This window comes from Staurois parvus, unplaced genomic scaffold (assembly GCF_062004578.1).
Source record: "Staurois parvus isolate SC_StPar_1 unplaced genomic scaffold, SC_StPar_1.0 ptg000155l, whole genome shotgun sequence".
In the NCBI taxonomy this organism is placed as follows: domain Eukaryota; kingdom Metazoa; phylum Chordata; class Amphibia; order Anura; family Ranidae; genus Staurois; species Staurois parvus.
This window is the reverse complement of record NW_028317951.1, coordinates 9,730,767-9,802,855: the sequence shown is the minus strand read 5'-3', so window position 1 is coordinate 9,802,855 and position 72,089 is coordinate 9,730,767.

Sequence of the window (72,089 nt, the reverse complement as noted above, 5' to 3'; positions counted from 1 at the left end):
TACAGCGCTCAGACCCTCTATTTATTATTCTGTAAACAATATTACCTAAGGTGCTTCAGACAGTGATTCACATAAATATAATACAAAGTGCTCCAAATCCAGAAATCCAAAAAGTACATCATTTTTGTGCTCAGTAAAGTTCTTTGTAGGGCAAAAACCATGTGTCCATGATTGTAACAACATTAGTGTCAGGCACCGCCTGGCGGAATCTCTAGTGATCCACAGAACGGGATTCCCCAGGACGCGGAGTCTAAGTCCCAGTCTGCCTTTTCACCAGAGCCGCTGATGGTGGGGATGGACTTGATGCGAGACTGAAACCAGGTCGCGGCCCCTGAGTGCACCCAACTGTGGTAGAGGGGTCCCACCGAGGGTACGTGCCGGGGGGGGTGAGCCTGCTGTGAAGAGGCTGACAAGTCCAGGTCCCGAGCGGGATGGATGGATGACAGTCAGGAATGAGGGTAGTCAGACTAGCCAGGTCGGTAACGGTGGAGGAAGGTAGGTACAAAACAGTAGACAGAGAGCACCCGGGTCACGAGCCAAGGTTCAGCAATGGGAGGTCCAATAGTAATATACAACAGGCAGGAGAGTAGTCAGGGACGAGCCGGGGGTCAGAGCAGGAGAAGGTCAACACAAATCAGGACAAGCAGGATCGGCAACAGGAACACATTTCAGAATACGGGTACAGGAACTAGACCTTGCGGCAACCTAGTCACCATCTGGCCAGTTTAAATAGTGCACCCTGCACAGTCATTGGTGCAATTGTCGATGCCGACGCCCAGGTCCTAGTGCCTGCACATTAGTGCACCTAGGCAATCTGTGTATGTGCAGACCTGTGCGCCGCTGCGAGACCCGCAGTCCCTGACAATTAGTGTACATACACAGTGTCACGCTGCTTGAAATTAATCAATGTGTGAAAGCTCAGCACTGCTCTCCACACTCTCCCCATAAAATGAGCACTTACCAGAATTACTTGACCTCTAAGTAGGTCGAGCTGTGCATTACCAGACAGATCGCCTCAAATTCCTTCCCAAAACACCATGGGATCTATAATGAATGGCACCAGCTGCCCTTGCAGTACACCTTAGATTCTCAAGGCAGATAGGGGACATAGACCAGAGTGCAGATCATTGTGTGCCTCTTTATTTAACTACTTCAGCCTCTGAGACGTACCTGTTGAAGTGGTTATACCTGGTTGATACCTACAGCTACAGTCATGATCCCTTTACCTTTATTTTCTGCCTGCAAGCTTTAATGTTAAAGCAATTCTAGTGGCTAATTAGCCACTAGATCACTTTTACAGGTGACGGTAGGGGGTCCCCCCTCCCTTTGCCTTCTGCCCCCTTCCTGGGCTCACCTGGAGCCTGGGTCTGAATCTGGAGTTTCTGCTGCTTTACCATAAAGATGGTTGAGGACTGAAATTTCCCTTATCATCACTATGGTACAAAAAAACAAAAGTATTTTGTCACTTCCTGTTTTGCCAGGATGTAAACAAGCCACTATTGGCTTGTAAACGCATTTTATCAAACAGATTTTGGTTTGATAAGATGCTTTTAAGGGCAGAGGAGAGATCTGGGGTCTGTTAGGCTCCATCTGTTTCACTAAAGAGAACCAATCATTGCCCATGCTATCTCAAGGGACAAAAAAAAAATAAAGAGCTCCTGTCATGCCTTGCTTGAGGAAAGGTAAATGCACACATCGGTCCTGCACACATGCGTAAACAGAGATCCCTGCAAACATCAGAGTAAGAGCAATAATTCTAGCACCAGACCTCCTGTATAACTCTGAACTAGTGACCTGTGAGATCATCACTTTATCCAATATAAAACAACTAACAATGATGTGGAAGAATACACTTTATAACTACTTGTGCTGTGGAAGTATAAACTGATATTACAATTTTTTTAATGAATCTGTAGCCTTCCTTCTTAACATTTCTTTCTTACTTTATCAGTTGTCTATTTTCTTTTTATGCCTAGTAAATCAAATAGACACAAAGCTCACTTTTTGGGTATCAGAAGAATTAAAATATGTAAGACACTCCTTAGTAGTTCATTGTCATACCCAAACAACACCTGTTAAAGATAATCAGAATTAATTTAATTTTTTTTTTAATCTGTTTCAGCTGTCCTTTCAAACTATGAATCAAAACTATTGGAGTAAATCCCATTATATTTTTGGCAGGCAGAGATTTGGATAAGCCTTAAGTGTTTCAGAATCAGAAATAGAAGCAAGTCACAGACACTGTTTTGGTTTGTGAATTTTCTATTAAACAAAATCTACCTTGTTATAATTTTTATTCATTATACATGTGTAATATTTGTTTCATGCTTCTTTTTAATGTCTGTGCAGCATAGGCAGACTGAAGCAATCAAGCATTTGTTTAAGTGTAGATGAACATTGCTGCACTTGACACATTGTCATTTTTGTTAGAAGCGGTAAAGGATAAGATCACCTTTAAAAAAAAAATAAAAAATTTTTTGCGGTTAAAAAAAATGCATTCCTATTTTTTTTATTAGGAGCCTGTAGATAATTACACCCACAATCAGCAGATCTCTGTTGCAATGCAGGACTCTTATAGACTGTCAGTGTAAGCTGCCTGCTCATACCTCGTACAAACACGCAGGTACACACTGACAGAAAGCATCAATGACCTAACTAGAGTCCTCAACAGTGCCCTGATAGTTCATTGAGAGCTGTAAGCCTACAGCTGCAAAGGCTGCCAGAACTCTGTGAATGAATGATGCAGCCATTTTGGCAGAGCCCCGCATGGTCGCACTCTTTTTAAATAGCAGCATCAGGTACGGGGAGAAGATGCCTGACCTGCTGTCACAGGGAGTGCAGGGATCATGGAGCGGCTTCAAGAGCAGAAACATGTTACAGGTTCCACCCTAAAAACAGGTGGAACATGCAACATGTTTCCAAAGGTGAATATATCCTTTCATTTGTTTGTGGCCAGGATGCTATAGTTCCGACAACCACTGTACGTTTTAATGACTGGCTTTGCTAATCTCAAACCATACAGTTTTTTAGAAGGTAGGCTGACTTCACCAAAGCAAAAGTGAAAATAGATACTCCTATACCTGCTCCACTAGTCATAGAAAGCCTGTTCAGTGCACACATTGCTGTTTGATCGGTTTAACTTGCAGAAAGCTGTAAGTGCAAATGTGAATATAATTAAGTGCTGCAGCACATTTATCTAATGGGGGGTGGGGGGGGGCATGGGATATAAGCAAATGAGACAGCTGTGCTTGCAGAAATAATGTAGTTCAAGTGGTACTCTGTGAAAGTCTCATGTAAAAGATTTTGGTTAGGCAACTTTAAAACAAGGGGACATACACATGTACAGCAATAATGAGTGCTAAACCTTTTTTGGCATCTGAGCCTTCTGGGTTAGATTAAGGCAATTAACATCTACAACAGGTTTGGGTGTCCATATGATGTAGTGCAGTGGACATAAAGCAAAACTCCTGGAACTTGTGCTCGCTACAAGTCAATAATGCCTGTAGCGTGTTTTGTTCAGTGACTGGTGATCATATGCCAGATACATCCAGTCCCATATATTTAACCATTCTTGATTTGATAAGAACCTGACCAACAGGACTGGACCAATAACTTTATTGATTTTATAATTACTGCCTAACATTATTTACATACTAATATAATATTACTCACAACTATATGGTAACCATATTTAACAAAAGGTAGATTGGCAATGATGAGTTTAAATGCTGCATCTGCCGATACATCTAAATATTCTTGTGCTATATCCATAAGCCCTGCATGTCAAAGGTGCTATGAGGAGGTTGTGAAATGCAGTGTTGGCATTTTTTCCTGTCTGTCCTTAACAAGTAAAGGGTTGGCATAAAGGACAAATCCAATATTCAAATAACTTATCATCGATCAGGCATAATACAAAGTGCCAGCCTTCTTTAACGATGCAGTGACCTCTGAAAATATTTAACACTCCTTTAGAGACCACTACAAACAACGTCAGGCAAAACAGTGTAAGTAACCATTTTATTCCATTTTACAGTGCCTGACTTTGCTGAGTTAGAACTGGCTTTTATGTTGATGGTAAAGAATGTTTATGTCAGTAACTGTAAACTATAATGGTCTGTTGCCTAATGAGAGACATTGTAAATGAGTAAAGGTAAAGCTAACGGCAGAATAACAAAAAAAGCATAACTGCCTGAAGCAATATATTAATTTATAATATAGAAATATATAGGGTTCATTTACTAAAAGAGTGATTATTCACTTAGCAAAGTAAATAACCACTTTGGAAAATGTTCATTTAGCTTAGTGAATAAGGGGAAGTTCTGTTTACCTCAATTATGCAATCACAAGCAAAAGCTTTTTTAAATCTTCCTTCTCACATAATTGGATATTCAAAGTGATCTCTGCTTCACCTTTGAAGTGAACATACACTTCCAACTTCCAAAGTGACCATTTATTTTGCTAACTGAACAGTCTCAATTCTTTTAGTAAATCAACACCATGGCCTCTGAAAAACTGGGATTGTCTGGAATCTATCGCTGCTGTGCTCATCCTGCTAACTGATAATTCAGGGGTTTAACATCTTTTGTGAGAGTTAGGTGATCCTGTACCCAGACTATGTACATTAAAGCATTTACGTATTATAAACTACCATTATAAGCACTTTTACCACCTCAATAATATTGTATTGTAAAAAAAATGATGGAGGTGGACATGTGTTTCAAGAGATTCATTTATAAAAGTCAAATCAGAAAACATGTTCAGGTGATCAGTGTGCCCAATAGTGGCTGTGATCTGAGCTGTTATTTGACAGTTCGGATTACAGCCTCAATGTACAGAGCAAGTTAGAGTGGCCAATCATCTTCCTCCATTGTGACCAGACTTAATGTTTGTAAACACATCAGATATTAGGATTGGCATATTGAAGGTGAGGGAGGTTAAAGTGCTACTGATCCCCAATGGTTGTGGGAGTGACTCCCAGTGCCAAGATGTGTATGAGTTTCATTACTATGGGCCAGTCTACCAATGAAGAAGAAAGATCCTATCAGAGATAAAATATGGCATTGGGTTTTGGAGTGGTAAGAAAGAATACAGAGCTGCATCAGGTGAACAGGGCAAAACTAGAAGCAGCCCCTGAATAACTAATAAAGTGATATTAAAGGCAAATTAATTTTTTTAAAATAACAAATGAACAAAAAAACAACATGCCATACTTACCTGGTCTGCACAGTGGTTTTACAGGTCGTGTTCCATCTACATTGTTTGAAAAAAAAAATGTTTTGGCATGGTGAGTGACTCAAATTTAAACGTTATCTAATGGGGGGGTGGGAGGGCATAGGACATAAGCAAATGGGACAGCTGTGCTTGCAGAAATAATGTAGTTAAAGTGGTACTCTGTGAAAGTCTCATGTCAGAGATTTTGGTTAGGCAGCTTTAAAACAAGGGGACATACACATGTACAGCAATAATGAGTGCTAAACTTTTTTTGGCATCTGAGCCTTCTGGGTTAGATTGAGGCAATTAACATCTACAATGGGTTTGGGTGTCCATGTGATGTAGTGCAGTGGACATAAAGTAAACCTCCTGGAACTTGTGCTCTCTACAAGTCAATAATGCCTGTAGGGTGTTTTGTTCAGTGACTGGTGATCATATGCCAGATACAGCCAAATTCCTAAATATTTAACCATCCTTGAGTTGGTAAGAACCTGACCAATGTTTGTAAACACAGACGATAGTAGGATTGGCATATTGAATGAGAGGGGGGTTAAAATGCCACTGATCCCCAATGATTGTGGGAGTGACTCCCAGTGCCAAGATGTGTATGAGTTGCATACACATCTCTGAAAGATCCTATCCGAGATAAAATTTGGCATTGGGTTTTGGAGTGGTGAGAGCTGCATCAGGTGAACAGGGCAAAACTAGAAGCAGCTCCTGAATAACTAATAAAGTGATATTAAAGGCAAGTTTTTTAAAGTAACAAATGAACAAATAAACAACATGTCATATTTACCTGCTCTGTGCAGTGGTTTTGCAGGTCTTCATCCATCTGCATTGTTTGAAAAAACATTTTTTGGGCATAATGAGTGACTCAAGTTTAAAAGTTTAGTTAAGGTAATATCAAATCTTATTTTACCCTATAGTCATTGGGAGACTGATTACACATAGTTTTCAATGAATGGATGTATTTTTTTTCTTAAAACAATTTTAGTTAAAATGCATAAAAATGTGTTGACAGCATATTTTTGTTGCTAAAATCATCTGTTCATATCATATATATGAATAAAGGGTATCAGCAATGAGCCATTGTTCTTAGTATGGAATCTGTCCATGCTCCCATTCCTCAGCAATCACTGCTTGTATTATCTGGCTGTTTTCCCTTAGACCATAAAATCCAAGATGATGCTCAGCCCATCTCAATGAATCTCATGCAAGATGTCTCTTAGCCATGCTTTTCTTAAGGGAATGTGTCTACTCACTGCTCTGGGTAATATCTCTCTGTTGAAAATGTTATATGCAGTACGGGAGATTGGCATGCACATTCATGACGTGAGCTGTGCATGACTGTTTACAACTGTAAAGCCTATGAAATGTGTTGGCCTTGGACCCTTTGTTTCTTGGGGAATTTTTACAATAAAGCATCGTTGCCCAGAGGCTGGAAGCATGAGAAATGACATTGATATAATTTCTCTAGGCTAAAGGAACAGAGTCACAAGACATTAGACTGCATAAAGCAGATAAGAAGTGTTTGTGAGATTGAACATGTTTGTGACATCTAGAAATGTTACATTAGGCTGCTTAAATTAAATAAAAACTTGTTTGTGCATTTAAAGATGTCTACTTGTTTGGGAAGTTAGAAATCTTTAAGTTTAGGGTAGATAAGAAGCTGATTTGAAGCAAAAGTGTGATATTGCGAGATAACGTTGTTTGTTCAGTGTAGTGGCTGGGCGTGACTCTGTTATCCTCTCGGAACCTTTCTTCTAGCTCCTCCTGGAGTGGGCGTGGCATCCATCCAATTCGGGACAGTTGCCAGAAACAGGGCTTAAAACTAGGAGCCTGAACGCGGTCATGGAGGAGCCTTCCCATGAGAAAGGGGATGCTCAGATGCTGGGACTCTTGCCAAGGCTATATGGGCTCATCAATTGGTCGCGTTTATGGCTTCTCCGTGACCCCCTGTGCATTATGGTTCTGGTGGGATCTGCTTCTTCCCGTCTTCCCATAGCTTTGGTAATGTATTTATTCTATGTTATGATGCGGTCAAAATATGTGTCTATTTCATGCTATAATGCTCACATTATTATTAGTCTGTGTTATTATGCAGATTGTGATGACTATAAGGTATATCCTCCTGTGTGTTGTGTGATGATAAAAGTGGAGGCTTTGACAGTGCAAGAATACTGCAGTTGGATTCTATTATTTCTTGGAGTGCCAAGTGAATGCTATGATGTGCCAGGGCAAGTGTTCATTCGATAGTGGGTCTCTCACATGCTTAGAATAATGGTGTAAATGCTGGTTAAATATACCTGTGTATTGTGTGTGTGACTACCTGTGTATTGTGTGTATATGACTTGCTTTTAGTTATTGTGTCCAGCATTGCATTACAACAGCACAAGAGAGTGATGTCATGTCCCTACCTCTTAAGCCAGCCATAGATGATTCAAATTTCAGCCAGTTTAGCAAGGACCAGGCAAGATTCAAATCATCTATGAGCAGGCTGATTGTACCCAATTCGATTGTTGTGCAACTTGGGTACAACCAGCCTGTCAGATTTTTCATGCAATTATTGCCAGTGACTATCTGGGCCGGAATAACACAATATCTCCACGGGTGCGGTTCCCCCATCACAACATCTATGGCTGGTTTTACTTTATGAATAATACAGAAAGGATGATCACAAGCGGAACTTCAGAGGCCTGGCAATACATGATATGTGTATGGTTGATAATTTTAGGTTTGTTGGCAGGTTTATTGCATCATACACTAATTTCAAATGAAAACATATTAGGACCAACACAAAGCTAACACACCAGTATAAGGATACTCTTCTAGAAAACTATGACTTCTGCATTTTCTTGCAGTTTCTGCATTTGGCCTAAAACAGTTGATGGCTTCTGATTCTTTGAACCAACGAAAACCAGGAGCAACATAAAGCCAAAGGACAAATGAGAACTGTATTTTGTTTCCATACAAAAAAATCTACAGCAACAGTCTCACCTTGCTTCAGGCAGGAGCAGTCCTAGTTTGAGATATTGAACATAAATAAAATGGAGCCACTAAATCTTTGTTATACAATTAGACGATTTAAGCAAATCACTGGAAGTTTGTTTCTGCTTTTTTGTAAAAAAAACACCCAAAATCTTCAGTTTTCACACCATACCTAAACTCATGTAGTAAAGAGGAATGGCTATATTATACTTGAATAACTTAAAAATGAACTCCTTACAGAGAGAGGTTTTATTTCATTTAAAATCAAACTTGTCATCTGCGTTGTGCATTCAAATCAAAATTGATGTCAGAAAAATCTGGTTTGTACTCAACATTAATCATCTTCAGATAGTTTTATGATAGTTTCAATAGACAGTATGTGTGTGCATAGCTTCACAGAATAACAATATGTTGAAGGCTGCTCTCTTGTCACAGGCTCCAAGCTGGAGAACAGTATATTTGATTAGCCTGTCAATCCTCAAGATTTCATATGTTCATGTATGAATGATATGTCAGGATAGAAGATACAATGAGTTCATGCTGTGTTACCATTGTCCTCCTTAACATCCCCAGTGATTCTCTTCTATTCAAACAGTGTGTATATTATCCAGCAGGAATAATCTATCATCTGACTGTATTCACATATTCAGAATGATCTCATACTTGATCTCTTATAGTTACCTGACAAATGTCAAGCATGCATAAATAAATCTGTCAAGAAAATAAATCTCTTACTCCTGAATGTGTTCATGTTCACAGAGTAAGAATTAAACTATAACATTGTTTTTCTATGTAAATTTTATTTCATAGTTATTTTTCAAGAGTAGTGTTGATTTTTCTGTCTACATTTAATTGTAAGTTTACCACTCTATAAATAAATATGTCAATGTTCTCTGGAAAAGGTCTGTATTTGCTCATGTATTTACTAAGCTCTGTTCACTGCTGTGGGCAGCTCAAATAGAACATCAGTGACATTTTCCATAAATCTTATTGCTCTCTTTAAGTCTCAGCTGCACTTTCCTTCTGCAAAGTCTAAATTTCAAAGTGGATCTTCCATCAAAATGCAATGCCCACCTACTGTATTCTTTAGCCCTTTCAATGTAAAAGCACAGTTATAAACTTTACAAAAAAAAAATCACATTAATTCGAAAAATTAAAAAAAAAAATGACTTAATTTACACCTTCTACCTGATGCATCTAGTGAGGGTGACATCAGGAGGGATATTATCAAGCAGTATATAGCACAGGATCAATGATTATCAATAATAAAGTCCAAAAAGGGCAAAAATAAATATGTGCAAAAATTCTGTGCAAAATTGCACATTATGTGCTTCAGTTTTCACTCCAGAACTATTCGTGCTTGTGGACACTCAGGTGGATCAATATCCATAAATGGCCAGATTGCCTCCTCACCTCCTTACCGCGACCCCTAAGGGCCTCAATGCTTTATGCAGCAAACAACTCCACACCATGCAGCATCACATGAACCTGGCTCCAATGGCTCCCCTTAACCTCAGCTTAGGCTCTCCCTTCAAATGGTGGTCACCGCAATGCAACTCATAGGTACATACCATTATACCAGGGCCATAGAAAAGTAAGCAGAAGAGACCTCCATAGTGTAACTGTATTTATTATATGAGTACCAAATAAAATCACCAAATGGACACTCACAGTATTGTAGATTCACTTCAGCATTTTTCCCACATCCACATACAGGATCCTGAGGAAGTCACGTGACGATCGTGACGTACTGTAATGCGTAGAGCACGATGAAGTACTTCTGGTAGACGCCATCTTACTACACTCATTGCCTTGCAATAAACCCATAGCATGTGAGAAAAATGCTGATGTGAATCTACAATACTGTGTGTCCATTTGGCGATTGGTTGATAATATCAGCACTATTCACTTTTGACCAATTGCAGTTGATTGGTATTCATCTTATCACTTTATTTGTCCCCATTTGGGATTATGGGACCATTTTTGTTGCACATTATCACTGGATGTATATGTATTTATTAACCTGTATTGGGAGTTACAGCACCAGTCACTTTCAGTGATTTTATTGTGTCACTCATTTTATCCCAATTTGGGATAAAATCACTTGACCCCATTATCACTTGAAGTGTCATGTATTTAGGACCTTAAAGTATTTATTTATCATTTATTTATTGTTATTTATTTATAGCGCTTCACCACCATTATTTATTTATCAACAATTAAAATCATTTACGCTAACTTACCTAACAACATTTCCACAACATGGACCAACTTTTGTTTGTCTTTTTACTTTTTAAACTATATCCTGTGGATGATATGGTGCATAAAGCTGCCTGTTGGTTTTAATTCCATATATTCCTACCTTTTTATGTGGTTTGTATACTATACTTCTGAAAGCTGTTTTTTTTCCCAAGTGATATATTGAATATATAGAATAATGAATTTGCAGTTTTTGATTTCTTATATAAAAAGTTTAACTAATATCAGGTATAATACATTTCCACAATCAGTTCAGATTAGAGACCAATACTCTAGTTTTGACATCCTCAGAGCAGGTTTGCCAAATCTAACAAGTAGAAAACAAATATCAGTTCAAAGCCACAAAAAAGGGAAGGGAAGAACTGACTGCTTCAGAACTCACCAATATAGCATAATAATTATATAACAATATGAATGAGTCCCCAGCTTGTAATATCCCCACCCTATATTTAGTGGCAAACAAATCTTTAAGGAAAAAATCTCCAAAATATACAAGCAAATAGTGTTAAATTAAAATTAAATAAATAAATAAAATAAATAAAGTCCTTTCCGCAAATATAGTGAAATTAACACCTAGTGTCATTAAAATCCAAAATTTATAAATAAATAAAGCAATGTCCAAACTCCAACTTGATAATTCTTTAAAGATGTTGAGCCTTTCCTCTGGCTCCCTAAGGTTGGAAAATGCCTCAAAGAAAAACAAACTCACAATAGTGCATTATCTCAATGACAATATTCCATATCACTCTATATTTAGTGCAAAAAATGTGCAAAAACAAAATAAACCAATATAGCATAATAGCAACTCCAAGAGAATAGGAAATGTTTTTTTTTTTCACAGTAACAGTAGCTAAAATGTTAATTTTTTAATATTATTTTGTAATAATTGTGTTTGTTATGTTGGAAATTTAGGGGAAACTAATTTTACTATTTGTTCTCTAATCTGTCTATGTATCCCCTTTAAAATAATATGTATTTTTTGTGGAAAAAATTGGCTTTACATTTTTTAACCTTTTGAATTTTTCTTGCATGCCATGCATAGCTATATAGACCACACTTAGCAAATACAGGGGATGGGTGTCAATTGTTCATTTAGGTGAGTCCTTGTCATTTTTTATAACTACTGCCTACTCACAGAACAGAAGTCATTTAATCCAACTCATAAATGTACCTTCTCTTTTACAATACCATTTTGGTATACAGTATATTGTAGGCATAAGCAGAAATTTTAGGTCACTATAATTCATGCATGTCAAATATAGCCACTCTCAGGACTGAGCAGTATGATCTTTCCATCATTCTAATATATCTTTTGTATTTTTTTTTTAGAATGTTGGCTGTTATGTTGTTCATGTTAATTCTATGGCCAATATCACACTTGATAGTAAAAAGCAAAATAGGTAAAATTGAATAAATGTGCATGTTAGCAAAATGTCCTATTTTCTCGGATATTGTTAGAAAAGTAAAATAATCTGTTTTCATATTTTTCATTTATATTTCCAAATCCCCATTTAAATGTTACTTACAATTCTAAAAAAAATGTGTAACTTGTTAACTAAGAAAAGGTTAAATTCTCCACAGCATAAATAATTGTGGAGTAACTTGTAGAAAAAAGATACAGTATGAGTCATTGTTTTCTGCTATACCCAAGAAAAGTAAGATAACCAGGACTGTCACAAACTCACAGCAATTTATCCTAGGTTTAACTTGATAGTGTTTTGTTTCAAGACATGAAGATACTTATATAAGCAGTAGCTGGTAGAGAAACATGCCCACATTAATCAGACTTTATAGATTTACGACTGAAACAATATGGTGTAAGGTATAGATTAAGCCCAGTGATAGTACATGTATTTTACCTACTGTTACAAACTGTGACCACTCAGTGGAGTGCTTCAATCCATACTGTATCTTTAAGTCAATGAATTAGAAAAGATACATTATAAGTAGTAAAATAATGGCAATACACCTGTACTATGATCAAATTAAGGAAGGTGTTTAATTAACACAAAATAATTTTGGAGAAGTCAGATTGAATTTAAAGCATGTCCAAACATAAGGGCAACATTTTATTTGCATTTTGCCAATCCTTAGACCAATTCAATTTGCTAGTTCAGAGGGGTGGCTGCATTCATTTTTTACACTTTTTTTTACCTTTATTTTCATATAGTAATCTGACAAATATATTTGTTATTTTTTTAATTTAACAGACCAAGCTGTCCAGCAAAAGTGTCAGTTACAGGCTGGATTACCAGGTGAAAATAAAGGAAATACAGGTACCACATTTAAAGCAGAACTTAACACCATAACAACTTAATAAAAATAATTTTCTTTAGGAAAGAACATACATTCCACATACGTCTGTCAGCATTTCAGCATTTACATTTTTGGCACAGTGCCAAAAAAAAAGACAGCAACTGAGCATATGCAGAGCAGGGTGGGACAGTATATTACTGGATTTAAACAGTATAGGCACTAATTTTAAATGTTTTACATAGCTATACCTGCAAAAGGGGGCCAGCCTGAAGCAATATAGCAGGACCAGGGGCAGACTGACAACTCATGGGGCCCCCGGGTAAGAGGGGATCATGGGGCCCCTGTGTCCTTGCCAAAACTCGAAAAAGCCTATGAAAAAGGTATCAGGGGCATCTCATGGGGCCCCCTACTGACCCCGGGCCCTCGGGCAGTGCCCGAATTTCCAAATGGTCAGTCCGCCCCTGAGCAGGACTTAATTTTCTGTCTAAAGTTCCACATTGAGAAATGGCAAGCTACAATATATAACCTTTTTTGTTTTTGGGTCTAGATACACTTTAAATCTGAATTCAATTGGGTCTAAAAGACAATTGTAAATATATTATTAAGTTAATGTAGTATTCCATTTCATTCATACAAAACTGTAGCTGCTGACTTTTAACCACTTCCCAACCTTTCAATCTTTGCAGATGACACCAAGCTGTGCAGTGAAATAGCGTCCTTACAGGATGTCCCCAACTTACAAGCCGACCTCAATGCACTGTTTAATTGGGCAACTATGTGGAAAATTAGGTTTAATGTTGATAAATGTAAGGGGGCTAAGAATACGCATGCATCATACATACTGGGGGGGGGTACAACTGGGGGAATCAATGGTGGAGAAGGATCTGAGAGTTCTGGTAGATCACAAGCTTAATAATGGCATGCAATGCCAAGCTTCAGTTTCTAAAGTGAGCAAAATCTTCTCTTGTATTAAATTAGTTATAGACTCCAGAGAGAGAGAGATCATTTTACCCCTGTACAAATCATTAGTAAGACCTCATCTGGAATATGCAGTTCAGTTTTGGGCACCAATTCACAAAAAGAACATTGGGGAACTGGAGAAAGTACAGGGAAGGGCAACACAACTGATACGAGGCATGGAGGAGATCAGCTATAAGGAAAGATTAGAGGAACTGAATTTATTCTCTCTTGAGAAGAAGAGATTAAGAGGGGATATGATCAACATATATAAAAACATCAGTGGTTCATATAGTGAATTCGGTGCAGAGTTATTCACCCTGAGGTCATCACAAAGGACAAGGGAGCACTGTTTACGTCTGAAGGAAAAGAAATGTAATCACCAAACAAGGAAAGGTTTCTTCACAGTGAGAGCTGTGAAAATGTGGAATAGACTCCCTCTAGAGTTGGTTCTGGCCAGCTCAGTGGATTGCTTTAAAAAAGGGCCTGGATTCTTTCTTAGATACACAGAATATAACTGGATACTAACATTTACAGGTAAAGTTGATCCAAGGTATATCTGATTGCCTCTCAGGGTATCAGGAAGGAATCTTTTCCCCTGCAGAAGCAAATTTCATCATGCTTTGCTGGGGGGGGGGGGGTTGCCTTCCTCTGAGTCAACTGTGGGTGTAGGATTATTATTTTATTTTGTTTTTTTTTTTGAATGGTTGAACTGGATGGACTTTTGTCTTTTTTCAGCCAGACTAACTATGTAATATACATGAGACAAGATACCTACAGTTAGATTGAAATGCCAACAGAGGACTCTTTGGTATTTCACCATATTTTCTCCCAGTCCTTTTGAGCTAGTTCCTATCCAAGAATTTGTTTCCATTTAACCATATGGGAGTGTTTTGGAGGCTTGTTCTTTCGGAGGTGTATTTAAAATTTTGTAAATGGCTGAAATTAGACTTTTATTAGTCAGAATGCTATTGCATATCTCAAAAATGAGCATTGTAATGATAGTTTGTGCAAAGTGTTTAATTGGTAGATATGTAAAAAGTGATTTAAATGGTAATTGGAATCACCCAGCTAGAATAAGGAATGGAAGTAATGTTTTCATTTTAGTATATATAATGTTTCTAAAATTAAAAAGCTATTTTGTTTTCGAGGGCATAAACATGTTGAATGTTAAAAGATAAGTTCACCTTTCCTAACATGTTACATCCATATTCAGGGTGTAACATGTAACATGTTATGATCTGACCAGCCCCCGATCCCTGCTTTGACAGCTAGCAGGGGAACTTCTCACCCCCGCTAGCTGTCAAAAAATTGGCCATGCGGAGCTCCAGCCACGTCACTCACTTACAGCATTCTGTTAATGAGAGACTACAAGTCCCGGCAGCCTTAGCGGCTGCCTGCTTGTAGTCCTCAATGAACTACCATGGCAGTTCATTGATTCTTTCTGTCAGTATATCTGCTTGCTTGTACAACCCACAAGCAGATATTCTGACAGACCTGAAGGAGACCTGCATGGCACCAGTGACCTGCTGATTGCTGGTGCAATGCTTTATAGGCTCCTACAGACAAAAATAATAAATGCACATTTTTTTACCTGCAAAAAATCTGCATTTATTATTTTTTACTAAAAGGTGAATTTATCTTTTAAACTATTTACCAACATACCTGACCGCTAATGAGTAATCAGATATGATGTGGAGCTGTAGGACAATCCATGTGCATAACGTCACTCCAAACAACCTATCAATACAATGAATCCACTCAAATAAAAAATATACACAAATATAAATGAGTAGAACAAACATATAGAGTGCAGTCCACTCCACCAGTACTATGGTGTCAAGAGTCCTTATGTTTGCATCAGTTTCAGATTTCTTTGGCATGTAATATGGAGACTAAAAGTTTGTGGTTTGTGGGAAATGTACTACAGCTGCAATATGATACTTGACCAAAACTGGAAAGGCAAGGTTACCTTGTCTTTCAGAAGCAAATAATTATTATTATAGGTATTTATATAGTGCTGTCAATTTACGCAGTGCTTTACATATATATTATACAATCACATCAGTCCCTGCCCTCAAGGAGCTTACAATCTAAGGTCCCTAAAATCACATTCACATACTAGGGCCACTTTAGACAGGAGCCAATCAGCCTATCAGCATGTGTTTGAAGTGTGGGAGGAAATCAGAATACCTGATGTTTTAGTGTAATGGTTGCTGATGGAGTAAAGAAGAGTTATAACAGTAAAAAGAGGCAAGTTATACCAATATGGGTGTGTGTAAATCTAACTAGCTAGTTATACCAATATGGGTGTGTGTACATCTAACTCTGGGAGTTTGCTGTCATGAAAGTAGAGAACAGAAAGTGACTTCATCATTAAGGTGATGTTCCTTCATTTTTCAATCAGCATGCTGGGCTGGGATGGTGGCCAAGCTTTACTGTCCAAAATAAATGAGCTGCTGGTTCAGTCCAGACCAACTTTTGTTTGTTTAGAGGTTTGGCAATTGACCAAACTCAACTGAGTCTAACCTCATGAGACAGCAGGAATTTAAACAATTGGGGGTGGTATTACTACTGTTGCTAAACTTTCAGTTTTCCCTCTGACCAGTTAATAGGAAGCCAACAGCTGTTGACATCCTAAAGGGTAAGTTTATATTTACATGAAATGAAATGAAAAGTAGAACTATGTTTCAATCTCCTGCCACCCCTCTGGGTCCAGCTGCACACAGCTGCCTTGATGCCCGGAGCTACCAGTGTAGTGGTGCATTAATTGCAATACACAGCCCTGGAATGAGTATCCGTTATAGTGTTTGCAGTGAAAATAACTCATTTGTCAGTGCAGCCCCATGACATGCTGTGAAATGAGAAGTGCATTGAGGCTTCTTCTTATGATAAGTTGCCCCCGAAGAAAGAAGCACTTCCCATTAATCAGCACAATAACATGGTCACACTAACCAATGAGTGATTGCCAATGCAATATTATGGCAGATACTCACTCTGGAGCTGTGTATATCGATATATGGACTGCTCCACCAACAATACAGGCATCAAGGCCCATGGAGTCTAGTGGAGTGGAGCCCAAAGGAGTGGCCAGGATATTTGTAGTTAGTTTGCATTTTCATTTTGTATGAAAATTTGAATTTACCCTTTAACAACCGTGAGTGACCTCTGCTTGACCCATTCAGTTGTCAGGGATTCCTGGCTGACACTGTGGGGTCCCCTCAATATTCATAAAATTGCCCTTCAGATCTGGTAAGAATTCCAGGGGACCCCATACAAAACACTCCTTATGTACATTTATGCGACTACTTCGCCTGCACAAGATTCACAGGTGTACAAATCAATGACAGGCAGATTGCTACAGGGACTGGCACAGATCTCCAAGTGCATCCCTGACCGTTCATCCGTATGAGACCAATGCACTAATTTGAACAGACTGCACCTGGACATCCCACATGGATGAAGATGGACCTTTGCACAGATGTATGGATCAGTAAGCCCATGTCAACTGGGCCTAAAACATTTTATTTTTAAAATTGCATTCCTTCCTCCAACCTTTATGCATTTGTTGAGTCCTGTAGTGACAGTGAAAGAAACCACAGTGCATGGCGGGGAATAAAGTTATCCTATACTCCTTGACCTGTTTAGATGATTAAGAGTATTACAGAAGTTACAAAGTGGCAGCACTAGAATAGAGGGAGTAGAGGGAATGTAGCAGACATGAGCTGTTTTTTTGCCACATGTTTATTGTAAGGACCAAGTCTCCTTAAGAAAGAGCAGCACAGCATTCTGTAATTGTAGTGCTCTTTACAACAGAATAACAGTAAAAACATACTACTGAAATACCAATCAATCTGGTTTTATGTGGTTGAGGTCTTTTCCTTTCTTCTATTTTAAAACCTGTTTGGCATGAAGCTTACCTGGGATGAGACTTGGGAAGTGAGCTGGTGGATTTGGAGCAAATATACCTCAAAGGGTGAAAAGCACTGTTAGACCTATCTTTTGTGTAAAAAAAAAATGAGGTCAAAATTATCTGGCACATTTTCGAAGGTGGAGGTGATGGTACATGGATGCATGGAGTGGTTTATGAATCTCTTGGTGGAACGGTGCAATACTAATGAATACAATATATTGGCCACGTACAAGGAACACGAGATACTTTAAAATATTTTAAATGCACTGGACACTGTAAGCTCTGAACAATGTATTTTTGATGCAACATGCTACTTTGTTGATTTATTAATCTAATACAACACTTTATTAACTTGATGTATTACTATTATGCACTTATTTATTAATGAATTGAATTTTGATTAAGATAGATAGATAGATAGATAGATAGATAGATACATGATAGATAGATAGATAGATAGATAGATAGATAGATAGATAGATAGATAGATAGATATGAATATACTACTGAAGTAGTTGTATTACTTAATAACAATTGTGCCATGTGGTAAAATTGGATTTAATTGGTCTGCATAAGCTGACAACAAATATTTGTTATTCAAACAAGAACAGTGTGTTGAAAAAAAGGAGAGAAGGATGTGCCCATGTGAATTATAACTGTCATTTTTACAGCTGAAAAGAACCCATAATAACCAATAGCCTTTTTCATTGAACCAAAGGTCAGGTTACTTGCAATGAATTACAGCACTTTGCACATTGGTTTTAAAATACTATATGAAATACTAATTATATTTTTTAATAGTTACATTTTTTATTAAATTTACTTCTTGATCATTTACAGGCCTGTAGCTGCTTAAAAAAAACTATCCCTATTATTTCTGTCCATCTTGAAGATTCAAATAAGGTTGACCACAGCCTTTTTTCTAAAGCAGAATTGCTGTAAAAAGCTTTATGAAATAATGTCAGTGTGAAGAAAGAAATAGTCATGTTGACTGGTGAGCTATCTTGCAGAGCACAGAATAATGTTAAAAAGTGTGGAAAGGTGTAACACCTTGTCAGAGATCCTGTTATGTCACACCCAAAGCAAGCTTCATGTCAACCATGTGTTATAACTATAAATGTGTATTTGCTGGATGTTGAATTCAGAGATTTAGTGGATATTAAAATTACAAACTTAATTATCATGAGATTGTCAGATTGTTTTTTAAAAGTTTCTCACCCACGGTAAGCAATTAGGTGTTAGTATCTATTATCAAGACTGTGTTATAAACATGTTTGCTGAAATGTAGTTGACTGTTTTGGGGAAAAAACACCTAAATGATATAGATCAACTCAATTTTCCTTTGAATTAATAAAGGAAAATTGTAAAATTCACCTTGTGTGGATTTTCAATAACCTTGTCTTGGTGTGACAGAGGTTAAAATGTATTTTTGTTTCTTCAAACAATTGACATACTTAAAAGCTTTCATTTTTTCCATCAGAGCCAGGTCATAAATTAAAAACCAGCTCATATATGCTGGTATAGAAGTTGTCATATTCATTACTCTACCCTCTGGTATTACCAACAGCAAAAGCAAGAGAACATTCTAATTATTAGGGCTGTGCCCAAGGGCGTATTTACCACAAGGCAAACAAGGCACTTGCCTAGGGCGGCATTTTTTAGGGGGGCAGCACCTCCTCCCAGAAGAAGGGATGAAAGAAGGGATACCTGGGAACCAGGTGGGATCCGAGAGAGGCTGCAGGCTGCTTGATGGTGTATGTAGAGCCTGACTCTTGTTTCTGGGAATGTCCAGAGCTGTGAAGATGAGTGTCTTTCTCTCTATCCCAGGTGGGGGGCAGGGGAGTTGTTGGACAATATCGGGGGGGGGGGTCGGTGTCCGTGGGGGCAGACGATTTTTGTGTTGCCTAGGGCAGCACAAAACCTAAATACATCACTGGCTGTGCCTCAAGTACAGGCCTGGCTGAGGGCATCAGAAATTGGGTGCCTTTATACTTTAATAAGATAAATCAATGTTTGATAGTATGGGGTAGATTTAATAAAACTGGTGCACTCAGAATCTGGTGTAGCTTTGCATGGTAGCCAATCAGCTTCTAACTTCAGCTTGTTCAAATAAGCTTTAGCAATAAAGCCTGCATTGATTGGTTTCTGTGCAGAGCTGTTTTGCACGCTCTGGTTTTAATAAATAACCCCATATGTGTCATGCTGAAGATAAATTGAGTTTAAGATTATTCTTAACTTGTAGTAGTGCAAAATTGTTTGCTGTATGTGTATGCACAGTATGTGTGTGTGTGTGTATATATATATATATATATATATATATATATATATAATATTGTTATACAGTGTATGTGTCTGCAGCCTTCTCCTGTGGGCTGGGTATCATCCAATCTAATAGAAGACCAGAGCTGGATTAGTGAGCAGATGACTCGGTAGGGGACAGCATCGGAGAGGAGATGAGCATCACAGCTTAATATGCTTTTTTTGAATTCATGCTATCCATTGGATTTTCTCATTCTTTGTACAGGCTGTACTTGGGTTTTAACTTCTGTAGACAAAAGTCAGGTCAGCAATCTAGCACTGCTGTTTGACTGGGCTATGTAAATCATAGGGCTGGATGAAGAGAACTGGAAATCTTTAGGTATGTAAAAAAGATCATTTTTATCTATAATGAATGTGTTCTTGCTGTTTTCACTGAGATTAGCTTTAAAGGGAACCCAGCATAAAGTAAAACACCTCTGTAAGGAAGCTTTAAAGGAAGTGATGATTCTCTGACGTATGTGCATACTATTTTCTGAGCCTTGAAGATGAATCTATTTTCTATCCCTGAATTAGTATTTGATCTATGTCTACAGAAATAACTGATACCATCACAATCTTCTCACACAACAGTTTCATATTGTATCATAGTCCCTTTCAAATTTTTCTTGGAAAAAAATATCCTTATTTATTATGTGTAGTATGTAACGGAAGATTAAGAGCGGGTTGATTAAAGAGTAGAAAATACAATGATACATATTATGCATAAGCAGTGAATCAGGCCTTTACAAAGAGAAGCTTTCATAATGACCACATTTGCATTCAAATTAGAGACCATCTTCCATATTTCCTCTAAATGCATATATCTCAGTACATGAATTCAAGCATATTGTAAAGCAGATAACTTCCATATTTTCTGTGTTCGTGAATGGGATGAAAGAATTCGGGAACAAAAAGAGAAGAGTTTTTCATGCTTTCAACAGGTGGCATTGTCATCAAACTCAATTAGATAATGTAGACGGCTTGGTTTTCAAGTGTAAGGAAATTGCATCCCATAAACTGGCACTAAACACGCAAATATAGGAAAAGGGTTTCATTAAAAACTAATTACATTTTTTCTTTATTATGTTTCATTTGTACTAGATATGATTTTAAATGGTGTATGCTTTATTATCTGCCTTGCTTTAAAAAAGCCGGTTAAAGCAACAAAGAAAGAAATTATTTCAGTATTTGATGTATGTGGTGCTTTTGTAATTTGCCTTTACCACGTTTTCAGTAGAAAAAAAAGTACACATTGGCTGGGTCTGTCTAGCTGATGATAAAACAGAAGTAAAGCAAGTTTTCTTTGTATATGGAAATAAACTTGGCAGAGTTGTTTGTAAGCAAAAACCTTTGATCTAGTTTTCATGTCAATTTTTTTTTTCATTATACAGCCTGCACAAAACCTACATTGTGTTCTTGCTCAACTTTGTGTAATTAGGTTTTTCCAAACCATTGTTATGTTGCAATATTGTGGGACCTTTTATCCATAATTCATTTAAAAGCATAGAATCTTGAATATCACACACACACACAAACTTAGTTACTGTGGTGTGATGCAACCGAGTTCTAAAATTATTTGTGAAAAATTTTCAATGCAAGGATACCATTGCACAGCTGGTAATTAACATGTGGAATTGCCAGTACTCATTGGTTACCCTTTAACTATTGATACAAAATTATAAACCATATCAGAAGACTAGGATATGTCTTCCTAGTTGTTAAAATGCATTACTCAGCAATGTAATAAATATCAAAATCTAAGCCACAACATCTATGCAAATGACACTCAGCTTTCTGTATTAATGCCAAATAATTGCTCTTCTGATCTTCTATAATGAGTGGTAGACACAAAGACAAACTTTACAACCTTGCATGTATAATTGAAGAATAGAAAACTGTAACAAAATAATAACAATAGCATGAAAAGATGCTTATGAACACTACAGTGCAAGTAAATGTGTCATAAGCAGTAAAGAGGGGAAACCAAAAAGTATTCTGCATTTTCTTATAAACTGGAAAAAATATACACAACAGTAGTCTGTTGAAAATGTTTTAAAACGTGGAGATACTAAAACATTTAAATATAGCAATTGAAACATTCTGCCTTTGTTGATTACAATGGTATTTGAGCTAATAAGTGGCAAAGGGTGTATCAAAGTTTGCATCCCTCTGTAGTAGTTCATGCTAATGGGACAGCTTTCATGAAAAGGAGTGGTAGCTTACAATTCCTTATTTTTACAGTCCTATCAGATGTACTTGGAACAAGAGAACCCCATGAACATTATATTTTTTTTCAAAAGGGTCGTTTTGCTTTTAAACTGGCAGTGAGTGAAATAGCCATACTAGGTGATACATTCCACTTTCCTCTGTATTGCCACTTGCAGATTTTCAGCTTAGTGCTTTGAATTCTTGCAAGATGCCAAAATTGTATCATGTTCTCAGTCCCTCAGGTAGCACTGTTATGAACTAAACTTGATCAGCACCTCATGTATAGCAAATCAACCTTCTATATTACAAAGCTGGCAATATTTTGTCCTTGATTTAAGCATTTGTCTGGCTTGTTCCCTCATGCCAGTGGCATCTCTGCACTACCTACTTTCCTAATTACATCACTTTATCAGAGGTTCTGATGCCGTAGCCATCCGATTTGAAAGATTTAACAAACTGGCATTTTGACTGAGAAATGTATTTTCTATTGGCCTTTGTAAACATTTGTTCAGCTATTACTTCTATTTTACTGGTTTTTACTGACCTATGCCTCATTTTACAATTTTAAGCATTTGCACCTACCCAATCTTTGGCTTAAATTCTGGATTTTCTTTCAGTCTACAATTTTCTTCCCTGGTTTGCCTATAATGTAAATAATACCTAGTGAAGCAAAAGCAAGAGCAGCAAACAGAACACTAACACATGTCGACTTACAAGTTTCCTGGAGAAGGATGGGCACTTCATAGATACCTTGAGGGTGCACATACCTGAGTCAAATTTCCACTCCTGGCCTACATCATTAAACGATGCCAGTTCTACCAGTAAAAATGGTCTACTATGGTGTGACTGCTACAACATTCCATCTAAATTATGCAGTTCTCTTCATTCTTTTAAAATAAACTTAAAGAGTAATTTAAAGCAGTCTTACTAACACAACTTTCATTGTTATAAAAACAGCATGTTGGGCAGTTTGTTTGTTGTGCAGAGACAAGCTTGGGGGCTGTGGAGTCCAGATATCCAGGAGGCTGGAAATTTTTTTTTTTAAGCTAAAAACACCTGCTAAGGTAACCAATTTTGTGTTTTTAAGCTTTAATTGAAAAAAAGTGGGCAAAAAGCCTTGAAACATACTTCACTGGTTGGAAAGCACTACACTTGTTTTCCCTCATAAGTCTTTGCTTGTGTCTGTTTAACACATCTTTTATGTAGTCCTAAGCCATAGCTATTGAGCATTGCATTTCAGCACCCAGCCCAGATTCCTTATGGGTTTTGGTGGTGTACTGTATGTATGGGAGGGAGATAGCCAGCCATTATAAAAGGCGCTTCTTTCTCCTTTTGGAATTGGGTAAAGACAGCCAGAAGTAGTAATGTGGACTGCCCAGATAATTTTATTGCTGGTGTTTCAAAATATGGAATTTGGAAAACTGGCTAAGCTACTAACTTGCAGTTCAGTGCTCTTTTTATGTCCAAATATCAGGAGGAAAATCACTAAAAGGTAATGCAAGTGGAAATCTGAAAGTGGTCACAACAGTGGCCAGTTCTAAAAGCAAAAGGAAAACAAGAGTGCACAAACTTGAATTAGTATGTAAGGTATTATTGAAGAAAATACATTAAAATCCACTGACAAAGGCTAGTATGAAACATCTGTCAGCAGCCCAGTAGGTTCAGTGTAACCAACACGTTGTAACTTATATGGATTCATTCTTTGCCTCCCTATGACCGTGCTTGACCAATCATAGGGCACCAGTGATGTCATTTGGGAGATATGGAGTGGGTCACAGGCCCAGTATTGACTGTAGGGTATTTTATTTCACTCCTGGGACCTGTAAGAGTAAAGGAAGAGGAAGTGATGTTTAGTGACCTTTTCCTTTTTCATCGGCAAAAGAAAGGGTCCCTAAAAGCTAAAGTACAGAAATTAGATGAAATCTACCTTTGCAGTGGTACCTTTGCATACAGGATGTAAAGCAAGCATATATTCTGACAGGAAGCTTCAATTAACTAGTAAGGAGCTCCACAGTACCATGGTGGTTCATTGATAACTACAAGCTGACAGCTGCTAAGGTTGTCGTTACTTGCAGTCCGTGAAGGAATGATCTTGCCATGTTAACATAATTTTGATTAATTTTTGCTTAGCTCTGAAACAATTCTCTGAATGATTTTCAATCTATTGCATACAATAAACATACATAGACTACCGCAAGGGCTCCTGCCAATTTCTAAACAAACTATACCAAGAGTATACTATGAGAGAACAAAGCCATTTGTCCTATTCTTTTTGTAATATTCAAGCTAATTTCCTTTTTGATAGACATCCATTATAAAGTGAAAGACAGAAATACCGTATCAACTAAGTTACGTGAAATGGTTGCAAAAATTGGTTTGAATTTCAAATTCTGTGTGTCTGACAGAAAGACAGATTTACTGTATATAGTCCTTGTTACAGTAAAATGATCTGAGCAAATATTCATTAAAAACATTTCAAGAGACAACTTGGTTTAGTGTTCACACTAGATTACACACTATAATGTTGCCCCTATTCATATGTCCTTGACTTCTGAAACAATTTCATTTTCCTGTTAAGTTACCAGTTGCATCTAAATTTCCAGTTTCTGCTGGAAAATCAACCTACAATAATTGCTGTGCATGCCCTACAATGTAATTATGTTCCACATTTAATCAGCAACCAAATATTGACAGAGAAAAACAATCTGCATAAAATAAAAATCAAATTCAATAGTTTTGTCAATTGGAACGATCAACTTTCTTACATTAAAAAAATGGCAGTAATCAGTATACACTCGAAAGCATGTATGCATGAAAGTTGAATTAAACTCAAAACATTCAATATTGAAACTTCAGCCTGAAAAAAAGTGTGCAATAGACAGAAATAGACCAACAATGACAACCGAAAATTTCTAGCTTGAGCACAGTTGTTGTGGAGAGCAATTCCTGTCCTGTTATTTTATCTCCTCTATTTTCAGTGCCAGGCCTAAACTAAATTATATTCAGTTTAGCTTTGACACATCCCTGAGCTTTGCAAGCTAAATATACATGTAGTGAAGACATTTCACATGCTCCAAAGATTTGTTGAATGCTTATTCTATTCGTTAAGTAGGTGGAACTGAATTTTTGCTAAATGCTGCTGATGGATACTGAAACACAGCTCCAAAAATGACAGCTGTTATTTTACAATGGAACTGAAGAAACTATGCCTGCAAAATGGTAAACTTCACAGGAGACCAGCAAACCAGTTCTCTGGAATTCAGCACCCAGGTTTTAACCAGTCAGTAGGCTGTCTTTGGGACATCCAGGTATTACAATCAGCTTCTGCATATTGTCTTTATTGAGATGCTGTTTGCTCTGTTTTTACTGGAGATTAGGTAACATTGGTAGTTTCTGCTTCACTGAAAGATCGATGTAAAATATGGACATTTAAGCAAATGTTTGCCAATTTGGGATATCAATTAGTCTGGGGTAAGCCAAAATTGTGTTTTTAAGAGTGCAATGGGCTTTAAGTGGCCCTAGATGGTTAGGGAAGCTTAAAGGATAAGTTCACCTTTTGGGGCATATCCCAAAGGGCTTGGTATAGATGGGAGGGGGGACACCTACCCCATTTTTGTAATTAATTTTTAATTGCCGCCAATTTTTTTTTTTACATTCAGCTGTCAGTGGGGAACCCCGCTGACAGCTGATGACTCATAGGTTGTTAAAGCATAGTTCCACCCAAAAAGGGGAAGTTCCGCTTTAAAGATTGGTCCCCCACTCCCCATTAAGGATTGGCACCTTTGGGGAGCGGGGGGGGGAATGGGTACTCGAATTTGACAGGTACCCGCTCCCACTTCCGCTGCGATCACCTAGGTGATCAGAAATGGAAGTTGTCCTCCTACCCCCCCTCCCCGAAGTCTTGTGGGACACATGACAGGTCCCAGAAGACGACGAGGCCATTCAGGAAGTGCAGCGCTACTCGATCATGCGCAGTGGGCACCCTGCTGTGAAACTGAAAGCTGTCACAGCCGGGTGCCCACTCTGAAGATACTGGCGCCTGGAATAGAGGACGGCCGGTGAAATGGGCTGTAGCGGGGGCAACGCGGGATCGTGGGACAGGTGAGTGGCTGTTTTTTTAAAAGTCAGCAGCTACAATTTTTTTAGCTGCTGACTTTTATTTTTTTACAGAGTGAATGGAACTCCGCTTTAAGCACTCTGTGGCCACCCATTCCTTAACAACCCATAACAGTACTCACAGATACCAGGACAAACTGCAAGCCTGGACCACTACTTAATTACTGCATGCATTTAATTATTTATTTCCTTTTGTGAATTGACTTTAAGGTCTTTCTATGTGGTATTTACCGGTTTTCGGTAAATACTGCATACTAGCAATAGTGAATTGACATTTTCAGCATCCCATGCGATATGTGGTCATGTGACTGACTTAACTCATGTTATAAGCTTTAGTGAATTGTGCCCACTGTGTCAGCTATGGATGACACATCAATTGGGGATCACTGCACACCAAAGACAGGACCAAAAGAGCAGCTGTTTTACCTGCACATTCTCACAACAAGACTCCAGTAAGTAAATTTTGGGATGAAATATCTGCACATTACATAGAGAGGGATAATATAGACTCCCTAACCACCATACCAGCAACTGACAACCCTGCCTCAGAACACATCCTGAAACCTATGCTTCAGAAGTACATCTACATGTAGCTACACTCCTCCATTGCTCACATTCACTCCAAAATAGATCAGGTGAAGAGACCATATTGAGAAACAGATGAAGAATTTTACAAAAGCATTTAATGAAATGGTTGATGCTTATTATAGCCACCCGGAGGAGCTCCAGCACCTCAAACCCAAGCTTGCTGATTTGGAAGACTGTTCTAGAAGGAACAATATTAAATTCAGCAACATTTGTGAAACTATCAGAACTAGTGAGTTGACATCTAATCTGCAACAGTTATTCCTTAAAATCTTCCTATCGTTTTCACTTCCAGATCTTATTATTGACTGGGTGCATAAGATCATTAAGCCTAAGCATCTTCCCACATCTGTTCCAAGGGATGTAATTGCCCGTGTCACAGCTGATGAGTTCCGCAAGGACTGCATGCTCCCTCCAAGATCCCCAATCACAAGTTTCTCTTTTTGCAGATATTTCCACAGATACAGCACATCAATGCACAAAATTTGCACAAATCACCAAATCTCTGTGAGACTGCAATATCCCTTATAGGTGGGGATATTCCACAAAACTTCTAGTAACTCACCAAAACCATTTGGTGTCAATACTTACCCCAAAAAAAGGGTTTTAATCTGCCCTAAAAATGGGGTATCACCATCACTCCAATGCCACAATCATGCTCAGTTCAGCTTCCCATAAGAGTTACTGAGTCCTGGTCAATGGTGAACAATACCCATTGTGGCTCTGTGCCTTAACCTCAGGTGAGAAACATACCTTCTTCCTTCATCTTTCATCTCCTGCAGACACTCCTATGTTGTAGTTCCACAACCCGGAATACTAGTGTGCTAACCACACTGCCTGTTTTCATTGTTGAATTTATGGTTATACTGTAACTTGATTTAGTTTATTTATTTCTATTCTGTATAGTCACATTGTTTGTGTCAACCTTTTTGAACACTTTATGCAGGTATAATTGTGGTTTCTTAGGGATCATGTCGTATTTATTGGCATCTAATACATTACCTCACACACATCAAAAATGGCACTTAAAAATACTACCTTTAATGTTAAAGGACTAAATAGTCCATTTAAATGTCAACTGTGGAAATGAAGTATGTAATGTGGAAAGAGTCCCTATCCCAGTGAGCTGACATACTCTGTGTCCACGAGATACATTTTGCAAATGGAAGAGCCCTTGTCTGTCAGCACAAACTATTCCCTCATTGGTTTTTTTTTGAAAATGTGAACAGTAAGAAACTAGGAGTTGATGATAGAAGTCTGAAATTCGATTTATTTTTAATTGCATCATGTAGATCCTGCCCCCATGGTCAGTATATCATACTTTCGGTTTTATTTGATAGCCATCCCCTAGTTAAAAATCAATGTTTATGTTTCGCATGTGCACCAAAAGCACTTATTTAGATCGCTTTTGGATAGGCTCTACCCCTACCCAAGGGATCATCTAATCCTATAATGAGGTAATTGATTACAAATTAGACTCCTCTAATATCTGTAGCAAAAGCGCTATTGCCCTTTCTTCTTGTCTTCTCTCAGAAGACCTTTATGACCTCTGTAGATGTCTACACAACACAGAAAGAGACTACACCTTTTTTTTTAACTCAGACATGAAAATTTATGCTAAAATTCTTCCAACCCATTTTATCCAAATACATATCACTCTTGGTCCATAAATATCAGGTGGGGTTTTTGACTGAAAAGCAGACCAACAATGGGACAGTTTACAGATCTTATCCAGTGAGCTGAACACTATTAAAAGGCCTCTCTGCTTTTATTTTTTAATGGGGAGAACACTTTTGATAGGACGCATTGGTTGTCACTGAAAGAAGTCTTATTTAAATTTGGTCTTAATGGCAGCATTTTAAGGGCTATCCTGGGCATATACACAACACCTAGTGCCAGAGTTTGGTCCTCAGGGCTTCTGTCCACTCCATACCTATTACAAATGGCACAAGACAGGGGTGCACTTTATCACCTGTCATCTTTGTCTTAGTTATGGAACTGTTAGCAGCATCTATTATGTCCAACCCCCTTATCTCAGGCATCTCAGATAGTCTGGAAGAGACAAAATAAGACTTTATGCTGATAACTTCCTCCTTTTTCTATCTAATCCTCTTGAGTCACTACCTGTGTTACAAGCTACTCTAAAAACATTTGGTTCTGCTTCCCCATTCAAGACCATATTCTCTAAATCTAGCATGCTTCACATAAATTTCACTCAAATTTCTACTGGAATTTTCTTTTGCCAAAGCTCACCTCCAATTCCAATATTCACAAAAATCTGGGGCCTTTGGATCAAAGATCTCAGGAGCATAGGAGCATAACACATAACACTTTCAATGAATCTGGATAGATCTCTCTGCCAAACCTCTACCTTCCCATAAGGGGCCATCCCTCTAAGGTGGACTACAGCCCCCCCCCCATGAATCTCATGACATAAGCTGCTTACTGCACACCCTGAGTTGTTCATTTTGCCATATATCACTTTTTAGGGATATCCCCCTTCTCCTTCAACCTTCAACTCACAACTGGAACCTAATATAGTATCATGAGGCAACATATTTATTAATCATTATTTTAATGTAATAATTTCTACATAAAAAACGAATGTGTGTTTTTATTTATAAATATAAAACAATCACATAGGTGAGGTGCAAAGCAGTGATTGATCACAGTGCATAGCAATCAGGCCCTCCCAAAAGGCCATATATAGAAAAAGGAAAAGAGGATTGCTGCACTTAAAAAAGCTTCCATATCACAAGTGTAGAATACAAACATAGGAAACATGTTATAAAAAGCACATATATACACAATTTAAGCTATCTCATAACAAAGAAGAAAAAAAAGGATATAAATTAATAACTGCACAATAATGACCACAAAAAATAAAATAAATGATAATTCCTGAAAACATTAAAGAAATAAATACAAGTCAAAATCCGAATTAAGTCCCTTGGGAGACGATGAATCCACTGGACCTCCTATTGTTTTAGCTGTAATTCTCTATTACCATAATTAGAGATGAGCGAATTATTCAAAAATTCGATTCGGCTGATTCGCCGAATTTGCGGAATAAATTTGATTCGATGCGAATTTATTCGCTGCAAATTTAACTTATTAAAAGGTTTTCTAGGCTTCAGAGAGCCTTTATATTAGTGCAGAACACTGTACCTTTAATTTAAATGCCCTTGGAGTCTGCTGGGGAAGAGAAATAATACTGTCAGTCAGTATGACATGCAGATGAGTGCCGTCGATCTTAGAATCACCGCACACTTCACTCATTTGGGCAGTCACGGGGCCAAAACCAGAGTGTGGAGCCACAGTGTGGCGGTGGAGGCAGCAGCAATGGGAGGCCATACAGCACCCTATGACAAAATGGAACCCACCAGCAGTGTGAGGAGACCTGAAAGTGGCACATGGCAGAGTGTGGCGATGGAGACAGCAGCAATGGGAGGCCGTACAGGGACCCATGAGACACTCTGGACCTGGCAGCAGCATGAGGAGGCGGTACAGGGGCCCATGGCAGAGTGGCGAAGCGTAAGCAGCTTAAATTGAAGGCCACACAGAGGCCTATGTTAAAAAGTCCCCCCAGCAGCAGTGTGGGGAGACGACTATCAAGAGTCCAATGGCAGAGTGGCGGAGCAGAAGCAGCTTCAATTGAAGGCCATACACAGGCCTAGGTTAAAAAGTCCCCCAACAGCAGCGTGGGGAGACGACTATCAAGAGTCCAATGGCAGAGTGGCGGAGCGGAAGCAGCTTCAATTGAAGGCCAATAGCGGTTGTGAAGCAGAAAGTCAGTTTATTGTACACAATAGGTCAATTGCAGCTTGCCGTTGGCTGGAAACTGTACGTTTGTGTCACTGGAATGCACTAATCACCCAAAAAATATTACCGCCAGCCGGCGTGTAAATGGATTTAACTCTTTGAACGTACAATAGTGGTTGTGAAGCAGAAAGTCAGTTTATTTTGCACAATCGGCAAACTGCAGCACCAACTGTGCACGACAGCCACCAAAAAAAAAAGGGTGTATGTCACTTTAAATTTTCGATTCTTTGATAGCTGTGGCCCTAAGTAACGATTCTGTGTCCCTGAGTAACAATTCTGTGTCCCTGAGTAACGATTCTGTGTCGCTGAGTAACAATTCTGTGTCCCTGAGTAACAATTCTGTGTCCCTGAGTAACGATTCTGTGTCCCTGAGTAACGATTCTGTGGCCCTAAAGTCTCTGTGGCCCTAATGCAGGCCATAGATGGGTCGAAAATCGGCCGATTTTTCGGCCAAAAATAAAATCAGCCGATTTTCGGATCGTTAGTGGGCTATTTGGTCGGCCGTTTTTCGGTATTTTGGCCGTTTTTTTTTTCTGTAAAGTTGGAAAAAAAATCGGCCGATTTTGCCGATCGGCCAATTTTCGCGGCAATAGTGGGCAAATCGGACGATTTTTTGCCGATAAAAAATCTGCGCATGAGCAGTGACCTGCAAGAGGAAGACAAAAAGAAGAAAAAGAAGAAGAGGAAGAGGATGAAGAAGAGGATGAAGAAGAAGAAGAAGAGGAAGAAGAGGATGAAAAAGAAGAGGAAGAGGAAGAAGAGGATGAGGATGAAGAAGAAGAAGAGGATGAGGATGAAGAAGAAGAGGAGGATGAGGATGATGAAGAAGAAGAGGATGGGGAAGAAGAAGAAGAAGAGGATGAGGATGAGGATGAGGAAGAAGAAGAGGATGAGGATGAAGAATAAGAAGAGGATGATGATGAGGAAGAAGAAGAAGAAGAAGAAGAAGAAGAAGAAGAAGAGGATGAGGATGATGAAGAAGAAGAGGAGGATGAGGACGAAGAAGAAGAAGAGGATGAGGATGAAGAAGATGAAGAAGAGGATGAGGATGAAGAAGAAGAGGATGAGGAAGAAGAAGAAGAAGAAGAAAAGGATGAGGATGAAGAAGAAGAGGATGAGGATGAAGAAGAAGAGGATGAGGATGATGAAGAAGAAGAGGATGAGGAAGAAGAAGAAGAAGAAGAGGATGAGGATGAAGAAGAAGAAGAAGAAGAGGATGAGGATGAAGAAGAGGATGAGGATGATGAAGAAGAAGAGGATGATGGTGAGGATGAGGATGATGAAGAAGAAGAAGATGAGGATGATGAAGAAGAAGAAGAAGAAGAGGAGGATGAGGATGAAGAAGAAGAAGAAGAAGAAGAAGAGGATGAGGATGAAGAAGAAGAGGATGAGGATGAAGAAGAAGAAGATGAGGATGAAGAAGAAGAAGAAGAAGATGAGGAAGAAGAAGAAGAAGAAGAAGAAGAAGAGAAGAAGAAGAAGAAGAAGAGGATGAGGATGAAGAAGAAGAAGATGAGGATGAAGAAGAAGAAGAAGAGGATGAAGATGAGGAGAAGAAGAAGAAGAAGAAGAAGAAGAACAACATGAGGATGAAGAAGAGGATGAGGACAAAGAAGAAGAAGAGGATGATGGTGAGGAAGAAGAAGAAGAAGAGGATGAGGATGATGAAGAAGAAGAGGAGGAGGAGGAGGATGAAGAAGAAGAAGAAGAAGAAGAGGATGAGGATGAATAATAAGAAGAGGATGAGGATGAATAAGAAGAAGAGGATGATGATGAAGAAGAAGAAGATGAAGATGAAGAAGAAAAAGAGGATGAGGATGAAGAAGAAGAAGAGGATGAGGAAGAAGAAGAAGAAAAGTATGAGGAAGAAGAAGAAGAAGAAGAAGAAGAGGATGAGGATGAAGAAGAAGAAGAGGATGAGGATGAAGAAGAGGATGAGGATGATGATGAAGAAGAAGAGGATGATGGTGAGGATGAGGATGATGAAGAAGAAGATGATGAGGATGATGAAGAAGAAGAAGAAGAAGAAGAAGAAGAGGAGGATGAGGAAGAAGAAGAAGAAGAAGAAGAGAATGAGGATGAAGAAGAAGAAGAGGATGAGGATGAAGAAGAAGAAGAGGATGAGGAAGAAGAAGAAGAAGAGGATGAGGAAGAAGAAGAAGAAAAGGGTGATGATGAGGAAGAAGAAGAAGAAGAATAAGAAGAGGATGAGGATGATGAAGAAGAAGAGGAGGATGAGGACGAAGAAGAAGAGGAGGATGAGGACGAAGAAGAAGAAGAGGATGAGGATGAAGAGAAGAAGAGAAGAGGAGGATGAGGATGATGAAGAAGAAGAGGAGGATGAGGACGAAGAAGAAGAAGAAGATAAAGAGGATGAGGATGAAGAAGAAGAAGAGGAGGAGGATGAGGATGATGAAGAAGAAGAGGAGGATGAGGACGAAGAAGAAGAGGATGAGGATGAAGAAGATGAAGAAGAGGATGAGGATGAAGAAGAAGAGGATGAGGAAGAAGAAGAAGAAGAAGAAGAGGATGAGGATGAAGAAGAAGAAGAAGAAGAAGAGGAAGAAGAAGAAGAAGAAGATGAGGATGAAGAAGAAGAAGAAGAGGATGAGGATGAAGAAGAAGAAGAGGAGGATGAGGATGATGAAGAAGAAGAGGAAGAAGAAGAAGAGGCTGAGGATGAAGAAGAAGAAGAAGAAGAAGAAGAAGAAGGGGATGAGGAAGAAGAAGAAGAAGAAGAGGATGAGGATGAAGAAGAAGAAGAAGAGGATGAAGAAGAAGAAGAAGAGGATGAGGATGAAGAAGAGGATGAGGATGAAGAGGATGAGGATGAGGAGAAGAAGAAGAAGAACAACATGAGGATGAAGAAGAGGATGAGGACGAAGAAGAAGAAGAAGAGGATGATGGTGAGGAAGAAGAAGAAGAAGAAGAAGAAGAAAAGGATGAGGATGATGAAGAAGAAGAAGAAGAAGAGGATGAGGATGAAGAAGAAGAAGATGAGGATGAAGAAGAAGAAGAAGAGGATGAAGATGAGGAAGAAGAAGAAGAAGAAGAAGAAGAAGAAGAAGAAGAAGAACAACATGAGGATGAAGAAGAGGATGAGGACAAAGAAGAAGAAGAGGATGATGGTGAGGAAGAAGAAGAAGAAGAGGATGAGGATGATGAAGAAGAAGAGGAGGAGGATGAGGATGAAGAAGAAGAAGAAGAGGATGAGGATGAATAATAAGAAGAGGATGAGGATGAATAAGAAGAAGAGGATGATGATGAAGAAGAAGAAGATGAAGATGAAGAAGAAAAAGAGGATGAGGATGAAGAAGAAGAAGAGGATGAGGAAGAAGAAGAAGAAAAGTATGAGGAAGAAGAAGAAGAAGAAGAAGAAGAAGAAGAAGAAGAGGATGAGGATGAAGAAGAAGAAGAGGATGAGGATGAAGAAGAGGATGAGGATGATGATGAAGAAGAAGAGGATGATGGTGAGGATGAGGATGATGAAGAAGAAGAAGATGAGGATGATGAAGAAGAAGAAGAAGAAGAAGAAGAAGAGGAGGATGAGGAAGAAGAAGAAGAAGAAGAAGAGAATGAGGATGAAGAAGAAGAAGAGGATGAGGATGAAGAAGAAGAAGAGGATGAGGAAGAAGAAGAAGAAGAGGATGAGGAAGAAGAAGAAGAAAAGGGTGATGATGAGGAAGAAGAAGAAGAAGAATAAGAAGAGGATGAGGATGATGAAGAAGAAGAGGAGGATGAGGACGAAGAAGAAGAGGAGGATGAGGACGAAGAAGAAGAAGAGGATGAGGATGAAGAAGAAGAAGAAGAAGAAGAGGAGGATGAGGATGATGAAGAAGAAGAGGAGGATGAGGACGAAGAAGAAGAAGAAGATAAAGAGGATGAGGATGAAGAAGAAGAAGAGGAGGAGGATGAGGATGATGAAGAAGAAGAGGAGGATGAGGACGAAGAAGAAGAGGATGAGGATGAAGAAGATGAAGAAGAGGATGAGGATGAAGAAGAAGAGGATGAGGAAGAAGAAGAAGAAGAAGAAGAAGAGGATGAGGATGAAGAAGAAGAAGAAGAAGAAGAGGAAGAAGAAGAAGAAGAAGAAGAAGATGAGGATGAAGAAGAAGAAGAAGAGGATGAGGATGAAGAAGAAGAAGAGGAGGATGAGGATGATGAAGAAGAAGAGGAAGAAGAAGAAGAGGCTGAGGATGAAGAAGAAGAAGAAGAAGAAGAAGGGGGTGAGGAAGAAGAAGAAGAAGAAGAGGATGAGGATGAAGAAGAAGAAGAAGAGGATGAAGAAGAAGAAGAAGAGGATGAGGATGAAGAAGAGGATGAGGATGAAGAGGATGAGGATGAGGAAGAAGAAGAAGAAGAACAACATGAGGATGAAGAAGAGGATGAGGACGAAGAAGAAGAAGAAGAGGATGATGGTGAGGAAGAAGAAGAAGAAGAAGAAGAAGAAGAAAAGGATGAGGATGATGAAGAAGAAGAAGAAGAAGAGGAGGATGAGGATGAAGAAGAAGAAGAAGAGGATGAGGATGAATAAGAAGAAGAGGATGAGGATGAAGAAGAAGAAGAGGATGAGGATGATGAAGACGAAGAAGAAGAGGATGAGGAAGAAGAAGAAAAGGATGAGGATGAGGAAGAAGAAGAAGAAGAAGAAGAAGAGGATGAGGATGAAGAAGAAGAAGAGGATGAAGAAGAGGATGAGGATGAAGAAGAAGAAGAGGATGATGGTGAGGATGAGGATGATGAAGAAGAAGAAGAAGAAGAGGAGGATGATGAAGAAGAAGAAGAAGAAGAAGAGGAGGATGAGGAAGAAGAAGAAGAAGAGGATGAGGATGAAGAGGATGAGGATGAAGAAGAAGAAGAAGAAGAAGAGGATGAGGAAGAAGAAGAAAAGGATGATGATGAGGAAGAAGAAGAAGAAGAATAAGAAGAGGATGAGGATGATGAAGAAGAAGAGGAGGATGAGGACGACGAAGAAGAAGAGGATGAGGATGAAGAAGATGAAGAAGAGGATGAGGATGAAGAAGAAGAAGAATATGAGGATGAAGAAGAAGAAGAAGAAGAAGAGGATGAGGATGAATAAGAAGAAGAGGATGAGGATGAGGAAGAAGAAGAAGAAGAAGAGGATGAGGATGAAGAAGAAGAAGAAGAGGATGAGGATGAAGAAGAGGATGAGGATGATGAAGAAGAAGAGGATGATGGTGAGGATGAGGATGATGAAGAAGAAGAAGAAGATGAGGATGATGATGAAGAAGAAGAAGAAGAAGAAGAAGAAGAAGAAGAGGAGGATGAGGATGAAAAAGAAGAAGAAGAAGAAGAAGAGGATGAGGATGAAGGAGAAGAAGAGGATGAAGAAGAAGAAGAGGATGAGGATGAAGAAGAAGAAGAAGAAGAAGAAGAGGATGATGGTGAGGATGAGGATGATGAAGAAGAAGAAGATGAGGATGAAGAAGAAGAGGAGGATGATGATGATGATGAAGAAGAGGATGAAGAAGAAGAGGCTGAGGATGAAGAAGAAGAAGAAGAGGATGAGGAAGAAGAAGAAGAGGAGGATGAGGATGAAGAAGAAGAAGAAGAAGAGGATGAGGATGAAGAAGAAGAAGAGGATGAGGATGAAGAAGAAGAAGAAGATGAGGATGAAGAAGAAGAAGAAGAGGATGAGGATGAAGAAGAAGAAGAAGAGGAGGATGAGGATGAGGAAGAAGTAGAAGAAGAAGAAGAAGATGAGGATGAAGAAGAAGAAGAAGAAGAAGAAGAAGATGAGGATGAAGAAGAAGAGGATGAGGATGAGGATGAAGAAGAAGAAGAAGAAGAAGAGGATGAGGATGAGGAAGAAGAAGAAGAACAACATGAGGATGAAGAAGAGGATGAGGACGAAGAAGAAGAAGAAGAGGATGATGGTGAGGAAGAAGAAGAAGAAGAGGATGAGGATGATGAAGAAGAAGAAGAAGAGGAGGATGAGGATGAAGAAGAAGAAGAAGAAGAAGATGATGAGGATGAATAAGAAGAAGAGGATGAGGATGAAGAAGAAGAAGAAGAGGATGAGGATGATGATGAAGAAGAAGAAGATGAGGATGAAGAAGAAGAAGAAGAAGAAGAAGAAGAAGAAGAGGATGAGGATGATGATGATGAAGAAGAAGAGGATGAGGATGAAGAAGAAGAAGAAGAAGAGGATGAGGAAGAAGAAGAAGAAAAGGATGTGGATGAGGAAGAAGAAGAAGAAGAAGAAGAAGAAGAGGATGAGGATGAAGAAGAAAAAGAAGAGGATGAGGATGAAGAAGAGGATGAGGATGAAGAAGAAGAAGAAGAGGATGATGGTGAGGATGATGAAGAAGAAGAAGAAGATGAGGATGATGATGAAGAAGAAGAAGAAGAAGAAGAAGAAGAGGAGGATGAGGAAGAAGAAGAAGAAGAAGAAGAAGAAGAAGAAGAAGAAGAGAATGAGGATGAAGAAGAAGAAGAGGATGAGGATGAAGAAGAAGTAGGATGAGGATGAAGAAGAAGAGAATGAGGATGAAGAAGAGGATGAGGATGAAGAAGAAGAAGAAGAAGAAGAAGAAGAAGTGGAAGAGGATGAGGATGAAGAAGAAGAAGAAGAAGAAGAAGAAGAGGATGAGGATGAAGAAGAAGAAGAAGAAGAAGAAGAGGATGAGGATGAAGAAGAAGAAGAAGAAGTAGGATGAAAATAAGAAGAATTCCAGTCCAGCAAAAAGTGTATCTGCAGAGAGCTCCGCTATTTCTGACAGTTCTCTGACAGTTCCTTCACATTTACAGCGGTTGAAACATTGTATCTATTTGTTTCCAAATAAAAACATCTGTATCCTAAATGGAAACAAATAGATACAATGTTTCAACCGCTGTAAATGTGAAGAAACTGTCAGAGAACTGTCAGAAATAGCGGAGCTCTCTGCAGGGACACTTTTTGCTGGCTGTAGAAGGGATGAAAATCGGCCGATCGGGGAAAATTCGATTCGTGCATCCGAAGTTTGCTAATTTTCGGATTCGGCGCGAATCAAATTTTTCCTAATATTCGAAACGAATTCCACTTCGTCATGTTCGATTCGCTCATCTCTAACCATAATGTCTATTTTTTGGTATCTCATCAATGACCATAAAGAAACCGAGAAACAGTATGACCCTTTTCCACAAAATGTCTAGCTAAAGGTAGCTTAGTAAATTTATCCCTAATAGAGTACTTATGTCTAGCTATTATGGCCTTTACCTTTCAAGTATTCTCACCATAATATAGGAAGCCACATTGACATATTATTATATAAACCACAAATGATGACTGGCAGGTATAATAGTCCTTGACAGATATATTATAACCTAAATGTGGATGAGGGAAAGATTTCCCCTTAATCATACTGTTACAGTGTATACAACTAAGACAAGGATAGGAACCAAAATTACGTGGACCTAAAAATGCGAGAGGCAATTTAATTGGACTGTATTGATCTGATCTTACTAACCTCTCATACAAAGTTCTCCCCCAATGATAAGATGGTAAAGGGGGGGAAACCGAATTCTGATAAAGACGGATAAATAGTACTCAAGATAGACCAGTGTTTCTTAATAATATTTAAAACCCGATTGGAGTTGGGGCGGAATTGAGAAATGAAAGGCAGTCTGCGGGGATGCCTTCCATCTCATCCCACCTCAGTTCATGAACCTGTGGGTCACTGACAATTCTAGAGATGTGGGTTAATTGTTTGGGGGTATAGATTTAAAAACTCCAGGGGATGAAAGTTGGAAAATAATAATAATTGATTACGATCTGTAGGTTTAATGTAGAAATCACTAACAAGGTGATCTTCCTGTATCTTTAAAAGAGTGTCCAAAAATGGATTTTCTATTGTGCTCATCAACATATTTAATTTAAGTCTAAGTATCAAAGAATTCAAATATACACTATATTTCCATAAGTATTGGGACACCCCTCAAATCAGGGGCGGACTGACCATTTGGAAACTTGGGCACTGCCCCAGGGCCCGGGGACAGTAGGGGGCCCCATGAGATGCCCCTGGTACCTTTTTCATAGGCTTTTTTGAGTTTGGGCAAGGACACAGGGGACACAGGGGCCCCATGATCCCCTATTGCCTGGGAGTTTTCAGTCTGCCCCTGCCTCAAATCATTGGTTTCAGGTGCTCCAATCACCTCCATGGCCACAGGTTTATAAATCAAGCACCTAGGCATGCTGACTGCTTCTACAAATATTTGTGAAAGAATGGGTCACTTTCAGGAGCTCAATGAATTTAAGTATGGTACCATGATAGGTTGCCACCTTTCCATTCCTGAAATTTCCTTGATACTAAATATTCTATGGTCAACTGTTAGTGGTATTATAACAAAGTGGAAGCAACTGGGAACAACAGCAACTCAGCCACCAAGTGGTAGGCTAAGTAAAATGACAGAGTGGGATCACTGCATGCTGAAGCGCACAGTGCATAGAAGTCGCCAACTGTCTGCAGAGTCAATAGCTAAAGACCTCCAAACTTTGTGTGGCCTTCAGATTAGCCCAACAGCAATGCATAGAGAGCTTCATGGAAAGAGGTTTCCATGGCTGTGCAGCTGCATCCCAGCCTTGCATCACTAAGTGCAATGCAAAGCTTCAGATGCAGTGGTGTAAAGCACACCACCACTGGAAGCTAGAGCAGTAGAAGATGTGTTCTCTGGAGTGACAAATCATACTTCTCTGCCTGGCAATCTGATGGATGAGTCTGGATTTAGCGGTTGCCAGGAGAATGGTACTTGCCTGACTGCATTGTGCCAAGTGTAAAGTTTGGTGGAGGTAGAATTATGGTGTGGGATTGTTTTTCAGGGGTTTGTGTTGGGCTTAGCCCTTTAGTTCCAGTGAAGGGAACTTTTAAGGCATCAGTATACCAAGACATTTTGGACAATTTCATGGTCCTAACTTTGTGGAAACAGTTTGGGGATGGCCCCTTCCTTTTCCAACATGACTGCACACCAGTACTCAAAGCAAGGTCCATAAAGACATGGATGAGTGAGTTTGGGCTGGAGGAACTTGATTGGCATGCACAGAGTCCTGACCTCAACCCGATTAGAACACCTTTGGGATGAATTAGAGCAGAGACTGTGAGCCAGGCCTTCTCATCCAACATCAGTGCCTGACCTCGCAAATCCTCTTCTGGAAGAATGGTCAAACATTCCTATAGGCACACTCCTATGCGTTGTGGACATCCTTCCCAGAAGAGTTGAAATTGTTATAGATGCAATCCTACTGACTAACACTTGGATGCCATTATAGTTCATGTGCGTGTAAAGGCAGGCATCCCAATACTTTTGGCAATATAGTGTATGTTAAAAAGATATATGGATTCTAAGTCACCCGTCAATACTGCAAATGCATCATCAATAAATCTGAACCAACATTTACAATGATGAATAAAGATTCATTAGAAAATGTCTGTTTAACTTGTGTTTAATTTGTGCTTAATTGTAAAATTGATTCCAGCTTTTCTCATCATATTAATTAAGTATAGTTTTGTTTTTCATTTCTATATGTGTTCTGATCTGAAGAAGGGTGTTATCTGAATAGCTTGAAATAGTTTTTTGAACACTGTATTGATTATCTTGTATTTTTTCATATATCATTTTTTCTACATTAAAGATTTTTAAGAGCAGCAATAGACGAGCAAAATGAAAAAATTTGTTTAGTTTCGTTTTTGTTTCGATTCGAAATCTAACAAATTTCATGTAAATTCGTTTGCTAATTCATATTCAAATTTAATTCAAAAACATTTCAACCACATTCGAAAAGTCTTTCACATGCAAAATCGGTTCAACCGAATTTGAAACTGATTCAACAAAATATGAAAAGTTGTTCGAAATCGAAAATATTTCAACCACATTCAAAAAAATTCAACTGAATTCGAAAGTTAAGCTGGCCATACACATGTAGGTTTTCGGCTGAGATTTTCAGCCGAGAATATTTGTAAGAAAAGTCACATGAAAATTCTTTGCACATTTGATGAATGGACGAATGTCATTAGAAAATTGTCATTTGCTTTTAACATTAGATTTTAAAATGAATGTAGTTTCTGAACGATAACCACATACACTGGCTGAAAATTTGTTTGATCGAGAATAGTTTTGCCCCTTAGAATTTTTCAGTCACTGCCAGGGGCGGACTGACAACTCATGGGGCCCCCAGGCAATAGGGGATCATGGGACCCCTGTGTCCTTGCCCAAACTCAAGAAAGCCTATGAAAAAGGTACCAGGGGCATCTCATGGGGCCCCCTACTGACCCCGGGCCCTCGGGCAGTGCCCGAGTTTCCAAATGGTCAGTCCGCCCTTGGTCACTGCTGTCAAAAACAAACATCTATTTGACCCCACTAATGATTAGAAAATCAAACGAACATTCCTGAAATGAAAATTCTCAAATGAAAATCTATACGTGTATGGCCAGCTGAAGGCTGTGTAGATTTTCGTCCGAGAGTATTCGTTTCAAGAATATTTTTTTTATTTTCTAATCAGTAGTGGGGTCAAATCAATGTTCATTTTCGACAACAGTGACAGAAAAATTCAACGGGGCAGGTAGAAAAACTGCAGCTGCAAATTCTTAAAAACAGCCACTCACCTGTCCCTCAATCCCGCAGTGTCCTTCCCACAGCCCATTTCATTGGCCGTCCTGTGTTCCCGGTGCTGGCATCTTCAGTGTGGGCACCTGGCTGTGACAGCTTGCAGCTTCACAGACGGTCGCCCACTGCACATGCATGAGCAGCACTGCGCCTTGTGAATGGTCCCGTAGTCTTCTGGGACCTGTCATGTGTCCCAGAAGACTACTGGGAGGAAGGGGGGAGGACAACTTCCGCTTCCAATTGCCTTAAGTAAGTAGGAGCGGGTACCTGTCAATTTTGGGTAACTGTTCCCCCCTGCTCCCCAAAGGTGCCAATCCTTAACGGGGAGCAGGGGGATCAGTCCTTAAAGCTGAACTTTCCCTTTTGGGGGAGCTGTGCTTTAAATTTGTTTTCGAATGTTTGTTCGATGTTTCAAATTCAAATTTGTTTTCTGATCGAATCTTGGCCTAATTTTGTTTAGTTATTTTGGATTTGTTTAAATTCATTATGTTTGTAATTCGGACTTAAATCCAAATCTCTGAATAACGAAAACATTTGTACGAAATTTGATTAGAGAAGAAATGAACCGCACATGTCTATGCAGCAATCCTTTATGCAGCACTTACATACTTGTGTTGTGCAGAAGAGCAGCAGCTCTCTCGGCTCTCTCCCTCCACCTTGGCTCAGAGACAGCAGCTGGAGCCAAAGTCAATGCTGTCAATCACAGCCAATAAGGAGAAAGTGGGGGAGGTGGGACCAAGTCGTGTTTTGTGCATCAATGGACACAGAGTGCCAGCTCAGGAGTAAGCCTGCATGAGTGTCCCCATAGCAATGGGGGCACTCGGCAGAGAAGAAGAGCAAATACTATTTATTTTGGAGTCCTTTTATCAACAATGTATGTGCTGGAGCTATATAATACACATTCCTTTTGTGTTAAATAACAAGCAGGATATCTTTTTGAGTTATGCCATTGATTATATTTGATAGATCCCCTCAATGGCTGCTGCGGTGCGGTCCTCGCTAGTGGATGGTTCATTGGCGTGTCCCTGCTTGTCCTCTCCCTGATGTGTCACTTGGAGAGCATCCCTATTCAATTTCTCATGAATACCTGTCATCTATTATTTGATGTGGTGCAATTTGTATGTGTTCGAGTAATCAGCTTTTTTTTCCATATAGTTTTAAAGCAATATCATGTACTATGTTGTTCACATTTATCTGATACGTTGTTATGTTTTAGACCAGACATATTTATTCCTTGAAGAAGGAAACATGAATTCAGAAACGAGTTGGATTTATCTGGTCAACACCACTGTATAAGTTCTTTTGAGCTGTTAGCTCATTTGTCAGTTGATGTATTACAGACTGTCAGGTCATTTGCACTTTGTGTATGGTTTATATGTGAACGATAAACTATTGTATTGTAATTCATCTTATCGAATCTATTGGTTCGTTTCATTGTAATTTGTTTTGTAATAAACATTACATTATATTATTCTTGTATACATTATATTCTTGTATATTCACTGTGGTTTTCGCCATACAAAGTCCCAGGGGAATATTACAATTTTTTCTTAACAAAAAATATAAATACAAGAAAAAAATGAATGTCCAACAAAATGTTATCACCTCTCTTTGAAAGCATTCTTTACAAGCTGATTTGTGCATAATCCAGCTTTTGAACTGTTTTGTCTGGCAAGGCTCACATTACACATCAGCTCATAAACACAATGCACTTCAGGGCTGTCACCTGCCAAAATACACCCAAGTGCACACAACTCTGTTCTTATACAGCCAGTATGGTAACGCAGTTTATGATGCTGGAGAATCTATTTGAATGGGCCCAAGGATAAAGATAAACTTCAGTTTAGAAGTTAAGGAGGGATAAACATGAACTTTTTACTTTGTAGATAAATCAGAGGCAAACATCAAGAGCAATAGTAATCTGCAGGATGGGAAAGGATAGCTGTTAAATTTCCCATTTACTGTTTTTCACGTCATTTATTTGAAGCATTCTCAGATTCTGCATGCTTCCCTCAATCCATTTTGAAATGCTTTCTTGGTTCTTTACTGATTGGTATTCAATGTAGCAAGGTTCTGGCAAGCAGATTTTACTTTGCTTTGAATATTCTAAAATAATTTTTTTGGAAATAGGCCAAACATTGTAAATTATATCAAAGCCTACACAGGAATAAAAGTTTACTTGTGATTAATATAACAGAGAAATGCAGCTCAATATCTCTACTAATACAGCAATAATATATAACTGAATTCTTATATTTTTTCAACAACCTGCTGATGGCATAAGTAACTTTGTATTGACAAAAGACATCATGAAAACATACGTTAATTTTTGTAAAAATTTATGTCATGGCATTGTCAAATAATTATAATTCTTATTTATCTTTATTTAAAGCTGTTTAAAAAAAAAAATAGTTTATATCTCAGGTCTGAAGGAGGCATTTTGTCTGACAAGGCACACACAGATAAGAAATGGTTGATGTTGAGCAATTTTGACTTGGTCAAGCAACAATCACATACTTAAGAGTTCCAACTAACACTTCCAGCTAAGGACTTTCAGAGATAGAACTGATTGCATGGCTTGGAAATCCTTGTATAATTTGCTATTATTTTCTTGCTAATAAGCAAGAGATACAGTATATACCATATGCCTATAGAACCATTCTTCATGCTACACAATTTCCTACCTGACGTTATTCCAACAACCCTTTATACGTCAAAGCACAAATAATGGGCTTCCACTGACAGAGTCTTTATTCCTTTCTCTAAAATAGCACAACATGGTATCTTGTTAGAGAAAAAAATGTAACCTCTTTTATCAGAAGGTATTAAATGCTTCCCATCCACCCTATAGCAGAGGTACTGCTACAGGGAGGCACGGGTGCACAAAATCACTTATATAAATGTGATTTTGCAGATCCTGGTAGGGGGCGCGCACACTAACATAGGACACACAGCAAACGGTTAACCCTTTGATCATCCCACCTGTTAACCCCTTCCTGCCCAGTGCCATTAGTACAGTGTCAGTGCTTTTTATTAGCACTGATCACTGTATTGGTGTCACTGGGGATGTCAGTGGCACCAAGTCAGCCCCCCCAGTGTCAGAATGCCCGCCACAGTCCTGCAGTCCCGCTATAAGTCGCTTATCATCGCCATTACTAGTAAAAAATAAAAAAATAATCCCAGTATATATACTACCATTTTTAAATGCTATAACTGTTACTTAAACCAATTAATTTACACGTATTGGGATTTTTTTTTTTTAGAAAAGGCATGTAGCAGAAAACATTTTGGCCTAAAGTTGTGACGCAATTTTATTTTATACATTTTCTTACTGGACATATTTATTAGTAGCAAAAAAGTCAAAAATATAGTTTTTTTCTCAAAATTGTTGGTCTTTTATTTTATAGCACAAAACAAAAATACACAGGCGATCAAACACTACAAATAGAAAGCTCTATTCATGGGAAAAAAGGACATAAAGTTAATTTGGGTGCAGCATTGCATGTCCGCGCAATTGACAGTTAAAGTAACGTAGCGCTGTAACGCAAAAAATGGCCTGGTCAGGAAGGGGGGTAAATCCTCTGGAGGGCAAGTGGTTAAAGAGGTTAAAAGTTGAGCTTTGCCAAGGGCAGGTTGTAGGAGAGAGCTCCTTATTAGAATGATGAGGTTGGAGGAGGGTAAATGACCTATCAATGCTCTCTCTAACAAAAAGATTTGAACTTCCCCGCCATGGACAATATTATTTAAAAGGAAAAAATCAATTAGGACACTTTACGATTATAAGCTTTTTTTAAACGTTCTCTTTAGGACTCATAAACAAGATGTGGCTCTATAGATAGCGTCAGAGATATTCTACTATTGGTTTGCCCAATCCTCCCCATGAACCATTTCACATTTGCAAAAATGTATTGGATTTCATAGAATTTCTCTGTCTGAGCTATTATACAGTGAATTTTTTTTTAGTTGGAAATTCATATAAAAAATACCTTTGCATGTTCCCAGTCTCTTTTTAAACCTCAACTTAAATATAAAATATATTCAAATGAAAATATAAAATAACTTTGTTACTAAAATGTTACAACACTCCCAACATTTTGGAGTAGGCTGGTGGAGCTGATGATGAAAAAGAAAAATATTATTATGGAAAAAAGATCCCTTGGCAAGGTGTAGCAACAACAAAGTAAAATCATTTTCCTGCAGTCTAAAAATACTGCATGGCTTATAATTAATCTACCATCCCAAGTAAAACAGGTGTTGAATTCACTTCATGGTTATCTGCTAAATTCTGTAAACATTCTAGATACGTTATCAAAAAAGTAAACATGATTATGTGTATATTAAGAGTCAATTATCATTTTTGTATTTATTGAATAATTTTTTTATGTTTCTAAGCATGGTGATACTTTTAGTTACCAAATTGGCCAAAACTGGTCTATAGAAGTGAAGTTCTCATTCAGCTGTATCAGCAGTTCTGAACTCTCTGCATGTCAGCCAATCCATGTGGGACACATGTGGTCACCTTGACAAAGAGTTTCAATGGGTAAGACACTAGTTTAGTCAAATGAGCTGGGCTGAAGGAAACACATTTTTTGCTTCCTGCATTAAGGCATAATAAAGCAGGTGATGACTGTTCCATGTTGATAAAGATAGTCAACCATCTGCAGGGGCAATATATCATAAAGGGAATGTTACAGATCTAATTATGGACTGGAAGACTGTTCCATCATTGCAGGCCAGGTAACCTTGCTCTTAACCCGAACCAACCCACTGGTGGCAGACTTATCAGGGATTGGCTAGATTGCATACATTTCACTTTTGGTGCTCCTGTTGATTAGAATAGGATTGTATAATAGAGAAGCATCTTGATTCAGCCATGCAACATGTATTTGCACATGTTGATAGCTAAGGACCTTTTATTTCTAAGCTAAAGAAAAAAAAAGGCTCCTGACTGATAATTTATAGGGTGGGTACTGGGGACATTCTTGCAATGAAATTGGTAAATGATTCTCTTACAGTGTACCACATATGTTTGTTTAACATTGATCGAGACACTGCTATTTTGTCTGTGTGTTGATGGAAAGACCATTTTTAATGGCTAGGTGCATTTTCTCCAATAGATTTTTTTTAAGTTGGGGCGACATTTCTAATGGATTTGTAAGTCTTTTTCTGGCAATTTGTTTCTGAGATCAGTATAACTGTATTATTACCTAAGTGTACCCTCTCTTGGGCATTTTTGTATATGGCCTACAAAGTGCTATAAACTAATTATTCGGGGGGGTCATGTGAGATGAATCTCTCCTCGCAGAAAATACACCCACCACTATAGCAGACCCTTTGCAAACAGGTGATCCAGAACCTTTACTAATTGTGAGTTTAAAGTCTCTGAGTTAATAAATCTTTAACTCTTCACCCAGGAGGGCCTTAGGAAGATAGGGGGGACTCCTTCCTAGCAACACTTTGTCCAAGGGTACATTACACTTACAATATCTGTAGTCAAAGAAGTGCAGGTCTAGACTTTAATGCAGTTTACCTTTTTAATCATGAACCTTGTAGGAGGTAGGTCAGGAGAGTGTGGAATACCCCAAAGCTCTGTGGTCTGGCTCTGACAGCTAGAAGTTACTGGGTCGGTCCCAACATACAATACATAAACATTATGCATAACATTTTTTGAAGTATAATAGTCCCACAAAACTGGATGCTGTGGTGTTTTTAATTTACAGCTATGACCCTAGAATGGATCTGATTAGGCAAGGATGGCCTCCAGGCACACAGCATCCAGAGAAGCGACACCTTCTAGGCCTGGACAGCAGCTCTGAAAATTCAAAACCAGGAACAATTTTATCACAAAAGCCTATCATTCCACATCAGGGAGGGGGCTCTAAGACACCTCTCCCCAGGAGGGAAATTATATAAGGACTTTTCTTCCTAAAAGAAAGAAAGCTAAAGGGCAACTGTAGAATGGCTTCAACCTTTTTTTCAAAACCCGAACCAACCCACTGGTGGCAAATGTATCAGGGATTGGCTAGATGACAAGAAAAAATACATCCCTGGCTCAGAATTCTTGAGCTTCCCTCACAGAATTACTGGCAACTGGAAATGTAAAAGTACTGAACCCAGTATTCTGCAAGAGTCCTTGCAAAATTACAAATCACACTTTCACTAAGCAGGGAGTTGGAACCACATCCCTACACATAACTAGGTTCATGCAAGGTTTAATGTGTCATTTTTTATGTTAGTTTTTTTAATTAAAATAACAAACATTTTATACTTACCTGCTTTGTCAAATGCATTTGCACAGAGCAGCCCTGAACCTCCTCTTCTTCTTCAAGTTCTCCTTATCCACCCTCGAATTTTACCACTACCAAGACTCAATACACTTCCTTCTCTAAAATTCCAACTGAAAAAATGAATTTCAATTGCTATTCAAAAGTCTACACAGCTTGAGACTACAATAATACAGCTTTGGTAACTGCACCACTTTCTCACAGCTCCAGTTGCGTCTAGCACTGCTTTCACTACCGCAACTTGATGCTATTAAGCTAGTAAGTATCTTGACCACATTTTTCCTTAACACTTCTATAACAGCTTGAGTAAATATAAAATAATATATTAATGATATATTCTGCATGGTTCATTTTTTATACTTGTATTGAAATGTCTGTGCAGAAAGCCTACAAAGTAATTTTATTTTGCGGTGCACACAGTGTTTAAATAATTTATTATTACATGTATTCATTATCAATTTACAATGAGGGCTCAGCAGTCCAATAATGAACATACCTATAGTAAGGGAGGTATAGACTTGTCAATGTGCAAATGTCTCCATTGTCCAATCAGAGATTAGAAGCGGGTAGGTGACAACAGGCCATGTCACACCAGCAACCTTGTAGAGAAGAAAGGCTAATGAACAGGAAATTCTGTAACTAGTTCCAAATGCTTCAAAAAGTAAGTCATGTAAACTCAACTAAAAATCCATGGAATGTCTGTTATTTAGACCTTTTATTGACTTTCTAGCAAAAAGAAACACTAATGAGAATGAATCTGTAGCTGCAGCTTATTTCTGAGACAATATTGCTCAGACTATGTGGCTTTAAGGAAGCCATTATTTACCTAATAAACAGGTAATTTTAAAATTATATGATGAGGTTGTTAGACTATATAAATAGAGGATGCTTGCATTAAAAGAGCAAGGTAAAACATCCATGTGTGGCATATATATATATATATATATATATATATACTGTATATATATATATATATTATATTATATTATATTTATAATTTAGTAGTGCAAAGAGCCCTAGTTACTGAGCAAAGTAACCCACACCAGCAACAAAAATTCCTAAAGTATCCCCTTAGAGTTTTAAAGAAAACTGGACTAAAGCTCTCTGCAATAAAAAAAACATTAAACTCAACTGTCTTGTGCTACACCCCCCATTTCACCACGGCAGCCTCCATAAGCTTCTTTAGCATTCAACGCTTCTTGGACACAGAAACAGGCCACTAGAGACAAATGAAAATAAGAGCTTTTCTATTGTAGGGACCGTTAATCCGGATTTATTTTAAATCTGACAGGGTCTCTTTAAAGTATTCTGTAATATAATTAGTGACTAACAGTGAAAGTAAAATGTATATATAATAGACTATAATGCAAAATAGTTGCTCTCATTTTAAACAAAAGTATGTCCATTCTATGGAACACTATGCCCTCAACTATAATTATAAAATAAAACACATATGAGTGGCTACGTCACAGCTCTATAACCCTGTATTTTACATTATTTTCATTATATTATTATAATGAATAAGGTTAGGTATTATTATATATGTTAACATTTGAGGCATTATCTAATGTAAACAAAATATAATTAAAACAGTCTTTTTCTCTCACCTTCAGATAGTGAACAAATGGAACTAAAGGACACATTACAAGACAGTAATGTTAATTTGCTAATTTAATAGATGCTGCATGAACTGACACAGAACAATAAATTCTAGAGTTGTGGTTCAACAACTACCTGCTAAACAAAATAAGAAATGTTGCTGCTCTTTTTTCCATTGGGCACCTTAACCACTTGCCCTCCAGAGGATTTACCCCCTCTTGACCAGGCCATTTTTTGCTGTTCAGCACTGTGCTTTTTCACCTGGCAATTGCGCGGTTGTGCAATGCTGTACCCAAACAAAATTTATATCCTTTTTTCACACAAATGGAGCTTTCTTTTGGTGGTATTTGATCACCTCTGTGGTTTTTATTTTTTGCGCTATAAACACTTTTGGTTATAAAATATATCCAATAAACTCAAAGTTAGTCTAAATTTAGGCTAAAATGTATTCTGCTACATGTCTTTGTTAAAAAATCTCAGTACAATGTATATTAATTGGTTTGTGTGAAAGTTATAGCATCTACAAACTATGGTATATATACTGGAATTTATGCAGCTTTTAGTTTCTGACTGCCTATCACATTTCTTGAGGTGCTAAAATGGCAGGGCAGTACAACCCCCTCCAAATAACCCCTTTTTGGAAAGTAGACACCCCAAGGATTTTGCAGAGAGGCATGTTGAGTCCATGGAACATTTTATTTTTTGCCACAAATTTTTTTAATATGACATCTTTTTTTATCCAGAAAGTTGTCACTTTAATGATATATTGCTCATGCATACCATGAGTATATGTGGAATAACATCCCAAAACATATTCTTCTACTTCTCCCGAGAATGAGGATATGATGTGAGAGACTTTTTGGCAGCCTAGCTACATACAAGCCCCCAAAATCCAAAGACCACCTCCACGCATTCAAAGGGCATATTGCCTCATATGACTGCTCAATACCTATCACAGTTTTGGAGGCTCTAAAATGTCAGGATAGTACAAATACCCCCCCAAATTACCCCTTTTTGGAAAGCAGACACCCCAAGGAATTTTATAGGAGGCATGGTGAGTATTTTACAGATATAATTTTTGTCACAAGGTTTTGAAAAAGAAAAAAAGAAAAGAAAAAATACATTTTTTGTTTTCTTTCTTCATTTTCCAAAAACATGTGGCAACAAATTAGATCTGAAAAACACTCACCATGCCTTTTAGCAAATACCTTGGAGTGTCTACTTTCCAAAAAGGGGTCATTTGGAGGGGTTGCTTCTGCTCTGCCCTTACATTATCTAATCTCACCAAGATCGGTGTGATCAGCTGCTTTCCCAATTTACAAATGGTACTTTTTATATTCTGCGAAACTGAAGTGATGAAATGCTTGTAGCTTCTGATTTCTTAGACTATAGAGATGATTGGAGCAATTCTGGTCTCTGACCAGCTTTATGGTCAGCCAGCGGAACTTCTGGATGCATTCTCAGATTCCCCTGTGGACAGGAGAGCCCAAGAAAACTGTGGAAGGCAGCAGGAGGGGGGTGTCCCTTTCCACTGCTCAAAAAAACTATTCAGCAGCTAATTGGCCACTGGGATTGTTTTTACATGAAAGCTGACCACCAGATGAAAAAAATGATACCAGGATGATGCCTGTAGCCACAGGCATCATCCCAGTATAACCACTCAAAGTCTAGTGACGTACCAGTACATTGGTCCATGTTGGGCATATATGTAACAGCAGGGAACACAGGCATACGATGAATTGGCTCTGTGGATCAACATGACTGCAATTCATTCTTCTCTGTAATGCCCATGTTGAGGGTTAGACCCAAAAGAGTTTTAAATTCAGAAACCTTTATAGGTTTCCATGTGAATTGTCTGGCAAGAGCTGAATTTTGGTGGGCGGCCATGAATTGTTGTGCGTATAAATTGCCTTGGCCCACAATCAATTGATACACATCTTCTGTGAAAAACAGCAGAGGGGCTAAACGCTAGTGCTGGCAGTGAATGGGGCTGTTCCTGCTAACTCTGCATTTTTGGGGACACTATACAAAGGAGGCACTAGTATAGTTCTGTACATGATCAATATCTTCATCTGTACAAACACTATACTAGTAATGGCGGTGATCAGCGACCTATAGCGTGAGTGCGACAGTGTGCGGGCAATCTAACGCTAGCTGACCCTGGCTGGGAGGGACTCTTACTGACCCTGACGCTGTCTGATGTCGCTATTGGCAGGAATACAATGATCAGTGAAAAAGTCTATATACTGACACTGTACTAATGGCACTGGTTGGGTGATGGGGTGATCAAAGGGTTAATAGGGGCAATCAAAGGGTTAAATGTGCCAATCTAATGCATGCATGTAAAATGTAGTGGTGCTTTTACTCGGTGCCGTGTTCTCTCTTCTCTCCCTGGACTGACGGATGTGGGGGAAGTGGGGGACGCAGGTGCGTGGGGGAAGCGACGCATGATTACGTTCCTTTGCCAAGAGCTGCTGCTCACCCACAAAATGCGGGTAAGCAGTTGGCAAGTAGTTAAAAAGAAAAATCTTAAAAAAATTTAATTTTTAAATTCTCAATATGTGTTTTTTTCTTCTTATATTTTTGTTATTTTTTTTTTATTCCTTTATCAGAATAGCACAATGTTACCATAGTAACATGGTACTACTATGTGAGTGTGTGTGTGTGTGTGTGTGTGGGGGGGGGGTGATCAGGGATATTGTTTTTCTTTTTTACACTTTGCTTTGCAGGAGAAATAATGATAATTTCTCTTGCAATGCAAAGCTTGCTGTCATGAATGACTTAAGTTTTGACAGCGCAGGATAGTGATCTGTGATTGGCTGGTCACATGGTACAGGGCCAATCACAGCTCACTAGGAAGAGAAGCAGAGCTGTTACCTCCCTCCTGCTGAGTGCCCCCATAGCAAGCTGCTTGCTGTGGTGGCACTCAGCAGGAGGGAGGGGCCAGGAGCACCGATGGGGGACCAGAGAAGAGGTGGATCGGGGCTGCTCTGTGAGCCTGCTTTCCTCCTGAGCCTCCACTCTGTCTGTCCATTCATACACAGAGTACAGAAAAGACCTGCCCCACTCTCTTCTCATTGGCTCACTGGCTTTGGTTGACAGAAGTGGGAGTCAATGGCTCCTGTTGCTGTCTTAGCCAATGAGGAAAGAGAGACCTGGGAGAGAAACTGCTCTTGTGCACATTGAGATTGAGATAGAACTTGGGTAAGTATTAGGGGGACTGTGTGTGTGTGTGTGTTGGTGGGGGGGGGGTTCTGCACACAGAAGGTTTTTTTAACCTTGAGCCTTTACAACAACTTTAACCACCTTAATACTGCCATATTTTTTAAAAAAGTGTACAGGTGGATGTGTATTTCTGGAGCTCCTATTAAAAATAACACTCTTTTTATTATTTGTGCCTTGTGATCACTGTGATGGCCGATCACAAATAAAAAGACTGCCATTGTTTATATTTAAAAGCCCTCCCCTTCCTCTTACACTCAAGAAAGGGGAGAAAGGAATATGTATGAATGAAAGATGTAATGAACGAAGGGTAGACAATGGCAGGTTCAAGATGGAGGTTTTAATAACTGGATTTTGGGGTGTTTTAATCCTTTCACACATCCTCCTCTGTACATCTCATCTCCATCCTGTCTCTGTAGTGACTTGTATATTAATCCCTTCACCTACTCCTCCCTTTGTGTATGACCAGTGCATTATTCATGTAGAGTATCCATTATTGAGCTCCGTGTTGTAACCCCCTCAATACCAGCATATGTCTTCATTTTCAAAAAACTATGACAAAAAATGGGATCCCCTTGGGGTATTTACTGTCCAAAAAGATCTCTTTGGGAATGTTTATATTGATCTGGCAATTTGATTTGATTTTTTTTATAACTGAAAGTAATTGAAACTTTTTTTTGCATAATGTTAGATAAATATGTTGAATGTATCTAGTTTACGATTATGATGCTGTATTGGTAACATTGCAGTAATGTCATTAAAGTGGTTCTAAAGGCAGAAGGTATTTTACCCTAAAGTGATTGTAAAGGTTCAGATAAAAAAAAAACAGTAACAAACGTGTCATACCTACCTGCTCTGTACAATAGAAAAGCCTCAATCCACCACTTCTCTGGTCCCCAAATTCTTTTTTGGGGGGCACTCGTGCATGCTCACTTCCAAGCTGTTTCTTTGTGTCTATGAGACACACAGAGCACGGCTTGGCCCTTCTTCCCATTCCTTCCTCACTGGCTGTGATTGACAGCAGCAGGAGTCAATGGCTTTCACTGCTATGTCTTAGTCAATGAGGAGAGAGAGGCCCTGGAGAGCTTCTGCTCTTGTGCACATCACTGGATTGTGATCTGGTGGATATAAGGATAGGGGGATGGGGGGAGCTGCAAACTGAAGGTTTTTTACCTTCATGCATAGAATGCATGAAGGTAAAAAACCTTCATAAATACCAAATTGTGCCGCTCTCCACTGTTGCTGCTAAATTATAAATACATGAATATGTGCAAATTTCATATAGTGCAATCTTACATAAATCCACTGTGAATATAAAAAAATGTCCTTATACGATTCTTCACAACTCTCGTGTTATCTTTAAAATACAGAAAATCTGTGCTTCTTTTCCTCCAGTGTCAAAATTCACTTCAAAACCCGTGCACTCCCACCGGTGGTGCTCTCACCTCAAATATATGACCAAACCATTAAGTGATGTCATGTACAGCCTGTGTCCCTTTAATTGGGCCAAATGTGGATGGGATGGTATCCTGCTAAATAGGATCCCTTTCGCTCATCTAACGGCTCTCTTCCAACGGTGGGTATGTAAGAGAATAACCAGATCACAGTGCTTTATCCTTAAACACTCATTTATTAATATAAAGTACTACACTCACATGACCAATGTACAAAAAGCGCTTTGTGCAAGAAATTGCCTCCTGAATGTAAGTTCCCTTTACACAAGCATTAGACATACAGATGGAATGAACACGGTTAAATAGGCTTTGAGAGCATTCACAGATGTTGCTCTGGCCAAAAGTCTGGTGATGCCTGGTCCAGTTTCTCGAAGCTTAGTAAAGACGTCTCCAGATCTGTTCAGTAAAAAAGGACAGGCTAGTCCGCCTCCAATCATAATATAAACCTGGATGGGACAGCCCTGCTCTCCTCGGGCCTCACACAGGACACAGGCTGGACTTCACATAGCCTTTAGAACTACTTTAATGCATTGTCTGTGTTAAAGGTAAAAAAAGAAGAAACCTTCCACAGTCCATGCCTCTTTCCCTCTCCCTAAACACTTACCTGATACCACTCTCGATCCAGCTCTGTCCTCTCCAGCAGCCTCGCTCTTATGTTTTTCTGCATTCAAAGCTTTTACTGGGAGTATATGGAGTCATTGGCTCCTGCTGCTATCAGTCAAATGATATGAAGAGGGATTGGGGGGGTGCAGGACAAAGCCACGCTGTGTGTATCTATGGATGCACACAGCCCAGCTCAGGAGCACTTGGAGAAGGGAAGGAACAGAGAGCTCCAGTTGGGGACCCCACCAGAAGAGGTTCAGGGTCTCATTTCAATGCCATTGCACAGAGCAGGTAAGTATAACATGTCATGTTATGTCACATTTTACACCAGCTATTGACTTTTTCTGTGAAAAATGATATCACTGATCTCTAAAACTCTTACAGTGCTCCCTCTCCAGCTGATTTAGCTGAATGCAGCATTGTAATGTGCAGGCTAGTGTCAGCATCAGCCCTGGCAGGTATCAGTGCAATGTACATTTACAAAGACATGACCTGCAGTGCTTACTTCCAGGTGGCCTGAAAGTACATTGGGAACTGAACTAATCCCAGCTTGTAAATAAGTAGATTTGATGGATGTGGAAAAAAGTCTACATGACAGGAAGATGCTTTTGAGGCAAAATAAAGTTTAACCCTAGGAAGTTTATTGTGCCTGAAGATGGACTTTAAGTGAATGACTGTTATAGTTTAGTTTTCAAAAGCAGTGTGTGTCAAATAACTGCACTCTGTTGCTTTCCAGTACTATTGATCTACTGTAGTCTCTCTGCGGCCATTTTCTGTCTTCAAGCATGCACTACTGAGATGACTGTGTGGCATTTCTCAGGGTGGGTTTTCTGATGTTGACAACAGTAGTGCATGTCTGTCTAATGTGTATTGCAGCTACCACAGCTAGGCTTCACTGGAAGCTTGGGATAACATTTAGAAGAGACAGAAAAAATGCTGGCACCCTATACCATGCAGTCTTGGACAATAACCTTTATGGCATGCTCAGCAGATATTATTTTAAAGAAATCTGTAGATCTGAAAATATTAAAATTGCTTTTGATGCTACATTAAACAGTAAAGCTTATATAAGATTTTAGCAATCGAGTTTACAGATTAAGGGATACTTTAAATATTTCTGTATATAGGTAGACTAAGTTTGTTTGCATTACCCTTGTCCTCATACCTCCCTTATAAAAAGATTTCTCAGGTCTCAGGTTTTTGAGCCTGTATTTTTCACATTATGGCATACCATTGCAGGCAGCTAGTTGTCAATGAAATCACCAAAGGATTATGTAGAACTGACAACTAGTTCTGGCTACCTGCAGAGAAGTTTGCTGAAGGCAGAGGTGCATTGCATTCAGAATACCTGAAGGCAGAGCATGTACACATTGCCATCACACTTTCAAGTACTGCACAATACATAGAGAACTCTCTAGAGTTGAAGTCTATTAAAACCATAAATTCTAAAATGCATAAAAAAAGTATGATTGGAAAATGCAATTGGCTTATACCTAAATGCAGCTAAATGAATGCAAACACGGTTTAATTCTTTTTTCAAACATTTAATTTTATTATGACTTTTACAGAAAACTTCAATCAGCCTAAATTTTAAATAGGCAGTCTGCAAATTCCTGGTTGCTTGGCAACCCTCTTCCATTGGCAATGGAGATGCCCAGTTTTTGGGGGAAGAGTATAGCAAAAACTTTGTTTTGAATAGAATTAGAAGAGAAGGATCAGAACCACTGTTAAGCTTGTATTGCTGTCTTAGTTCCCACTAGGGAGATCTCACATGTCTATTTGTCCTGGTGACCATTGTGACCATGAGTTAGACAGTAAAGAGAAATCTAAACCTTTAGAAAAAACTGTCTTAGAAAGGTTTCCTCCTACTCCCTATTACTGCATTTGGAGGAAGAGAAGGAACATCTCCCAATTAAGGCACAAATAGCAAAAAGGAATACAACTCCTATTCCCTACTGTGTCCAGAACTAAAAAAATGTTAGCTATACACTTTCAAACAAATTTCCAAAGTTGACAGGAATGCAGGTAGCATTCTAGACAGCAGGGAGTTGTACTTCTCTTTAGCTCTCCAAAAATGGTATTATTGGTTCATACACTTGTCATGATGGGCTAGCAGACATGCTAGAAGATTGTTTTCTCTTGATCATGTTGCTATTAGTGATGGGCCGGACACCCCTGTGTTTGGTTCACGGTTGAAAGTACGAACCTAATGAACGTTTGACAGCGAACTTCGAAATCATTCGAAATCAGTCTATGGGACTCAAAATAGTAAATTCAAAAGTGCCCATTTTGAAGGCTTATATGCAAGTGATTGGCCATAAAAGGGGTATGGGGACTCAGGTACTGCCCTGAGGGACATGAATCAGGCCCCCTAAACGGCCTGGTATGGCTTTTATGGGGAACCCCACCTGCAAAAAATGGTGGGCAAAAAGAGTGGTGTCCCCTCTAAATTCCTACCAGACCCTTAATCTGAGCACAGGCCTGGCAGGGCAGGAAAGGGGTGGACAATAGAGCACCCCCCCTCCCTGTGGCTTACCAGGCCACGTGCCCTCAGCATTTGGATGGTGTCCGCATGCCGATGGGGACAAGGGATTCTTCTACACAACCCTGGCCCGTTGGTTGTGGGGGTCTGTGGGCAGGGGGGCTCATTAGCATCAGGGTTTTCCTTTAAATAAGGGGGCACCCTGATACTGCCCCCTCATGTGAATGAGTAAGGGGTACTTGTAACCCTATCCATTCACTAAAGGGTTAAATTCAGTAAAAAATGAAGAGACCGGTCTTTTGAAAAATCCCTTTAATTGAACAAAAAACAAAATAACAGTCCTTTAATTTAAAAAAAGGCCAAAAGTGGCTCCATCATTGTAATCCATCATCAATCTCAGTAGTGTCCAGTGTTGTCACGACAGTGGCGACTCACCAAATTGAAAAACCCTGATGCCAACCAATCCATCCACACCTGCCAAGCACTCGCTGCAATATGACAGGTCTGACATTTTCCAGTCAGAGGTACACAATGTCACCGCTAGCTCCACCCAGTTGTTTACATCTGACATACAATACAGTGATCAGTGCTAATAAAAAGCACTGACACTGTACTAAAGGCACTGGGCAGGAAGGGGTTAACATGAGGGGGGATCAAAGGGTTAACTGTGTGCTAGGAGTGTTTTACTGGGGGGCGGTGTCTGTGTGCTCCACTGTAATCACACTGCTCTGGATGGCTGTGCACAGCCATCCAGAGCAGTGTACCCAAGCTGACAGGGAGGAGGACTGTTAGTAAACGAAACAGTCCTCCTTCCCATCAGAGATGCTCGTTAATCACTGGGCATCGGCGGGTAATTACCTGCCAAGACAGCCGTGATTAACAGCCGTGGCCGCGAATGGTAGGGCACGTGCGGCTCTCACGCGCCCCCTACCCAGAAATGCAAAATCATATATATATATATATATATATATATATATATATATACGTGATTTTGCACACCCCTGCCACCCTGTAGAAGTATATCTGCTATAGGGTGGAGGGAAAGCTGTTAAATGACTTGTAAAAAACTGTTGTTTTGTTTTTTGTTCAGTTAAAGGAATTTTTCAAAAGTCTGGTGTCTTTATTTTTTTCTAAATGTAACCCTTTAGTGCATGGGTAAGTATAAGTACCCCTTAGTCATTCACAAAGGGGGGCAGCATCAGGATGCCCCCTTATTTAAAGGAGTATCCTGATGCTAATGGGCCCCCTGCTCACAGACACCCTTTCCTGCCCTGCCAGGCCTGTGCTCAGATCAAGGGTCTGGTAAGAATTTAGGGGGACCCCATGGCTCCCCCCCCATTTTTTGGGAGGTGGGGTTCCCCTTAAAAGCTCTACTAGACTTAAGGGGCCTCGTATAGCTTTTAGGGGGATCTCACACACTTTTTTTTTTTTAAATGAAAGAGTATTCTTCCCTCTGTGTCCAGCAACATAGTTTAATCAGCCTTATATATTATGGGGTATTGACTTTGGCCAATCATGGCTCTCACAGTGCATTGTACAGTGATTGGCCAAAACATTGCACATGACCTGGTTAGGTGCATTGTTTTGACAAATCATGACTCTCACAATGCACTGTAAGAGTGCAGTACATTGCTGGGCGCTCAGCGGGCGAACATCCCATTGAACGCCTTTACTGTTTATGTGATCGGTGAACATGTGAACGGCCAATGTTCGAGCCCAATATTAGTTGCTATTATAAACATGCAAAATCAAGCCACACTGTACACTTACATTTCTAGGACTGTCGATTTCCAGTAACCCTAGTATTCCTTATTTGTTCCTCTTGCTTTCCTCTAAGCATTGCAGGATACAGTCAGGACCTGGAGATCAGCAGTAAGAACCAGTGAGAGTAGTTGGAAACCACATAGATCTGCACCCCTTGATGTCTCAGCTTTGCAACAAACCTTAAAAAAAAAAAATCTCCGGCTCAGAATGGCGTTCCATGGTGCAGGCCTCTCTGGAGATTAAATATATTTAAAGGTACTGTATGTCTTGAATTGGCATGTTTAACACAGGGGTAATATAGTAAAAGGCTATAACAAATGTAACACCTACAGTATATTTGTTTTTCCACTGGGTAATAAAGCTTTGCTAATTAGGTGTAAAAATCACAGGGGAAAAATGTAATGCATTAATTGCATTTAAACATTTCTCTCCTTGAAAAATATTATATATGATAATAACACGTTACATGCCACTTTTCACAATTAGAATGTGTTTTCACAGCTTGATGAATCATTTTCATTATATTAGCCCATCTTTAGGGTACATGACTCATTCAAGCACTGCTTGCAAATATTAGACCATCATTTCTCAACCAGGGTTTCTGTCCTTTTTTTACACCGCACTATTTATTGGTAAACCAGATCACAGAAAGAAGGTAAAGAGCCAATGAATTTTGCTCTGTACTACATGAGCACTCTGACATCATCAGAAAATGTTAACAATGGCTGTAATCTGCAGCTAACACTTTCTATTCCTTTGTACAACAATCAGCTATGAAAGGGAAAGGAAACCATGCTGATTGCCAGCAACACAAGCTCCAGTGTCATCTAGTACCACAATCAGTCAGATTTAGTGTCCTGACTGCCTGTCAGAACTGATTACAGCTAATCAGCACCAATACCAGTGTGATCTATATCTAGTGTCAGCCAGAACTGGTATCCTGATTGCTGCCAGCACCAGTACCAGTGAAAAATCAATGTCATCTAGAACCAATGTTCTGAACAAGCAGCAGTACCAGTGAAATTCATTAGCAGTGTAATATAGTACCCAAGTCATCCAGAACCTTAGTGGTAGTCACTGCCAGCACCAGTACCAGTGTAATATAGAATCAGTATCTTGCTAGCCAGCCACTCCATTACCAGAAAAATCTAGTACCAGTGTCAGCCAGACCAGGTATCCTGATTGCTGACAGCGCCGGTATCAGAGAAATCTGGTACCAGTGTCATTCAAAATCAGTGTCTTAGTCACTGCCAAAACTAGTACCAGTGAAAACTGCCACCAGTGTCCTAATAATCAGCCACACAAGTACCAGAGAAATTTAGTACCAGTGTAAGCTGGAACCAGTGTCCTGATTTCTGGCCAGCACCAGTGCAGTGCCATCAGATACCAATGTTGCAATCACTGCCAGCCAGTGCCAGCTCTGTCTAGTAGCAGTGTCAGCCAGCATCACTGTTCTCATCACTGCCAGCACCAGTGAAATCTAGCACTAGTGTCAGCCAGAACCAATGTCCTGATTGCTGCCAGACAGCATCAGTACCGGTGTAATCTAGTAGCAATGTCAGCTACAGGGATTAAGGTTCTTTCTGAACACAGATTAAAATTTGGATGCTCTGGTGTTTGTTCAAACACCAGACATTTTGCCAGTTTAGAGGAAGCCAAACATCATACAAAGCAGCAGCATCTAATAGCAGTAGTTTGTATAGTAACAGTATTTTTACCATTACTGCATATGACTGCTTTCTTCGTGTTAATAGTTAATAAAGAAGTAATTGGTGCCAGCACCTGTAGCATTCCTAGCAACCAGTGATGTCACTCATCCCATTCTAGTGGGAATTTCCCAGCTATGTAAACAAAGGGTGGAGATAGCATGGACATCACTGACCAAGTATGGCCATATTTGGGTAATGACATCATCTGGGACATCATCCGGGGCACCCCCACACTTTTTTACTTTTAGCAGCCAATGAGTGATTCGTCGGGTTGGTGGGAGTCAGGAATGATGTGGATCTGCATCACTGAACAAGATAATTGACAATGGATGTACATTGTGGCAGTTTTTTTTAATTAAAGGATTTGTCAAAAGCATGTTGTCATTATGGACTACTTAAATTTTTTGTGGATTTGTAGGGGTGCTATATAATCTGTACTCATTCATAAAGGGGAAGGTATCTGGTGGCCCATTTATCTTAAAGGGGGTGTCCAGATTTCAGATTCTGTGTCCGTGCAGCTGCTGTTTCCAAATAGACATACTGTAAATGGGGATGCATGGAACACTTGTTCATTCCCATTCAGGTAAATAGGGCCTTCACACGGGGAATGTATTGATACACCTTAAGTGAACAAAGTCCAATGGTACAGCCAGTCACAATGTTCCTGATTGTGCCAACACTAGTGACAATATCAGCAGATCTGTGCAGCCAGCAACAGTGTTCCTGGTCTTGACTACATCAGTACAGTGTCAGCAAAGCTGGTACAGCCAACCAAAGTGTTCCTAATCACTGCCACACCAATGCAGTGTTGCCTGCTGCCTGTACTGAATCTGGCCTGTTTATTACCACATTTCTGCCTGCTGTCTGGATGTCAGGAATGGACTTGCCATCAATGGTGGGACTCACCTGCGTTGTGGGCTGCAGTACCAGGGCTGGCCAGCGGGTGCTCTCAGCAATCAGAGACTCACCCCTGCAATCAGCCAAACACCTGAAGCTGATTGCAGGGGTTGTATTTAAGGAATGGCCAGACTCACAGTCAGGGCCTTGGTGTGTATTTTTCCATGGGCCCCTGTACCTTGTATCCTGTATTCTTGTTCCTGTTCCTGTCTGACTTGTTGCTGACCCTGCCTGATCCTGACCTCTGCTGACTTCTCCTGCTTGATCCCTGGCTTGTGACCCTGACCATTCTCTGCCCGACCCTCTGTACCGCGCTGCCTGTGAGTTACTGAACCCAGCTTGTGACCCCGAACACTCTCCCGCCTGTTCCTGGTACTCCGTTTGCCCGTTTGCTACTGACCCGGCCTGCATGACTACTCTTTGTATTGTATGTATTGTTATCGGTGGGTGGTTTGGTTTGGTTTGTTTGCACTGTGTTTATGTTTAGTTTTGCACTGCGTTTTGTATTGTTAGTCTTAATAAATTATATTGTTTATACCATATCTGAAGCCTGCGTTTCCCTGTGTCAGTCCACACACCTCTGGTCATACCGGGAGCCCTGACACTGGACTGAGCCTTTGCCTGGTTATTGCCCATGTCTCTGCCTGTTGTCTGCATGAACACACACTGACTACATCCCTGTAAGAAACCAGACCCAGACATCCCCTGTCGACAACTGCACTCCAGGAACCACATGAATTCTTTTATTCTTCCTTCTGTACTTCTGTGCCAGTAAACATGGCATTCCTGGGGGCAGCCATGTACCAGTAGGCTAGCCTTGTTTGGCACTAAGCTATACACTTAGCTATATTCCCTGACCACTCATACAGAGGCGACTGTACATTGTTTTCTATACAGTATTAGTTGCTTTTTGCAATACACAATGGGGTAGATTTACTAAAACTGGTGCACTCAGAATGTGGTGCAGCTCTGCAAGGTAGCCAATCAACTTCTAACTTCAGCTTGTTCAGTTAAGCTTTGGCAATAAAACCTGGAAGCTGATTGGTTTCTATGCAGAGTTGCACCAAATTTTGTACTCTCCAATCTTAGTAAATAACCCCCACAGTCTGGTACATAATCAGTTCAAACATTGAAAAAGTCTCATATATATGGTATTCCCATAGACAGGAGGAGTAGTAGAATGTGTTTTGGGGTAAAATTCTAGGTATACCTATGCTGCATGTGGAAAATATAAAACTGACAACTTTGTGTAAAAAATAATTTTTATTTTCCTTCTGCATTTTCCAAAACTTATGGCAAAAAATTAAGTCTTCAAAAGATCCCCCATGCCTCTTAAAAATACCTTGAAGTGTTTACTTTCACAATGTGGTCATTTTGCCAGTGTTTCTACTGTCCTGGCATTCCAGGGCCTCCAAAATTGTGATATTCAGAAAATTAGATTGTGGTTAGGCTGTGAAAGTCTCACACATGTGGTATTGCCATACTCAGTTTTATGATGTAATTCTAACTATGCATATACCGTGTATTAGAAATATCTTATAACTTACAACTTTGTGTAAAAATATACATTTTCATTTTCTTTCACCATTTTCCAAAAATGTGTGGCAAAAAAAGACATCTTCAAATGTTACACCTCTTAGAAAATACCTTGGGGTGTTTGCTTTCCAGAATGTGATCATTTGTGAGTGTCTCCACTGTCCTTGTGCTTCAGGGCCTCAAAAAATGAAAATTAAAAAAGGAAATCAGATGTCTAATTTATGCCTCTAGAAAGACTGAAGGTGCTCCTTGGATTTTGGGCCTCTCTATGTGGCTAGGCTGTGAAAAAGTCTCACACATGTGATATTGATGTACTCAGGGAGAGTTGCAGAATGTGTTTTAGGGTGTAATTCTAAGTATGCCTATGCTGTATGTTAGAAACATCTTATTAACTGGCAACTTTATTTCAGCATTTTTCAAAAACGTGTGGCAAAAAAAAGGATGTTTTCAAAAAACTGATTATGCCCTTAGAAAATACCTTGGGGTGTTAGCTTTCCAAAATGTGGTCATCTTGTGGGTGTTTTTCATTGTTCTGGTGCTCCAGGACCTCTAAAAAATGTGATAGGCAGAAAATAGATGCATAGTTTATGCTCCTAGAAAGCCCGAAGGTGTTCCTTAGATTTTGGGCCCCGCTATGTGATGAGACTGTGAAACATTTTACACATGTGGAGGAGTCACAGAGTGTTTTTTGAGAAGTAATTGTAGGTATAGCTAAGTTTTTTGTGTGAGAAATAACTTGTTAAAATGGCAACTTTGCAGAAAAAAAAAATCTTAATTTTCCAAAACAACTGTGGCAAAAACTTCAGACCAGGGGCGGACTGACAACTCATGGGGCCCCCAGGCAATAGGGGATCATGGGGCCCCTATGTCCTTGCCCAAACTCAAAAAAGCCTATGCAAAAGGTACCAGGGGCATCTCAGGGGGCCCCCTACTGACCCCGGGCCCTCGGGCAGTGCCCGAATTTCCAAATGGTCAGTCCGCCCCTGCTTCAGACTATCCATCTTTGGAATGTATTTGTACTTTCCTGGCATTGTAGGGCCTCAAAAAATGAAGCAGGAAGTCAGAACGTCAGGCTTGATAATTTTTCCAATATACGTTATATATGCCATATTTTGTTGTTCCCACAGTCTATATATATACACTGATTTAGAATTTTTGTACCAAAGAAATAAAGCAGAATACATTATGGCCTAAATTTGGGGAGAAAGCTTTTTATTTGCAAAATGATCTAACAGAAACTAAGAGAACTTTTTTTTTCCAAAATGCTCAGCCTTTTTTTACTTTATACAGCAAAATAATTAAACAAAAAAATGATGATTAAATTTCACCAAAATAAACTTTTATCTGTCTCAAAAATTATATAAAGTTAATTTTGACTGAGTAATTATCATTCAAGGTGTGACACAGCTGAAATCTGAAAAATGGCCTAGTCAGGAAGGGGGGGGTAAAACAGTCTAGTCTTGAAGTGGTTAAAACTTAATAGAAATTATTGCAATTAAAAAGTCTAGCTGTTTACTCTTTGAGCAGCAGAAATATTTGCTATCACAAATAAGCTCTGCAATTTTTTTTAACAGTCTTTCCTTTTTCCAAAATAGAAATATAAATTTAGCAACGCAAAGGAGAAAAACTATAGACAGACCTATGATATAGCAATCCATACCATTCAGGCATAACTTTTATTGGCCATTGTATTAAGTTAAAGATCTGCATGTGTGCGATTACAGTAAATTGTAAAACAATTTTATTCTTCTTTAGTACCTTAATAGGTTTAATGAAAATTAAATTTGCAGCAATTCCATAGTTGTTCACTATGTTATCAGTTAATATTGCCGTGGTTCATGGAAACAGAACTGCGGAAATTGTGTTGTTACTAATGGAGAACTTTTGTCATTTTACAAAGAACTCCATTACTTTCTCATTCCCTTTTTCGTTTATGTACAGATGCTGAGACAGTCACGATGCAAACAAACTGGCAATTAGGCATACAGGATTTCTTCAAACATTTTGCCTTAGGCTGTCTACCTCAAGGAGACTTAAATTCTCTTTTAACACCAGTCTAGCTCAACCATTATTTCATTTCTCTTTACCTGGCCTACTCTTCCTTAAAATATCTTGAAACCTGACCTCATTTTTTAAAATGTGTTTATCAGGCGGTAGTATGATCACTGATACAAAACCTTACCTTTTTGATCACAATTAGAAGTAGTGTACAATGTCCTTGCAATAGACCAAAGTAAAAAAAATACAATTAAATAAAATACAGTCTGCATTAATGGAAAATAATAAATATAGGACAGGTAGCAAGGAACCAATATATGCCAATTCCAAAAAAATACCTATGAAATAAATAATGTATTGCATAAACTTAATCACTTCAAAACTGGGCACTTTTACCCCCTTCCTACCTGGGCCAATTTTCAGCTTTCTTCACTCTCACAATTTGAATGACAATTGCACGGTCATGCAGCACTGTACCCAAACTAAATTTTTATAATTTTGTTCACACAACTAAAGATTTCTTTTGGTGGTATTTAATCACCACTGGGGTTTTTATTTTGTTGCTAAATTAATGAAAAAAACAAAAAAAATTTAAAGTTTTGTTCTATTTGTTATAAAAATAAATACATTGTCTTCATAAATTTAGGCCAAGATGTATTCTGCTACATTTCTTTGGTGAAAATAACCCAAATTAGTATTTATTATTTAGTCTGTAGGAATGTTATAGAGTCCACAAACTATAGTATAAATCTGAAAATTGATCAGTCCTGAAGTACTGATGGCCAATCTAATTTCCTGAGTCCCAAAAATGTCAGGACAGTACAGATATTCCTGAAATGACCCCTTTGTGCACAGTAGACAGTTCTAGCTATTTAGTAAGAGGCATGGCCAGTTTTTTGAAGTTGCAAATTTTTTTGTCATAATTTTTTGGAAAATGAAGAAATTAAACTGTTTTCACAATTTTTTTTTTCTACATACTGTCACCAGTGCAGTACAGCATCATCATATAACTGGTGTGGTAATGATCAGGGACTGGTGGCAGTACAGAAAAATAAAAATTCTATTGTATTAGTTTATTTTTTGTTACATTCTTTTTCTTTTTTTAAGATTTTTTTTTTCATATTACACTATTACCATTGTACTACTTTGGGAAAGTGATCATTATTTTTTTTTACACATTATGATTGTTTATAGCAAAGAATTTATTTCTGAGAGTCCTGCTCAGCCATCACTATTGGCTATTGGCCATGCAGGAACAGGTTAATATAAAAGCGCTTAATAAAAATTTATTTAAATTAAATGAAAATAATTTGTTATAAATAAAGTGTCAAAAATTAATATAGAAATGTCCATAAATTAGTTAACTAAAGTGCAACAAATAATCCAGCAATATATAAATCATTATTAACCACTTGCCAACCACACTATAGCCAAATGATGGCTACAGCGCGGTTGTCCAGTTCTGGGAGGGCGTCATATGACGTTCTCCTAGAATGCGCCCTCCCGCATACCGCCAGTGGCTCGCACCCAGTGATCTCCATGATCGCTGTGTCCTATGGACACAGCTGATCACATAATGAGGTAAAAGGCCAATCACAGTGGCCTTTTACCACATGATCAGCTGTGTCCAATGACACAGCAGATCACCGAGTAACTACAGTTGCCAGTTAAGTAACCGGCAGCTGTCACAGAGCAGATTGGCACTGATCGTTAGGACACTGATGATCAGTGCCAAGCACTGCCACCCACCATTGCCACCCATCAGTGCCACCCACCAGTGCCCTGCAATGCCCCCTATCAGTGCCACCCATCAGTGCTGCCCAGCAGTTGCGCCCATCAGTGCTGCCAGTCAGTGCCACCTATCAGTGCCCATCATTGTTACATATCAGTGTAGCATCATCAGTGCCTGCTCATCAATGCCCACCAGTGCTGCCTCATCAGAGCTATCTCATCAGTGCAGCCTATCAGTGCCCATCAGTGCTGGTTTTCCGTGCCAACTCATCAGTGCCCATCAGTGCTGCCTATCAGTGCAGCCTCATCAACGCACATCAGTGAAGGAGAAAAATTATCTGTTTGCAAACTTTTATAATAGAAACAAAGAAAAACTTTTTTTTTCAAATGTTTTGCTCTTTTTTGTTTATAGTGCAAAAAAAAATAAAACACCCCAGTGGCGATTAAATAGCACCAAAAGAAATCTCTATTTGCGTTAAAAAAATAACAGTTTTATATGAGTACAGTGTTGCATGACCGCGCAATTGTCATTCAAAGTGCGACAACGCTGAAAGCTGAAAATTGGCCTGGGCACAAAGGGGGTAAAAGTGCCCAGTAGGAAAGTGGTTAAAGTAAATCACATGAATGGGATCCTTTCATAAAGAAGAGCATTTGGACATATTATATTTGCTTGCAGTTCAGCTTTAAAGTGGTTGTAAACTCATACAATACTCGCAAACGTGCATATACACAATGAAGTGACTAGTCTCGGGTGATACACAGAGATTAAACAAATTCTCTTACATACTTTGTACCTGTTTATCTGCTTTATTCTCTTCTCTACACCCATTCAACATGCTGAATTTAAAAAGCTTGTTTGAAAGTTCAGAAAAAAGGGGGAAGAGAGCTGATATTACACTCTGCAGAGCCCAGTGAGGAGAGCTTTGAGAGATGATAGGAGGGAAGGGACACACTCCCCCTACACACAGCACATAGGAACAGAGCCGAGGTTGTCAATCGGCTGGAAGTCTCACCCCTGTCACCATTTTTCTCTTGGTGTCAGGAAAAACTTGTCAGATGTAATTCATGCTGATAACAGTGGATTGAAGCAGCAGACAGAAATTATTCTTAGTGTTCTTAATTGAGACAAGTACACAATATAGAGGGATATGCTTTGTTCATGTTTGAGGTTTACAACCATTTTAAATAAAACATATTTATCAGGGCTGATTATTTCAGCATACATACATTGTTTCAGCATGCAATACAACTTCCTCATATGTTATAAATCAGGGGTCCTCAAACTTTTTAAACAGGGGGCCAGATCACTGTCCCTCAGACCGTTGGAGGGCTGGACTATAGTTTAAAAAAAAAAAAACTATGAACAAATGCGGACACAGTACAGGAGATGACCAGAGACTGCGGACATAGTACATGAGATGACCAAAGACTGCCGCAGTGGTGTATTTTGGTTTTGTACTGCCCTAGGCAAAACTAAAATCGGGCAGCCCCCCCACATCTAAATTTGCCCCACCCTTTCATCTGCAAACTCCACCCCTTCCTCTTTAGGCCCCACCTCTTCCTATTAGAGCTCCACCCACTGACACCGATGGAGCGCTATTCCTCCCACTGACACCAATGATGGAGCGCTATTCCTCCCACTGACACCAATGATGGGGCACTATTCCTCCCACTGATACCAATGATAAGGCACTATTCCTCCCACTGACACCAGTGATGGGGCACTATTCCTCCCCCTGACACCAATGATGGGGCACTATTCCTCCCCCTGACACCAATGATGGGGCACGATTCCTCCCACTGACACCAATGATGGAACACTATTCTTCCCACTGACACCAATGATAGTGCCCCATCATTAGTGTCAGTGTGTGAGGAATAGTGCCCCATCATTGGTATCAGTGAGAGGAATCGTGGGAGGAATATGATGGGGCACTATTACTACCACTGACACCAAATATACTTACATCGCCATGCCACCCCCTGAAAAGTGCCGCCCTAGGCAAAAGCCTTGTTTGCCTCGTGGCAAATACGCCCCTGGGACAAGTGAGGGACAGTGGGACAGGAGGAGCACAGTGGGACAAGTGAGGGGCAGTGGGACAGGGGGCATGGGACAGTATCAGGGCAGCTAGACAGGAGGAGCACAGAGGAACAGGTAGGGGGCAGTGGGACAGGAGGAGCGCAGCGGGACAGGTTGGAGGCAGAGTGACGGGGCATGGGACAGGATCAGGGCAGCAGGACAGGAGGCACTCAAAGGGACAGGTGAGGGGCAGTGGGACAGGAGGAGTGCAGTGGGACAGGTGAGGGGCAGTGGGACAGGAGGAGCACAGTGGGATTGGTGAGGAGCAGTGGGACAGGAGGAGCGCAGAGGGAAAGGTGAGGGGCAGTGGGACAGGAGAAGGAGCACAGAGGGACAGGAGGAGTGCAGAAGGATAGGTGAGGGGCAGTGGGACAGGTGAGGAGCAGTGGGACAGGAGGAGCACAGTGGGAAATGTGAGGGGCAGTGGGACAGGAGAAGGAGCACAGAGGGACAGGAGGAGTGCAGAAGGATAGGTGGGGGCAATGGGACAGGAGGAGCGCAGTGAGACAGGTGAGGGGCAGTGGGACAGGAGGAGGGCAGAAGGATAGGTGGGGGCAGTGGGACAGGTGAGGGGCAGTGGGACAGGAGGAGTGTATTGGGACAGGTGAGGGGCAGTGGGACAGGAGGAGCACAGAGGTACAGATGGGGGCAGCGTGACAGGAGGGCATGGAACAGGATCAGGGCAACGGGACAGGAGTAGCGCAGTGGGACAGGTGAGGGGCAGTGGGACAGGAGGAGCGCAGTGGGACAGGTGAGGGGCAGTGGGACAGGAGAAGGAGCACAGAGGGACAGGAGGAGAGCAGAAGGATAGGTGAGGGGCAGTGGGACAGGAGGGACAGGCGGGGGGCAGTGTGACAGGGGGCATGGGACAGGATCAGGGCAGCTGGACAGGAGGAGTGCAGAGGGACAGGTGAGGGGCAGATGGACAGGAAGAGCGCAGAAGGATAGGTGAGGGGCAGTGGGACAGGAGGAGCGCAGAGGGATAGGTGGGGGGCAGCATGACAGAGGACATGGGACAGGATCGGGGAAGTTGGACAGGAGGAACGCAGAGGGACAGGTGAGGGGCAGATGGACAGGAGGAGCACAGTGGGACAGGTGGGGGGCAGTGGGGACAGATGGGTGGTAGTGGGACAATGTGGGGGACAGGAGTGGGAAGTGGAACAGGTGTGGGGCAGGGTGACATGTGGGGGCAGGGGGCAGTGTGATGGATGGGGGGCAATGGGATGGGGGAGGGAAGTAGAACAGGTGGGGGGCAGTGTATCAGGGGAGAGTGAGACAGGACCGAGGGAGCACCAGTCCTCCAAGCACTTACCTGTCCAGCAGCGGCTCCTCCAGATGGTGTCAGGATCATTCCAGGACGGGTGCCTGTGTCCCTTCTCCCCCTTGTTCTCCGGCGGCGGCTGCAAAGGAGCGGGTCGGCTCCACCCCCTGACCTTGTCCTCTTCTGCTTCCTCCTTCTGGCCTTCACCTGGATACCGGCACACTGACAGAGGGCCCCGTCCCTCACGCGCTCCGAGAGGACTCCGGAGAATTGCCCACCACTCCGCTCTCCTCTGCAGCCGGTTCCTCAGCCATGGCGGCCATGCCCCTGTATCTTTCCCACGGTAGTGTCCCTTTAGTGGGAAAAGGGGGGGCGGCACTGCTGCCGTGCTGCCCCCCTAAAAAGGGCCACCCTAGGCAAATGCCTAGGTTGCCTTGCGGCAGATACGCCCCTGCCCAGTGGGCCAGATAAATGTCCTCGGCGGGCCGCAGTATGAGGACCCCTGTTATAAATTGTCTTTAACTGTATCTTGATATATACAGTATATAACAGAGCAACACAATGGCTAAATGGTTAGCACTTCCGCCTGGCAGTACTAGGGTCATTGGTTTGAATCCCAACCATGGCACCACCTACCTGAAGTTTGCATGTTCTCCCTGTGCCTGCTTGGGTTGCACATTAAAATATACTGTATTTCTTATGTGTTTTCATTTAAAAAAAATTCACTGATTAGAAAATATAAAGTACAATCAAAAATGAACTCAACAAAATTGTTCAGAAAACTTATGCAAATAAAGTCCACAACCAGTGTCCACGTAGACTAATGCATGCTATTGGGTGGAGCCGCACTTGCTGACATCAAACCGCCGTTGCCGAAAGTCAAAACGGCAGCTATCTTGGTACTCCATTTTACCTTTATTCTTACTTGTTTCCACATGGATTGTGGAATCCTGTTACCTGTACCCAGATGAGATGTGCTTACATGCTGTTTACCAGTCTGGTGAGTGTACATCTGACAGAGGTGGTGGATTCCCTATTGGATCACTTCACAATATTTTGCTATATGTCAGATTGACTTTGCACTTTATTTTCACTATAATATCAATCACTTATTTTAGTGCTGCACTTTCTATATATTTATCCATAAGGAGTTGTTACCTATATCTTGGTGCTAGCTGCTTTATAGTTCCAGTGCTCGCCTACTCTTGATATTTATATGAAACTTGTGCATTTAAATCAAGCATTCAGTGCTCCCAACAATCTCAACGTTATAGATATCAGCTGCACTTGTGAAAAAGGTTAAACCCTGCCGGACACACTGTATGTTTCCATATATTTCTCCTTCTGGGATAAAGCCAATATCCTGAAATGCACAGCTGTCCTCGGGTGTAATAACTCTAAAACATAATACTGTATACTGTAGCACTTGTGTGTTAAAGTCAAACATTCAGTGCTGCCAATTTTCCAAACCACCAAAAGTGTCAGCCTATTACCAGAAATATATGATCTCTATATTAAAGAGAGATCTGATGCACTTGCGAAAAGGGTTAAACCCCTCCGGATCTGCTGTATGCTTCCATGTGTTTCTCCTTCTGGAACACAGCCAAAACTCTAGGAGGCAAAGCTCAACTCAGAAATAATAGGAAGAAAAGCAACCCAAAATAGGGTAATAAAGATAAAACACTTCTTTCTTAACCTCCCTGGCGGTATTCCCAAGTGTAGCTCGGGGTAAAGTTTCAATACCACAAGCAGTAACCCCGAGCTACACTCGGGCTTACCATGCGGCGCTGCTCCGTGATCCCTCGATCACTTACCTTGTCCTGCGCTCCCACGATGTCCCTCCTGCAGTGTCCCCGGCAATGTAATCTGGCGGATGCCGACATCTGTCATCTGGATTCCGTCCCCTGCGAGCGTCGGGACGTACGGGGGATGAAATGGCGGGAAATTTGAAAATGACAAAAAGTGACATTCACTAAATACACTCCACTCTGCAGCTGATCAACTCCAGGACCGCATCGTCCCCCTGTCCTGCCCTGACTTGGCTTTGACCGCCTACAACAATGCGCTCTCAACAGCCCTTGACTCACTAGCGCCTTTAACCACACGCAACATCAGACCCCGACCGCTCCAGCCCTGGCAGACTGATCACACCAAAACCCTCAAACGACAAAGTCGTGCCCTGGAGCGACTATGGCGCAAAACCAAATCCCAACAAGCCTTCACCCGCTACAAATCTGCCTTCCACACCTACACCTCC